This window comes from Oncorhynchus clarkii, chromosome 4 (genome assembly GCF_045791955.1).
Source record: "Oncorhynchus clarkii lewisi isolate Uvic-CL-2024 chromosome 4, UVic_Ocla_1.0, whole genome shotgun sequence".
Classification (NCBI taxonomy): Eukaryota; Metazoa; Chordata; class Actinopteri; order Salmoniformes; family Salmonidae; genus Oncorhynchus; species Oncorhynchus clarkii.
In genome coordinates, this window is record NC_092150.1 from 1,212,936 (window position 1) to 1,273,883 (window position 60,948).

The following is a 60,948-nucleotide window of genomic DNA, read 5'->3' on the forward strand; positions in this document are numbered from 1 at the left end:
GACCATGCTAGAAATGCTTTAAAGTAATATAATATATGCTATTTTGCAGACACTTTGAGCCAAAGCGACATACATGTGTGAGTACATTTGTACGTATGTGTGGTCCCGGGAATTGAACCCACTAACCTGGTGTTGAAATGCTCTACCAAGATGCATGACAGGGTTATGAATGCTTTGTGAACCCTCCATTTAGTTAGATTTATAAAGCCTTTATTAAGCAGTGCTTATGCCACCCTTTATAAAGCACAGGTTTATGTCACATTTGACATTAATGGTTATGTCCCACAGTTATGCCACATTTATGAAGCCTTTATAGAGCATGACATACAGTTATAGATGCTTTGTGACACATTGATGTAGTGTTTATGAAGGCAACATACAACAACTTCAAAAAGGTTTTACTGAGTTACAGTTCATAGAAGGAAATCAGTCCATTTAAATAAATGTATTAGGCCCTAATATATGGATTTCAGAGGACTGGGAATACAGATATGCACCTGTTGGTCACAGATACCTAGGTAGGGATGTGGATCAGAAAACCAGTCCGTATCTGCTGTGACCACCATTTGCCTCATGCAGCACGACACGTCTCCATCACATAGAGTTGAACAGGCTGTTGATTGTGGCCTGTGGAATGTTGTCCCACTCCTCTTCAACGGCTGTGTGAAGTTCCTGGATATTGGCGGGAACTGAAACACGCTGTCCTACATGTTGATCCAGAGCATCCCAAACATGCTCAATGGGTGACATGTCTGGTGAGTATGGAGGAATTGGAACACGCTGTCCTACACGTTGATCCAGAGCATCCCCAACATGCTCAATGGGCGACATGTCTGGTGAGTATGGAGGAATTGGAACACGCTGTCCTACACGTTGATCCAGAGCATCCCCAACATGCTCAATGGGCGACATGTCTGGTGAGTATGGAGGAATTGGAACACGCTGTCCAACATGTCGATCCAGAGCATCCCAAACATGCTCAATGGGTGACATGTCTGGTGAGTATTCAGGCCATGGAAGAACTGGGACATTTTCAGCTTCCAGGACATGGGGCCGTGCATTATCATGCTGAAACATGATGGTGGTGGATGAATGGCCCGACAATGGCCCTCAGGATTTCATCACGGTATCTCCTCGCATTCAAATTGCCATCAATAAAATGCAATTGTGTTCGTAGCTTATGATGACGCTCTTGCTGCTGGTGATTCTCTGATCCACCTCTATGCAGACGACACCATTCTGTATACTTCTAGCTCTTCTTTGGACACTGTGCTAACTAACCTCCAGACGAGCTTCAATGCTATACAACTCTCCTTCCGTGGCCTCCAACTGCTCTTAAATGCAAGTAAAACTAAATGCATGCTCTTCAACCGATTGCTGCCCCACCTGCCCGCCCGTCCAACATCACTACTCTGGACGGTTCTGACTTAGAATATGTGGACAACTACAAATACCTAGGTGTCTGATTAGACTGTAAACTCTCCTTCCAGACTCACATTAAGCATCTCCAGTCCAAAATGAAATCTAGAATCGGCTTCCTATTTCTCAACAAAGCATCCTTCACTCATGCTGCCAAACATACCCCTGTAAAACTGACAATCCTACTGATCCTTGACTTCGGCGATGTAATTTACAAAATAGCCTCCAACACTCTACTCAGCAAATTGGATGTAGTCTATCACAGTGCCATCCGTTTTGTCACCAAAGCCCCATATACTACCCACCGCTGCGCCTTGTATGCTCTCGTTGGCTGGCCCTCGCTTCATATTCGTCACCAAACCCACCAAACTTATCTCAGCTCACTGGTTACGATAACACCAACCTGTAGCACGCACACCAGCAGGTATATCTCACTGGTCACCCCCAAAGCCAACTCCTCCTTTGGCCGCCTTTCCTTCCAGTTCTCTGCTGCTAATGACTGGAACGAATTGCAAAAAAAAATTTAAATCACTGAAGCTGGAGACTTATTGTAATGATCTTCATCTTCATCGGATGAGGAGTAGGAAGGATCGGACCAAAGCGCAGCGTGGTAAGTGTCCATTATTATTTATTATAACAGAACACGAAAATACAAAATAACGAAGTGAATGTAAGAACTGAAAATCGAAACAGTCCTGAAAGGTGAAAACACAAAACAGGAAACAACTACCCACAAACACCAGGGGGTACCTAAGAATGGTTCTCAATCAGAGACAACGATAGGCAGCTGCCTCTGATTGGGAACCATACCAGGCCAAACACATAGAAAAGAAAACATAGAATGCCCACCCCAACTCACGCCCTGACCAAACCAAAATAGAGACATAAAAAAGGAACTAAGGTCAGGGCGTGACACTTATATCTCCCTCACTAACTTTAAGCATCAGCTGTCAGAGCAGCTTCCAGATCATTGCACCTGTACATAGCCTATCTGTAAATGGCCCACCTAACTACCTCATCCCCATATTGCGATATATTTTTTTGCTCCTTTGCACCCCAGTATCTCTACTTGCACATTCATCTTGTACACATCTTTCACTCCAGTGTTTATTGCTAAATTATAATTATTTCGCCACTATGGCCTATGTATTGCTATTTATTGCCTTACCTCCCTAACTTACTACACTGAATATAGACTTTTCTACTGTGTTATTGACTATACGTTTGTTTTATTCCATGTGTAACTCTGTGTTGTTGTTTGTGTCGGACTGCTTTGCTTTATCTTGGCCAGGTCGCAGTTGTAACTGAGAACTTGTTCTCAACTTCAACTCTAAAACGACGTTGGAGGCAGCTTATGGTAGAGAAATTAACATTAAATTATCTGGCAACAGCTCTGGTTGACATTCTTGCAGTCAGCATGTTAATTACACGCTCCCTCAAACCTTGAGACATCTGTGGCATTATGTTGTCCCTTTGTCCCTGGCTTTTATTGTCCCCAGCAGGTGCAGGTGCACCTGTGAAATGATCATGCTTAATCAGCTTCTTGATATGCCGCACCTGTCAGGTGGATGGATTGTCTTGGCAAAGGAGAAATGCTCACTAATAGGGATATAATCAAATTTGTGTACAAGATTATAGAGAAATAACCTTTCTGTGCGTATGGAACAATTCTGGGATCATTTATTTCAGCTCATGAAAAATGGGACCAACACTTTACATCAGTGGTCACCAATCGCAATCAACTGGTCAATCTCCAAGGCATTCCCAGTCGATCACCAAACATTTCTGTAAAAAAATTAACAATAAATCCTTTTGTTACTTAAAAAAAAAAATTGTTTCGTGCTGTTAGCAAAATGTGCACTTGATTCAGCAGCCCTGACGCCAGGAGGTTTCTCCATTTGAACCATTTCATTTGTCTGAAGGTTAAACTCCACCTACACCGCAGGCCCAGAGAGAAAATCAAGTGCACCTATAGGCCTACTGCTGGCCAATCAGACAGTTCAGATCACAATTTTCTCATGCCGTAGAAAGATGCCTCCAAAGCACAGGAATATTTCACTTTCTCTGGTCATATGAGTAACAACATGAGTTGGTACATGAGGCAGAAATAATGCAGTGTGACTTGAGTTTCGCCATCAGCTAGAAGACTGTGTCCCCTTTTCTCAGCGGAGGGAAGGAGGGCGGAGGGAGGGTGAGAGGCAGCCTTTCCGCTGCACCATCCCTCCCCTCAGACTGACCATCAGCTAGAAGACTGTGTCCCCTTTTCTCAGTGGAGGGAAGGAGGGCGGAGGGAGGGTGAGAGGCAGCCTTACCACTGCACCATCCCTCAGACTGACCATCAGCTAGAAGACTGTGTCCCCTTTTCTCAGTGGAGGGAAGGAGGGCGGATGAGAGGCAGCCTTACCGCTGCACCATCCCTCCCCTCAGACTGACCATCAGCTAGAAGACTATGTCCCCTTTTCTCAGTGGAGGGAAGAAGGGCGGAGGGAGGGTGAGAGGAAGCCTTACCACTGCACCATCCCTCCCCTCATACTGACCATCAGCTAGAAGACTGTGTCCCCCTTTCTCAGTGGAGGGTAGAGGGAGGGTGAGAGGCAGCCTTACCGCCTTATCGATTAGCACCATCCCTCCCCTCAGACTGACCATCAGGCGCAGGCCATTGGTCCAGTAAATATATATGATTATGCTCACTTAGCTGTGCTTCACAAGTAATACAACAAAATATCTATTACTAGTGTGATCATCTTTTTTTTCACCTTTATTTAACCAGGTAGGCTAGTTAAGAACAAGTTCTCATTTACAATTGCGACCTGGCCAAGATAAAGCAAAGCAGTTCGACACATACAACACCGAGTTACACATGGAGTAAAACAAACACACAGTGTAAACAAGTCTATATACGATGTGAGTAAATGAGGTGAGATAAGGGAGGTAAAGGCAAAAAAAGGCCATGGTGGCAAAGTAAATACAATATAGCAAGTAAAACACTGTCACAATCGTCGTATTGAGGAGACCAAAGCGCAGCATGGTGTGAATACATACTTTTAATTATAGATGAAAAAACCACGAAGTACACTGAACAAACTACCGTGACCATTATACAAACTGAGTGCTAACATGCAACATCACATAGAGAATAACCCACCAACCACATTACAAAACAGGCTACCTAAATATGGTTCCCAATCAGAGACAACGACAAACACCTGCCACTGATTGAGAACCATATCAGGCCAAAACACATAGAAACAGACTAACTAGACATGCAACATAGAATGCCCACTCATATCACACCCTGACCAAACAAAACATAGAAACAAACAACGCAAATAATAGTCAGAGTGTGACAAACACTGGAATGGTAGATTTGCAGTGGAAGAATGTGCAAAGTAGAAATAAAAATAATGGGGTGCAAAGGAGCAAAAAAATAAATAAATACAGTAGGGGGAGAGGTAGTTGTTTGGGCTAAATTATAGGTGGGCTATATGTACATGTGCAGTAATCTGTGAGCTGCTCTGACAGCTGGTGCTTAAAGCTAGTGAGATTACTGCACCTGTACATAGCCCACCTATACTTTATATACCCAATGTCTTTAAATATTATTTATAAATGGTCCGAGAAGAATAACATTGGCAGGGCAATTCAAGCGTAGCCAATATGCAGTAATAATGTATTGGGCCTACTGAGAATAGCCCTTATGCAGTGGTAATGTATTGGGCCTACTGACTATAGCCAATATGCAGTGGTAATGTATTGGGCCTACTGAGCATAGCCAATATGCAGTGGTAATGTATTGGGCCTACTGAGCATAGCCAATATGCAGTGGTAATGTATTGGGCCTACTGACTATAGCCAATATGCAGTGGTAATGTATTGGGCCTACTGAGCATAGCCAATATGCAGTGGTAATGTATTGGGCCTACTGACTATAGCCAATATGCAGTGGTAATGTATTGGGCCTACTGAGCATAGCCAATATGCAGTGATAATGTATTGGGCCTATAGCCTACCGAGCATAGCCAATATGCAGTGGTAATGTATTGGGTCTATAGCCTACCGAGCATAGCCAATATGCAGTGGTAATGTATTGGGTCTATAGCCTACTGAGCATAGCCAATATGCAGTGATAATGTATTGGGCCTACTGAGCATAGCCAATATGCAGTGGTAATGTATTGGGTCTATAGCCTACTGAGCATAGCCAATATGCAGTGGTAATGTATTGGGCCTACTGAGCATAGCCAATATGCAGTGGTAATGTATTGGGCCTACTGACTATAGCCAATATGCAGTGGTAATGTATTGGGCCTACTGAGCATAGCCAATATGCAGTGATAATGTATTGGGCCTATAGCCTACCGAGCATAGCCAATATGCAGTGGTAATGTATTGGGTCTATAGCCTACCGAGCATAGCCAATATGCAGTGGTAATGTATTGGGTCTATAGCCTACTGAGCATAGCCAATATGCAGTGATAATGTATTGGGCCTACTGAGCATAGCCAATATGCAGTGGTAATGTATTGGGTCTATAGCCTACTGAGCATAGCCAATATGCAGTGGTAATGTATTGGGTCTATAGCCTACTGAGCATAGCCAATATGCAGTGGTAATGTATTGGGTCTATAGCCTACTGAGTATAGCCAATATGCAGTGATAATGTATTGGGCCTACTGAACATAGCCAATATGCAGTGGTAATGTATTGGGCCTACTGAGCATAGCCAATATGCAGTGGTAATGTATTGGGCCTACTGAGCATAGCCAATATGCAGTGATAATGTATTGGGTCTATAGCCTACTGAGTATAGCCAATATGCAGTGATAATGTATTGGGCCTATAGCCTACCGAGCATAGCCAATATGCAGTGGTAATGTATTGGGCCTACTGAGCATAGCCAATATGCAGTGGTAATGTATTGGGCCTACTGAGCATAGCCAATATGCAGTGGTAATGTATTGGTCCTACTGAGCATAGCCAATATGCAGTGGTAATGTATTGGGCCTACTGAGCATAGCGAATATGCAGTGATAATGTATGGGGCCCATAGCCTACTGAGCATAGCCAATATGCAGTGATAATGTATTGGGCCCATAGCCTACTGAGCATAGCCAATATGCAGGGATAATGTATGGGGCCCATAGCCTACTGAGTATAGCCAATATGCAGTGATAATGTATGGGGCCCATAGCCTACTGAGTATAGCCAATATGCAGTGATAATGTATGGGGCCCATAGCCTACTGAGCATAGCCAATATGCAGTGATAATGTATGGGGCCCATAGCCTACTGAGTATAGCCAATATGCAGTGATAATGTATGGGGCCCATAGCCTACTGAGCATAGCCAATATGCAGTGATAATGTATGGGGCCCATAGCCTACTGAGCATAGCCAATATGCAGTGATAATGTATTGGGTCTATAGCCTACTGAGCATAGCCAATATGCAGTGGTAATGTATTGGGCCTATAGCCTACTGAGCATAGCCAATATGCAGTGGTAATGTATTGGGCCTACTGAGCATAGCCAATATGCAGTGGTAATGTATTGGGTCTATAGCCTACTGAGCATAGCCAATATGCAGTGGTAATGTATTGGGCCTATGGCCTACTGAGCATAGCCAATATGCAGTGATAATGTATTGGGCCTATAGCCTACTGAGCATAGCCAATATGCAGTGATAATGTATTGAGTCTATAGCCTACTGCACAAACCTCATTGCTACATAACTGGTTTTAATTGGTTAATGTTGTATAGGTTTACATTTTTTAAATTATGCAGTAGATCGCACCTTGCATTTTGACTCAGAAAGTGATCTTGACTCATGTTGAGTTTATGTTTTTGTTAAGTGTATGTTGTTCTGCAAAACATCAACTACAGATTCTAACATGTACCATCTACAGATTCTAACATGTACCATCTACATAGGCACTTCTGGTTTTGGAAGGACCATAAAGGTAATGGGAATGGTGTACTCAGTCTCTCTGTGCTAGTTGTCTCATTTTACATGAATACTATATGTATGGTTTTTCAAACCCTCTGGTTTAAATAAATGTTGACATTTGATATTCTTTCTCATATCATACTCATATCATACAAGTATTAGTGCACTATGCAGTAAGATTACTTACCCCCTAAATAGTATGGTGGTGGAGGGCTAATCATACGGCCTAGAACGTTAGTGACATGTTAACAACAGCGACATCTAGCGGCTGATCAACGCAAAGACAATAGTATTTCTATTGTACTTCCGGGTCCACATGGTCCCTTCCTTGTTGTTTCTCTAAACTTCACGAAACAGTGGATAATTTATTGATTCTCCGAACATTGACCAGAGATATTATTGACGATGTATCATCAACCGGTACTGAAGAACCGACGGACTCTTCTGGAACGAGCTGAGAAATTCATATCTGAGATTTATTTCACCGACTGCAACCTTAGGGGAAGGTAAATGGTATTTCTTAGCTAGCGGTCAAGTGCAATAAAATGCATGCCCATTACCCACTCAATATGCCCAGCTAAGTAGCAATGTTTTGTTGGGCAGATGGAAGTTCTATTTATTGTGCAAAATGTTTGAATTCTCCGCGGGTGAAGAGAGAAACTGCTCTGCTCCTTGTAATAGCAATTGTTTTCTGGGTAATGAATCCCCCTTCTGGATCTGGTTATGAGACACTGACAGCACTTTATGTGGCGATCTGAGTCATATAAAAACACGTTTCTTACAACATGACTCGTTTCCAGACTATATGGAGACGCCTGTCCCCTGGAGTCCATCTCCTCGTCTCTGTCACAGCAACGGATCCCTTTCCTAGAGGCTGTCAAACAGAACTTTGAGCCGTATCAAGTTGGTGATACCTTTGGACCTACGTAAGGACTGGAATATTTTGTAGCTCTCTTCGAACACCATGTTTGGTTAAATACCATGAACGAGTGAATGAATTAATGAATGAACGAGTGAATGAATGAATGAACGAGTGAATGAATGAATGAACGAGTGAATGAATGAATGAATGAACGAGTGAATGAATGAATGAATGCATGAATGAACGAGTGAATGAATGAATTAATGAATGAGTGAGTGAGTGAGTGAATTAGTGAGTGAATTAGTGAGTGAGTGAGTGTGAGTGAATTAGTGGAGTGAGTTGGTGAATGAGCGTGCAAAAGAACACAAACCAGTGAACCAACAAACTAGTATGAGTAATGTTTTATTACAGATGGTGGACATGCTGGTTTAAAGTATCTCTGAGGATACCAGACTCCTGGAGAGGGAAGCAGGTCCATCTGAGCTGGGAGAGTGATGGAGAGGCCATGGTCTGGAGGGATGAGCAACCTGTACAGGTTCAACATTATATACACACCCACATGAGCCTTACCTCATCCACCATACCACTACAGTACCTCATCCACCACACCTCAACCACCATACCACTACAGTACCTCAACCACCATACCACTACAGTACCTCAACCACCATACCACTACAGTACCTCAACCACCATACCACTACAGTACCTCAACCACCATACCACTACAGTACCTCATCCACCACACCTCAACCACCATAACACAACAGTACCTCAACCACCATACCACTACAGTACCTCATCCACCATACCTCATCCACCATACCTCATCCACCATAACACTACAGTACCTCATCCACCATTCCTCAACCACCATAACACTACAGTACCTCATCCACCATAACACTACAGTACCTCATCCACCATACCACTACAGTACCTCATCCACCACACCTCAACCACCATAACACTACAGTACCTCAACCACCATACCACTACAGTACCTCATCCACCATACCTCATCCACCATAACACTACAGTACCTCATCCACCATAACACTACAGTACCTCATCCACCACACCTCAACCACCATAACACAACAGTACCTCAACCACCATACCACTACAGTACCTCATCCACCATACCTCATCCACCATACCTCAACCACCATAACACTACAGTACCTCATCCACCATACCTCAACCACCATAACACTACAGTACCTCATCCACCATACCTCATCCACCATACCTCAACCACCATAACACTACAGTACCTCATCCAACCACACCTCAACCACCATACCACTACAGTACCTCATCCACCATACCTCATCCACCATAACACTACAGTACCTCATCCACCATACCACTACAGTACCTCATCCACCATACCTCATCCACCATAACACTACAGTACCTCATCCACCATGCCACTACAGTACTTCATCCACCATACCTCAACCACCATAACACTATTGTACCTCAACCACCATAACACTACAGTACCTCATCCACCATTCCTCAACCACCATAACACTACAGTACCTCAACCACCATATCACTACAGTAGATCATCCACCATACCACTACAGTACCTCATCCACCATACCACTACAGTACCTCAACCACCATAACACTATTGTACCTCATCCACCATAACACTACAGTAGATCATCCACCATACCACTACAGTACCTCATCCACCATACCACTACAGTACCTCATCCACCATACCTCAACCACCATAACACTATTGTACCTCATCCACCATAACACTACAGTAGATCATCCACCATACCACTACAGTACCTCATCCACCATGCCACTACAGTACTTCATCCACCATACCTCAACCACCATAACACTACAGTACCTCATCCACCATACCTCATCCACCATACCACTACAGTACCTCATCCACCATGCCACTACAGTACTTCATCCACCATACCTCAACCACCATAACACTATTGTACCTCATCCACCATACCACTACAGTACCTCATCCACCATACCACTACAGTACCTCAACAGACTAGTCTCATCCTCCGGGCTCTCTCAGCTTGCCTTGGGGCAAAGTCACAATAACAATCTGTTTTAGTTATATGTGAACTATGTTATGTACGCTAATCAAGCCTCACTGCATGTTGTTCAAACACATCATTCTCAGGGGTTGACCTTGATGTTGTCATTTGGTTGGCAGGGGTTGACCTTGATGTTGTTATTTGATTGGCAGGGGTTGACCTTGATGTTGTTATTTGATTGACAGGGGTTGACCTTGATGTTGTCATTTGATTGACAGGGGTTGACCTTGATGTTGTCATTTGATTGACAGGGGTTGACCTTGATGTTGTCATTTGATTGACAGGGGTTGACCTTGATGTTGTCATTTGATTGACAGGGGTTGACCTTGATGTTGTCATTTGATTGGCAGGGGTTGACCTTGATGTTGTTATTTGATTGACAGGGGTTGACCTTGATGTTGTTATTTGATTGACAGGGGTTGACCTTGATGTTGTCATTTGATTGACAGGGGTTGACCTTGATGTTGTTATTTGATTGACAGTGGTTGACCTTGATGTTGTTATTTGATTGACAGGGGTTGACCTTGATGTTGTCATTTGATTGACAGGGGTTGACCTTGATGTTGTCATTTGATTGACAGGGGTTGACCTTGATGTTGTTATTTGATTGACAGGGGTTGACCTTGATGTTGTCATTTGATTGGCAGGGGTTGACCTTGATGTTGCTATTTGATTGACAGTGGTTGACCTTGATGTTGTCATTTGATTGACAGGGGTTGACCTTGATGTTGTTATTTGATTGACAGGGGTTGACCTTGATGTTGCTATTTGATTGGCAGGGGTTGACCTTGATGTTGTCATTTGATTGACAGGGGTTGACCTTGATGTTGTTATTTGATTGACAGGGGTTGACCTTGATGTTGTTATTTGATTGACAGGGGTTGACCTTGATGTTGTCATTTGATTGACAGGGGTTGACCTTGATGTTGTTATTTGATTGACAGGGGTTGACCTTGATGTTGCTATTTGATTGGCAGGGGTTGACCTTGATGTTGTCATTTGATTGACAGGGGTTGACCTTGATGTTGTCATTTGATTGACAGGGGTTGACCAAAGAAGGGGAGAAGACCAGCTACGTCTTGACTGAGTGTCTGGAGGATGATGAGCCACACAGGTTAGTGGGTTCTACATCCTGACTGACTGTCTGGAGGATGATGATCCACACAGGTTAGTGGGTTCTACATCCTGACTGTCTGGAGGATGATGATCCACACAGGTTAGTGGGTTCTACATCCTGACTGACTGTCTGGAGGATGATGAGACACACAGGTTAGTGGGTTCTACATCCTGACTGACTGGAGGATGATGAGACACACAGGTTAGTGGGGTCTACATCCTGACTGACTGTCTGGAGGATGATGATCCACACAGGTTAGTGGGTTCTACATCCTGACTGACTGTCTGGAGGATGATGAGACACACAGGTTAGTGGGTTCTACATCCTGACTGACTGTCTGGAGGATGATGAGACACACAGGTTAGTGGGTTCTACATCCTGACTGACTGTCTGGAGGATGATGAGACACACAGGTTAGTGGGTTCTACATCCTGACTGACTGTCTGGAGGTTGATGATCCACACAGGTTAGTGGGTTCTACATCCTGACTGTCTGGAGGTTGATGATCCACACAGGTTAGTGGGTTCTACATCCTGACTGACTGGAGGATGATGATCCACACAGGTTAGTGGGTTCTACATCCTGACTGACTGGAGGATGATGATCCACACAGGTTAGTGGGTTCTACATCCTGACTTTCTGGAGGATGATGAGACACACAGGTTAGTGGGTTCTATGTCCTGACTGTCTGGAGGATGATGATCCACACAGGTTAGTGGGTTCTACATCCTGAGAGTCTGGAGGATGATGATCCACACTGGTTAGTGGGTTCTACATCCTGACTGACTGACTGTCTGTAGGATGATGATCCACACAGGTTAGTGGGTTCTACATCCTGACTGTCTGGAGGATGATGAGACACACAGGTTAGTGGGTTCTACATCCTGACTGACTGGAGGATGATGATCCACACAGGTTAGTGGGTTCTACATCCTGACTGACTGGAGGATGATGAGACACACAGGTTAGTGGGTTCTACATCCTGACTGACTGGAGGATGATGATCCACACAGGTTAGTGGGTTCTACATCCTGACTGACTGGAGGATGATGATCCACACAGGTTAGTGGGTTCTACATCCTGACTTTCTGGAGGATGATGAGACACACAGGTTAGTGGGTTCTACATCCTGACTGACTGGAGGATGATGATCCACACAGGTTAGTGGGTTCTACATCCTGACTGACTGGAGGATGATGATCCACACTGGTTAGTGGGTTCTACATCCTGACTGACTGACTGTCTGTAGGATGATGATCCACACAGGTTAGTGGGTTCTACATCCTGTTTTGGGTGAATTCAATTTACATTTGACATGTTAGTCATTTATCAGACGCTCTTCAGGGATTTTTCTGCCATGTAAATCCTTTTGTGTTCAGCAAACGGTGGCTACTTTTAAGACTCTTAAATTTAAAATATAGCTCAGTGAATGTATTTGATTTGATTAAAACACATAGGATGTGTCAAGATATGGAAAAATATAAGTTTAAACATTTCAATCGATTGGTTGAAAGGACAGGAGGCTCTCGGTTGACTAAGTTTGTTTAGTCGGGGACAGCGCTGCTCTACATTGAGTTGGCGCGTAGCGGTCTGTTTGCAGCGAGTCAGGATCGCCTCAGTGTGTTCTAGTTCTGTGTTGTAAACTGTAGTCTGTCTTCTGTCTCTTTTAGCATCTCCCTGTATGTCGAGCTGGCGTGTAACAGTCTTTTCGGAGCGGGAAGAGGATCCATGATTGCAGCACCTGACCCAGACAGGAAGTACTCTGTCCAGAAGGCTGAGCTTGTGGTGTTTAAGTCGGACGTCAGGGAGCTGCTGACTGATTTGGAGATGCTGGTAGACATGGTCAAGGTATGTTGAGATATCAGTATTCTATAATGTCAAGGTACTACCTAATGGGATGTGAAGTAGGTCAAGAGGTCATGTCTGGAGCAGGCTGGGGTCAATTCCAGGAGTAGTAGGTCAAGAGGTCATGTCTGGAGCAGGGTGGGGTCAATTCCAGGAGTAGTAAACTAACTAAATGGAATTGACTCCAAACCTGAACCTGCAGATGGAATTGTGACATTTAACTGTGAATGAAGTGTAACTGTCAACTTTAGTTAGTCTGCTGTTCTGTTCCTGCTTTCTCATTGGCCTGTTGATCTTCTCTCTTCTGCCTCCTCTCAGTTGCTGGGTGAGGGGGAACAGCGTGGGTACCAGGCTCTGTTCACAGCCAATGAGATGGTGAACCTGTGTGAGCCGACCAATCCCAGCTCATTTCCTGCGGCCCGGAGTCTGGCTCAGAAGTTCTTCAGCCAGAGGAATGGAGAGAGCCAGCACACTGTCCATGCTATGGGACACTGCCACATTGACTCAGGTGAACATCTCTCTCTTTCAAGATGACTGATTTTGTTTAGTCTATGTCCATGTATTGAGTTCTCCTGTAATGATGCTCCACTGTCTACTGCTGCTCCACTGTCTACTGCTGCTCCACTGTCTACTGCTGCTCCACTGTCTACTGCTGCTCCACTGTCTACTGCTGCTCCACTGTCTACTGCTGCTCCACTGTCTACTGCTGCTCCACTGTCTACTGCTGCTCCACTGTCTACTGCTGCTCCACTGTCTACTGCTGCTCCACTGTCTACCGCTGCTCCACTGTCTACCGCTGCTCCACTGTCTACCGCTGCTCCACTGTCTACCGCTGCTCCACTGTCTACCGCTGCTCCACTGTCTACCGCTGCTCCGCTGTCTACCGCTGCTCCGCTGTCTACCGCTGCTCCGCTGTCTACCGCTGCTCCACTGTCTACCGCTGCTCCACTGTCTACTGCTGCTCCGCTGTCTACCGCTGCTCCACTGTCTACTGCTGCTCCACTGTCTACTGCTGCTCCGCTGTCTACCGCTGCTCCGCTGTCTACTGCTGCTGCGCTGTCTACTGCTGCTCCGCTGTCTACTGCTGCTCCACTGTGTGTGGTGTACTGCTGCTCCACTGTCTACCGCTGCTCCACTGTCTACCGCTGCTCCACTGTTTACTGCTGCTCCACTGTTTACTGCTGCTCCACTGTCTACTGCTGCTCCACTGTCTACTGCTGCTCCACTGTCTACCGCTGCTCCACTGTCTACCGCTGCTCCACTGTCTACTGCTGCTCCACTGTCTACCGCTGTCTACCGCTGCTCCACTGTCTACCGCTGCTCCGCTGTCTACTGCTGCTCCACTGTCTACCGCTGCTCCGCTGTCTACCGCTGCTCCACTGTCTACTGCTGCTCCACTGTCTACTGCTGCTCCACTGTCTACCGCTGCTCCACTGTCTACCGCTGCTCCACTGTCTACTGCTGCTCCACTGTCTACCGCTGTCTACCGCTGCTCCACTGTCTACCGCTGCTCCACTGTCTACTGCTGCTCCACTGTCTACCGCTGCTCCGCTGTCTTGCTGCTCCGCTGTCTACTGCTGCTCCGCTGTCTACTGCTGCTCCACTGTCTACTGCTGCTCCACTGTCTACCGCTGCTCCGCTTACTTGCTGCTCCGCTGTCTACTGCTGCTCCGCTGTCTACTGCTGCTCCACCGTCTACCGCTGCTCCACTGTCTACCGCTGCTCCACTGTCTACCGCTGCTCCGCTGTCTACCGCTGCTCCGCTGTCTACCGCTGCTCCACTGTCTACCGCTGCTCCACTGTCTACTCCTGCTCCACTGTCTACCGCTGCTCCACTGTCTACTGCTGCTCCACTGTCTACCGCTGCTCCACTGTCTACCGCTGCTCCACTGTCTACTGCTGCTCCGCTGTCTACTGCTGCTCCGCTGTCTACTGCTGCTCCACTGTCTACTGCTGCTCCACTGTCTACTGCTGCTCCACTGTCTGCTGCTGCTCCGCTGTCTTGCTGCTCCGCTGTCTACTGCTGCTCCGCTGTCTACTGCTGCTCCACTGTCTACCGCTGCTCCACTGTCTACCGCTGCTCCACTGTCTACTGCTGCTCCACTGTCTACCGCTGCTCCACTGTCTACCGCTGCTCCGCTGTCTACCGCTGCTCCGCTGTCTACCGCTGCTCCGCTGTCTACCGCTGCTCCACTGTCTACCGCTGCTCCACTGTCTACTCCTGCTCCACTGTCTACCGCTGCTCCACTGTCTACTGCTGCTCCACTGTCTATCGCTGCTCCACTGTCTACCGCTGCTCCACTGTCTACTGCTGCTCCGCTGTCTACTGCTGCTCCGCTGTCTACTGCTGCTCCGCTGTCTACTGCTGCTCCACTGTCTACTGCTGCTCCACTGTGTGTGGTGTACTGCTGCTCCACTGTCTACCGCTGCTCCACTGTCTACCGCTGCTCCACTGTTTACTGCTGCTCCACTGTCTACTGCTGCTCCACTGTCTACTGCTGCTCCACTGTCTATTGCTGCTCCGCTGTCTACCGCTGCTCCGCTGTCTACCGCTGCTCCACTGTCTACCGCTGCTGCCCTGTGAACTGCTGCTCCACTGTGTGTGGTGTACTGCTGCTCCACTGTCTTCTGCTGCTCCACTGTCTACCGCTGCTGCCCTGTGAACTGCTGCTCCACTGTGTGTGGTGTACTGCTGCTCCACTGTCTACTGATGCTCGACTGTGTGTGGTGTACTTCTGCTCCACTGTTTGTGGTGTCCTGCTGCTCCACTGTGTGTGGTGTCCTGCTGCTCCACTGTGTGTGGTGTCCTGCTGCTCCACTGTCTACTGCTGCTTCACTGTCTACTGCTGCTCCACTGTCTACTGCTGCTCCACTGTCTTCTGCTGCTCCACTGTCTACCGCTGCTGCCCTGTGAACTGCTGCTCCACTGTGTGTGGTGTTCTGCTGCTCCACTGTGTGTGGTGTACTGCTGCTCCACTGTCTACTGATGCTCCACTGTGTGTGGTGTTTTGCTGCTCCACTGTGTGTGGTGTACTTCTGCTCCACTGTGTGTGGTGTTCTGCTGCTCCACTGTGTGTGGTGTACTTCTGCTCCACTGTGTGTGTTGTCCTGCTGCTCCACTGTGTGTGGTGTCCTGCCCTGTTGCTCCACTGTGCGTGGTTTTCTGCTGCTCCACTGTGTGTGGTGTCCTGCTGCCCCACTGTCTACCGCTGCTCCACTGTGTGTGGTGTCCTGCTGCTCCACTGTGTGTGGTGTTCTGCTGCTCCACTGTGTGTGGTGTTCTGCTGCTCCACTGTGTGTGGTGTACTGCTGCTCCACTGTCTACTGATGCTCCATTGTGTGTGGTGTCCTGCTGCTCCACTGTGTGTGGTGTCCTGCTGCTCCACTGTGTGTGGTGTCCTGCTGCTCCACTGTGTGTGGTGTCCTGCTGCTCCACTGTGTGTGGTGTCCTGCTGCTCCACTGTGTGTGGTGTCCTGCTGCTCCACTGTCTACTGATGCTCCACTGTGTGTGGTGTCTTGCTGCTCCACTGTGTGTGGTGTCCTGCTGCTCCACTGTGTGTGGTGTCCTGCTGCTCCACTGTGTGTGGTGTCCTGCTGCTCCACTGTGTGTGGTGTTCTGCTGCTCCACTGTGTGTGGTGTACTTCTGCTCCACTGTGTGTGGTGTTCTGCTGCTCCACTGTGTGTGATGTACCGCTGCTCCACTGTGTGTGGTGTCCTGCTGCTCCACTGTGTGTGATGTACCGCTGCTCCACTGTGTGTGATGTACCGCTGCTCCACTGTGTGTGGTGTTCTGCTGCTCCACTGTGTGTGGTGTTCTGCTGCTCCACTGTCTACTGCTGCTCCACTGTCTTCTGCTGCTCCACATCAGGAAGTGATTGATTGATTAATATCCTGCTCCGTCCCTGTCTCTATCTAGCCTGGCTGTGGTCCTATGATGACATCAGGATGTGATTGATTGATTAATATCCTGCTCTGTCCCTGTCTCTATCTAGCCTGGCTGTGGCCCTATGATGACATCAGGATGTGATTGATTGATTAATATCCTGCTCTGTCCCTGTCTCTATCTAGCCTGGCTGTGGCCCTATGAGGAGACCATCAGGAAGTGTGCCAGGAGCTGGGTGACTGTGATCAGACTGATGGAGAAGAACCCTCACATGGTCTTCACCTGTTCACAGGTACTGTACCTTTAATACACACTCACCTGTTCACAGGTACTGTACCTTTAATACACACTCACCTGTTCACAGGTACTGTACCTTTAATACACACTCACCTGTTCACAGGTACTGTACCTTTAATACACACTCACCTGTTCACTGTACCTTTAATACACACTCACCTGTTCACTGTACCTTTAATACACACTCACCTGTTCACAGGTACTGTACCTTTAATACACACTCACCTGTTCACAGGTACTGTACCTTTAATACACACTCAGCAGTTTGACTGGGTTAATAGTGGTCTCTCCTCTCTCCAGGCTCAGCACTTTGACTGGGTTAATAGTGGTCTCTCCTCTCTCCAGGCCCAGCAGTTTGACTGGGTTAATAGTGGTCTCTCCTCTCTCCAGGCCCAGCAGTTTGACTGGGTTAATAGTGGTCTCTCCTCTCTCCAGGCCCAGCAGTTTGACTGGGTTAATAGTGGTCTCTCCTCTCTCCAGGCCCAGCAGTTTGACTGGGTTAATAGTGGTCTCTCCTCTCCTCTCTCCAGGCCCAGCAGTTTGACTGGGTTAATAGTGGTCTCTCCTCTCTCCAGGCCCAGCAGTTTAACTGGGTTAATAGTGGTCTCTCCTCTCTCCAGGCCCAGCAGTTTGACTGGGTTAATAGTGGTCTCTCCTCTACTCTCTCCAGGCTCAGCAGTTTGACTGGGTTAATAGTGGTCTCTCCTCTCTCCAGGCCCAGCAGTTTGACTGGGTTAATAGTGCTCTCCTCTCTCCAGGCCCAGCAGTTTGACTGGGTTAATAGTGGTCTCTCCTCTCTCCAGGCCCAGCAGTTTGACTGGGTTAATAGTGCTCTCCTCTCTCCAGGCCCAGCAGTTTGACTGGGTTAATAGTGGTCTCTCCTCTACTCTCTCCAGGCTCAGCAGTTTGACTGGGTTAATAGTGGTCTCTCCTCTCCTCTCTCCAGGCTCAGCAGTTTGACTGGGTTAATAGTGGTCTCTCCTCTCCTCTCTCCAGGCCCAGCAGTTTGACTGGGTTAATAGTGGTCTCTCCTCTCTCCAGGCCCAGCAGTTTGACTGGGTTAATAGTGGTCTCTCCTCTCCTCTCTCCAGGCCCAGCAGTTTGACTGGGTTAATAGTGGTCTCTCCTCTCCTCTCTCCAGGCCCAGCAGTTTGACTGGGTTAATAGTGGTCTCTCCTCCTCTCTCCAGGCCCAGCAGTTTGACTGGGTTAATAGTGGTCTCTCCTCTCCTCTCTCCAGGCCCAGCAGTTTGACTGGGTTAATAGTGGTCTCTCCTCTCTCCAGGCCCAGCAGTTTGACTGGGTTAATAGTGGTCTCTCCTCTCTCCAGGCTCAGCAGTTTGACTGGGTGAAGAGCTGGTATCCAGGCCTGTTCTCTCAGATCCAACACTTCGTTCAGAAGGGACAGTTCATCCCGGTAGGAGGCACCTGGGTGGAGATGGTAAGACCTGCACCCATACATAGAAAACCTATCTGAGATATAGTCCTTATTAAAGTCTAGGCCTGTCAAACGATTCAAATAATTCATTATGATTAATTACATTAGATTCTGTAGTTATTCGCAATTAATTGATGTTTCCATTTTTTTTTTTTTAAAGCAATGTTGATGTAATAGGCATGAATGGACTGAAACACCAAAAATATTCTTTATCAGAATTTTTTTAATGTCATATTCACCATAAACAAGTTAATAAATACAAAAGTTCTGTAACTTATTAATGCTCCCAAGTTGTAACGATCTTCTTCATCTGAGGAACAGGAAAGATCAGACCAAAACGCAGCGCGGTAATTTAATATAACTGGAAACAACTACCCACAAACACCAGGTGGGAACAGGCTACCTAAGTATGGTTCTCAATCGGAGACAACGATAGACAGCTGCCTCTGATTGGGAACCATACCAGGCCAAACACATAGAAAACAACATAGAATGCCCACCCCAACTCACGCCCTGACCAAACTAAAACAGAGCCATAAAAAAGGAACTAAGGTCAGGGCGTGACACAAGTAGGCCAACTAATTCTGCCTCATAAATTCTCTCTCTCACACACACAAAGAACCGGCTCTATGGATACAAACAACACAGAACATAAACCTGTCCAACAATGTCATGAATTCCACAGAACATAAACCTGTCCAACAATGTCATGAATTCCACAGAACATAAACCTGTCTCTGTGAAAGATAATTCAAAATCACTTCAATCAATTGTGAGAGACTCTCACCCTCTCTTTATCCCTCTCTCACCCTCTCTTTCTCCCTCTCTCTCTCTCTCTCCCCCCTCTCTCTCCCCTCTCGCTCTCTCTCTCTCTCTCTCTCTCTCATTTGTCTCTCTGTCTCTCTCTCTCTCTCTCTCTCTCTCTCTCTCTCTCTCTCTCTCTCTCTCTCTCTCTCTCTCTCTCTCTCTCTCTCTCTCTCTCTCTCTCTCTCTCTCATTTGTCTCTCTGTCTCTCACCCTCTCTTTCTCCCTCTCTCTCTCTCCCCCCTCTCTCTCTCTCTCTGTCTCTCTCTCTCTCTCATTTGTCTCTCTGTCTCTCACCCTCTCTTTCTCCCTCTCTCTCTGTCTCTCTCTCTGTCTCTCTCTCTGTCTCTCTCTCTCCGCTCTCCCCCTTCTCTCTCCCCCCTCTCTCTCCCCTTTCTCTCTCTCTCTCTCTCTCTCTCCGCTCTCCCTCTCTCTCTCTCTCCCCCCTCTCTCTCTCTCTCTCTCCCCACCAGAGTGGATTCCATCTTGTGCGAGTGACTCCTTCTTTAGCTCATTTGCAACTTCCTGTTGTTCAGCCTTGCTGTAGATGCAAATAACTTTGGTTTTATCCAGAGAGCCATCTGAGAGTGATTTTAAAATAGAATTTGCCGTTTAAAAGCTCTTACTAGCGTACATCATTCAGTCATACAAGTAGCAAGCTAGTAAAGTGGTTTCATCACTCAGCCATACAAGTAGCAAGCTAGTAAAGTGGTTTCATCACTCAGCCATACAAGTAGCAAGCTAGTAAAGTGGTTTCATCACTCAGCCATACAAGTAGCAAGCTAGTAAAGTGGTTTCATCACTCAGCCATACAAGTACAGTAGCTTGCAGATGTATTAATTCCCCTTGGCATGTTTCCTATTTTGTTGCAAACTGTAATTTAAAACAAAAGACATCGGCCAAGACCTCAGAAAAAAATTGTAGACCTCCACAAGTCTGCTTCATCCTTGGGCGCAATTTCCAAATGCCTGAATGTACCATGTTCATCTGTACAAACAATAGTACGCAAGTATAAACACCATGGGACCACGCAGCCGTCATACCGCTCAGGAAGGAGATGCGTTCTGTCTCCTAGAGACACATCTACTTTGATGTGAAAAGTGCAAATCAATCCCAGAACAGCAGCAAAGGACCTTGTGAAGATGCTGGAGGAAACGGGTACAAAAGTATCTATATTCACAGTAAAACAAGTCCTATATTGACATGACCTAAAAGTCCGCTCAGCAAGGAAGAAACCACTGCTCCAAAACCGCTATAAAAAATCCAGACTATGGTTTGCAACTGCACATGGGGACAAAGATCATACTTTTTGGAGAAATATCCTCTGGTCTGATGAAACAAAAATAGTACCGTTTGGCCATAATGACCATCGTTATGTTCGGAGGAAAAAGGGGGAGAGCTTGCAAGCCAAAGAACACCATCCGTGAAGAAAGGGGGTGGCAGCATCATGCTGTGGGGGTGCTTTGCTGCAGGAGGAACTGGTGCACTTCACAAAATAGATGGCATCATGAGGCAGGAAAATGTTGTGGATATATTGAAGCAACATCTCAAGACATCAGTCAGTGAGTTAAAGCTTGGTCACAAATGGGTCTTCCAAATTGACCCCAAGCATACTTTCAAAGTTGTGGCGAAATGGCTTAAGGACAACAAAGTCAAGGGATTGGAGTGGCCATCACAAAGCCCTGACCTCAATCCTATAGAAAATGTGTGGGCAGAACTGAAAAGGCGTGTGCTAGCAAGGAGGCCTACAAACCTGACTCAGTTACACAGCTCTGTCAGGAGGAATGGGCCAAAATTCATCCAACTTATTGTGGGAAGCTTGTGGAAGGCTACCCGAAATGTTTGACCCAAATTAAAAAATATAAGGCACTGCTACCAAATACTAATTGAGTGTATGTAAACTTCTGACCCACTGGGAATGTGATGAAAGAAATAAAAGCTGAAATAAATCATTCTCTCTAATATTACATTTCACATTCCATAAAAAACTGACTTCAACTGTATGTATTCACCCCCTTTGCTTTGAAGCCCCTAAATAAGATCTGGTGCAACCAATTACCTTCAGAAGTCACATAATTAGTTAGATTGAACACAGGTGGAGTTTATTTAAGTGTCACATGATCTGTCACATGATCTGTCACATGATCTGTCATATATATTTCCACTGCTCAAAAGAATTGAGCAGTTTTTTTTGCCTTGAATGGGCAAAACTCCCAGTGGCTAGATGTGCCAAGCTTTATAGAGACATACCCCAAGAGGCTTGCAGTTGTAATTACTGCAGAAGGGTGACTCTACAAAGTATTGCCTTTGGGGGGGTGAATAGGTATGCACGCTAAAGCTTTCTGTTTTTTTGTCTTATTTCTTGTTTGTTTCCAATTCAAAAATATTTAGCATCTTCAAAGTGGTAGGCATGTTGTGTAAATCAAATGATACACCCCCCTCCCCCCAGAAATCTATTTTAATTCCAGGTTGTAAGGCAACAAAATAGGAAAAATAGCAAGTGGTTGTCAAAGCATCGACTGCCGGGGCTTGAATTTGAACTATGGATGGTTCAGGGGGTCAAACTAAGAAAATGCATTAATGGCGTAAAATAAATTAAAAGCATTAAAATTGTTATTAACTCGTTATCCTTGACAGACCTATTGAAGTCATATTAAGATTTGAAGTCATTATCTCTGTCTGTATGTATCAGGATGGAAACCTGCCGTCAGGTGAGTCCATGGTCAGACAGTTCCTGGAGGGACAGCGATTCTTCAAGAAGGAGTTTGGAAACTACTGCAAAGAGGTAGAACATTACACCAGACATGTGTACCTCCATACATCACATTCCTATCAGGTGGGATGTATGATAACGTGTCTCTAAGGTGCTCTGTTTACCTGTCTAGTTCTGGTTGCCCGATACGTTTGGCTACTCAGCCCAGCTCCCCCAGTTGATGCAGGGTTCAGGCATCACACGATTCCTGACGCAGAAACTCAGCTGGAACCTCGTTAACACCTTCCCTGTGAGTTCTCTGTCTCTCTCTCCTCCTCTCTCTCTCCTGTCTCTCTCCTCCTCTCTCTCTCTCTCCTCTCTCTCCTCCCCTCTCTCTCTCTTGCTCTCCCTCTCTCTCTTGCTCTCCCTCTCTCCCCCCCCCCCCCCCCTCTCTCTCGCTGTCCTCCCCTCTCTCTCTCTCCTCCTCTCTTTTGCTCTCCCGCTCTCCCCCTTTCCCCCCCTCTCTCTCTCCTCTCCTCCTCTCTCTCCTCTCTTTTGATCTCCCTCTCTCTCTCCCTCTCTCTCTCTCTCTGTCCTCCCCTCTCTCTCTTTCTCTTGCTCTCCCCCTCCCCCCCTCTCTCTCGGTCTTCCCCCCTTTCTCTCTCTCTCTCTCTCTCTCTCTCTCTCTCTCTCTCTCTCTTGCTCTCCCTCTCTCCCCCTTTCCCCCCTATCTCTCTCTGTCCTCCCCTCTCTCTCTCTCTCTCTTGCTCTCCCTCTCTCCCCCTTTCCCCCCTATCTCTCTCTCTCTGTCCTTCCCTCTCTCTCTCCATGTGAGTGTTACCTTGGAACCAATAGTTAACACTGCTTTAAATGAACCCTTCTCTCTCTCTGTCCCCCCTCTCTCTCTCCCTGCAGCACAACACGTTCTTCTGGGAGGGTCTGGATGGTTCTCAGGTTCTGACACACTTTCCCCCAGGGAACTCCTATGAGATGAAGGGGAAGGTGGAGGATGTGAGTATCAACCCCTACCCCCTATCCCCCCTACAGACCCTTACAGGAGCACTAGGTCTGGTACAGGAGCACTAGGTCTGGTACAGGAGCACTAGGTCTGGTACAGGAGCACTAGGTCTGGTACAGAAGCACTAGGTCTGGTACAGAAGCACTAGGTCTGGTACAGGAGCACTAGGTCTGGTAAACAGACCCTTACAGGAGCACTAGGTCTGGTAAACGGACCCTTACAGGAGCACTAGGTCTGGTAAACGGACCCTTACAGGAGCACTAGGTCCGGGTACTGAAGCCCCTCCTCATTCCTCCTCAGCTGGTCAACACTGTGAAGAACAACAAGGACAAAGGACGAGCCAATCACAGCGCAGCACTGTTTGGTTTTGGAGACGGAGGAGGAGGGCCCACCCAGCTGATGTTGGACAGGTTGGACAGGGTCCAGGACACAGACGGACTGCCTCGGTCAGGACCACTCACATCGTAACACACACACACACACACAGGATATTAATCACACACAACATACATGGTCGACACACCCACCGTGACTCAACAGCCACCATTAAAATAGAACCAGCTGCCCCCTGGTCTAGACATCAGAAATACAGTCACGAAGAGTGTTGTATTTATTTTCCCGCTCAGAGGTATTTCTCTCGGATGTGGGTTCAAATTAAATCTAATGTTATTAGTCACGTGCCGAATACAACAGGCTGACTTACCAGCCCTTAACCAACAATGCAGTTAAAAAAATATATGATTTTAAACCAAAAATATATACAAATAATAATATTAAGTAATTAACGAGCATCAGTAAAATAACAATAGCGAGACTATATACAGGGGGTACCGGTACAGAGTCAATGTGGAGGCTATATACAGGGTGTTACGGTACAGAGTCAATGTGGAGGCTATATACAGGGGGGTACCGGTACAGAGTCAATGTGGAGGCTATATACAGGGTGTTACGGTACAGAGTCAATGTGGAGGCTATATACAGGGGGTACCGGTACAGAGTCAATGTGGAGGCTATATACAGGGTGTTACGGTACTGAGTCAATGTGGAGGCTATATACAGGGTATTACGGTACAGAGTCAATGTGGAGGCTATATACAGGGGGTACCGGTACAGAGTCAATGTGGAGGCTATATACAGGGGGTACCGGTACAGAGTCAATGTGGAGGCTATATACAGGGGGTACCGGTACAGAGTCAATGTGGAGGCTATATACAGGGGGTACCGGTACAGAGTCAATGTGGAGGCTATATACAGGGGGTACCGGTACAGAGTCAATGTGGAGGCTATATACAGGGTGTTACGGTACTGAGTCAATGTGGAGGCTATATACAGGGTATTACGGTACAGAGTCAATGTGGAGGCTATATACAGGGGGTACCGGTACAGAGTCAATGTGGAGGCTATATACAGGGGGTACCGGTACAGAGTCAATGTGGAGGCTATATACAGGGGGTACCGGTACAGAGTCAATGTGGAGGCTATATACAGGGGGTACCGGTACAGAGTCAATGTGGAGGCTATATACAGGGTGTTACGGTACTGAGTCAATGTGGAGGCTATATACAGGGTATTACGGTACAGAGTCAATGTGGAGGCTATATACAGGGGGTACCGGTACAGAGTCAATGTGGAGGCTATATACAGGGGGTACCGGTACAGAGTCAATGTGGAGGCTATATACAGGGGGTACCGGTACAGAGTCAATGTGGAGACTATATACAGGGGGTACCGGTACAGAGTCAATGTGGAGGCTATATACAGGGGGGGCACAGGTTAGTAATGAGGCTATATACAAGGGGGTACAGGTTAGTAATGAGACTATATACAGAGGGTACCGGTTAGTAATGAGGCTATATACAGGGGTACCGGTTAGTAATTAGGCTATATACAGGGTATTACGGTACAGAGTCAATGTGGAGGCTATATACAGGGGGTACCGGTACAGAGTCAATGTGGAGGCTATACACAGGGTGTTACGGTACAGAGTCAATGTGAAGGATATATACAGGGTGTTACGGTACAGAGTCAATGTGGAGGCTATATACAGGGTATTACGGTACAGAGTCAATGTGGAGGCTATATACAGGAGGTACCGGTACAGAGTCAATGTGGAGGCTATATACAGGGTATTACGGTACAGAGTCAATGTGGAGGCTATATACAGGGGGTACTGGTACAGAGTCAATGTGGAGGCTATATACAGGGTATTACGGTACAGAGTCAATGTGGAGGCTATATACAGGGGGTACCGGTACAGAGTCAATGTGGAGGCTATATACAGGGTGTTACGGTACTGAGTCAATGTGGAGGCTATATACAGGGTATTACGGTACAGAGTCAATGTGGAGGCTATATACAGGGGGTACCGGTACAGAGTCAATGTGGAGGCTATATACAGGGGGTACCGTACAGAGTCAATGTGGAGGCTATATACAGGGGGTACCGGTACAGAGTCAATGTGGAGGCTATATACAGGGGGTACCGGTACAGAGTCAATGTGGAGGCTATATACAGGGAGTACCGGTACAGAGTCAATGTGGAGGCTATATACAGGGGGTACCGGTACAGAGTCAATGTGGAGACTATATACAGGGGGTACCGGTACAGAGTCAATGTGGAGGCTATATACAGGGGGGGTACAGGTTAGTAATGAGGCTATATACAAGGGGGTACAGGTTAGTAATGAGACTATATACAGAGGGTACCGGTTAGTAATGAGGCTATATACAGGGGTACCGGTTAGTAATGAGGCTATATACAGGGTATTACGGTACAGAGTCAATGTGGAGGCTATATACAGGGGGTACCGGTACAGAGTCAATGTGGAGGCTATATACAGGGGGTACCGGTTAGTAATGAGTCTATATACAGGGGGTACCGGTTAGTAATGAGGCTATATACAGGGGGTACCGGTTAGTAATGAGACTATTTACAGGGGCTACCGGTTAGTAATGAGACTGTATACAGGGGGTACCGGTTAGTAATGAGATTATATACAGGGGGGTACCGGTTAGTAATGAGACTATATACAGGGGGGTACCGGTTAGTAATGAGGCTATATACAGGGGGTACCGGTTAGTAATGAGGCTATATACAGGGGGTACCGGTTAGTAATGAGACTATATACAGGGGGTACAGGTTAGTAATGAGGCTATATACAGGGGGTACCGGTTAGTAATGAGGCTATATACAGGGGGTACCGGTTAGTAATGAGGCTATATACAGGGGGGTACCGGTTAGTAATGAGACTATATACAGGGGGTACAGGTTAGTAATGAGACTATATACAGGGGGTACAGGTTAGTAAGGAGGCTATATACTGGGGGTACAGGTTAGTAAGGAGGCTATATACAGGGTGTACAGGTTAGTAATGAGGCTATATACAGGGGGTACAGGTTAGTAACGAGGCTATATACAGGGGTACAGGTTAGTAATGAGACTATATACAGGGGTACAGGTTAGTAATGAGGCTATATACAGGGGGTACAGGTTAGTAATGAGGCTATATACAGGGGTACAGGTTAGTAACAAGGCTATTTACAGGAGGTACAGGTTAGTAATGAGGCTATATACAGGGGGTACCAGTAACAAGTCAATGTGCAGGGTACAGGTTAGTAATGAGGCTATATACAGGGGGTACCAGTACAGTGTCAATGTACGGGGTACAGGTTAGAAATGAGGCTATATACAAGGGTACAGGTTAATAATGAGGCTATATACAGGGGGTACAGGTTAATAATGAGGCTATATACAGGGTATTACGGTACAGAGTCAATGTGGAGGCCATATACAGGGGGTACCGGTTAGTAATGAGGCTATATACAGGGGGTACCGGTTAGTAATGAGACTATTTACAGGGGGTACCGGTTAGTAATGAGACTATATACAAGGGGTACCGGTTAGTAATGAGGCTATATACAGGGGGTACCGGTTAGTAATGAGGCTATATACAGGGGGTACCGGTTAGTAATGAGACTTTATACAGGGGTACCGGTTAGTAATGAGGCTATATACAGGGGGTACCGGTTAGTAATGAGGCTATATACAGGGGGTACAGGTTAATAATGAGGCTATATACAGGGGGTACAGGTTAGTAATGAGGCTATATACATGGGGTACAGGTTAGTAATGAGGCTATATACAGGGGTACAGGTTAGTAATGAGGCTATATACAGGGGTACAGGTTAGTAATGAGGCTATATACAGGGGTACAGGTTAGTAATGAGGCTATATACAGGGGTACAGGTTAGTAATGAGACTATATACAGGGGGTACAGGTTAGTAATGAGGCTATATACAGGGGGTACAGGTTAGTAATGAGGCTATATACAGGGGTACAGGTTAATAATGAGGCTATATACAGGGGTACAGGTTAGTAATGAGGCTATATACAGGGGTACAGGTTAATAATGAGGCTATATACAGCGGGTACAGGTTAATAATGAGGCTATATACAGGGGGTACAGGTTAATAATGAGGCTATATACAGGGGGTACAGGTTAGTAATGAGGCTATATACAGGGGGTACCGGTTATTTGAGGAAGTATGTACATATAGGTAGTTATTAAAGTGACTATGCATAGATGATAACAACAGAGAGAGGCACTGGTGTAAAAGAGGGGGGGAATGCAAATTGTCTGGGTGGCCATTTGATTATATGTATATTTTACCTTTATTTAACTAGACAAGTCAGTTAAGATAACTTATTTGTAATGACCTAAGAACAGTGGGTTAACTGCCTTGTTCAGGCACAGAACAACAGATTTTTACCTTGTCAGCTCGGGGATTCGATCTAGCAACCTTTCGATTACTGGCCCAGCACTCACTAGGCTACCTGCCGCCCCTACACTCTAACCACTATGCTCTACCTGCCGCCCCTACACTCTAACCACTAGGCTACCTGCCACTTCTACACTCTAACCACTAGGCTACCTGCCACCTCTACACTCTAACCACTAGGCTACTTGCCGCCCCTACACTCTAACCACTAGGCTACCTGTTGCCCCTACACTCTAACCACTAGGCTACCTGTGGTACCTACGATACCACTTGCCGTACGGTAGCAGAGAGAACAGACTATGACTAGGGTGGCTGGGGCTTTTGACAATTTTTAGGGCCTTCCTCTGACACCGCCTGGTGTAGAGGTCCTGGATGGCAGGAAGCTAGGCCCCAGTGATGTACTGGGCCGTACGCACTACCCTCAGTATTGGCTTGCGATCGGAGGCCGAGCAGTTGCCATACCAGCAGTGATGCGACCAGTCAGGATACTCTCGATGGTGCAGCTGTAGAACCTTTTGAGGATCTGAGGACCAATGACAAATCTTTTCAGTCTCCTGAGGGGGAATAGGTTTTGTCGTGCTCTCTTCACGACTGTTTTGGTGTGCTTGGACCATGTTAGTTTGTTGGTGATGTGGACACCAAGGAACTTCAAGCTCTCAACCTGCTCCACTACCCCCCATGTCGATGTTAATGGGGACGTGCTCGGTCCTCCTTTCCATGTAGTCCACAATCTCTTTTGTCTTGATTACGTTGAGGGAGAGGTTGTTGTCCTGGCACCACACGGCCAGGTCTCTGACCTCCTTCCTATAGGCTGTCTCGTCGTTGTCGGTGATCACTGTTGTTTCATCGGCAAACTTAATGATGGTGTTGGAGTCGTGCCTGGCCATGCAGTCATGAGTGAACAGGGAGTACAGGAGGGGACTGAGTACGCACCCCTGAGGGCCCCCGTGATGAGGATCAGTGTGGGGGATGTGTTGTTACCTACCCTTATCACCTGGGGCAGCCCGTCAGGAAGTCCAGGATCCAGTTGCAGAGGGAGGTGTTTAGTCCCAGGGTCCTTAGCTTAGTGATGAGCTTTGAGGGCTCTATGGTGTTGAACACTGAGCTGTAGTCAATTAATAGCATTCTCACATAGGTGTTCCTTTTGTCCAGGTGGGAAGGGCAGTGTGGAGTGCAATAGAGATTGCATCATCTGTGGATCTTTTAGAGCAGTATGCAAATTGGAGTGGGTCTCGGGCTTCTGGGATGATGGTGTTGATGTGAGCCATGACCAGCCTCCAAAGCACTTCATGGCTACAGACGTGAGTGCTACGGGTCGGTAGTCATTTTGGCAGGTTACCTTAGTGTTCTTGGGCACAGGGACTATGGTGGTCTGCTTAAAACATGTTGGTATTACAGACTTGGACAGGGAGAGGTTACAAATGTCAGTGAAAACACTGCCAGTTGGTCAGCGCATGCTCACAGTACACATCCTGGTAATCCATCTGGCCTTGCGGCCTTGTGAATGTTGACCTGTTTAAAGGTCTTACTCACATCAGCTGCGGAGAGCGTGATCACACAGTCTTCCAGAACAGCTGATGCTCTCATGCATGTTTCAGTGTTATTTGCCTCGAAGCGACCATGTAAGTAGCTTAGCACGTCTGGTAGGCTTGTGTCACTGAGCAGCTCTCGGCTGTGCTTTTCTCTGTAGTCTAATGGTTTGCAAGCCCTGCCACATTCGATGAGGGTCAGAGCAGGTGTTGATATTAGTCCTGTATTGACACTTTGCCCGTTTGATGGTTCGTCAATTTCAATTTCTGTTTGATGGTTTGTCGGATTTCTTATAAGCTTCTGGGTTGGAGTCCCGCTCCTTGAAAGCGGCAGCTCTAGCCTTTAGCTCAGTGCAGATTTTGCCTGTAATCCACGGCTTCTGGTTGGGGTATGTACGAATGGTCACTGTGCGGATGACGTCCTCGATGCATTTATTGATGAAGCCAATGACTGATGTGGTGTACTACTCAATGCCATCGGAGGAATCACGGAACATATTCTAGTCTGTGATAGCAAAACAGTCCTGTAGCGTAGCATAGCATCTGCTTCATCTGACCACTTTTTTATTGATCGAGTCACTGATGCTTCCTGCTTTAATTTTAGCTTGTAAGCATTAATCAGGATGATAGAATTATGGTCAGGTTTGCCACATGGAGGGCAAGGAAGAGCTTTGTACTGTGAGTGGAGTAAAGGTGGTCCAGAGGGGTTTTTTCTCCTCTGGTTGCACATTTAACATGTTGATAGAAATTTGGTAGACCGGATTTAGGTTTCCTTTCATTAAAGTCCCCGTCCACTAGGAGCGCCCCCTCTGGGTGAGCTTTTTCCTGTTTCCTTATGGCAGAATACAGCTCATTGAGGGCGGTCTTAGTGCCATCGGTCTGTGGTGGTATGTAGACAGCTACGAAAAATACAGATGGAAACTCTCTAGGTAGATAGTGTGGTCTACAGCTTATCATGAGATGCTCTACCTCAGGCAAGCAAAACCTTGAGACTTCCTTAGATATCGTGCACCAGCAAGTTATAAACAACGCAAAGAAATAAGATAAATTGGATAGGAACACGTGAAACATCAGCCTTCTTCTCCGGTGCTTCTCCAGCATGTATCAACACGAGGACTTCCTGGCTAGAGAACGTTGTTACAGCCTGAATTAAACATCTATAAACATGAGGACTTCTTGGCTAGAGAACGTTGTTACAGCCTGAATTAAACATCTATCAACACGAGGACTTCCTGGCTAGAGAACGTTGTTACTGACTGAATTAAACATCTATCAACACTAGGACTTCCTGGCTAGAGAACGTTGTTACTGACTGAATTAAACATCTATCAACACGAGGACTTCCTGGCTAGAGAACGTTGTTACAGCCTGAATTAAACATCTATCAAACGAGGACTTCCTGGCTAGAGAACGTTGTTACAGCCTGAATTAAACATCTATCAACACAAGGACTTCCTGGCTAGAGAACGTTGTTACACCCTGAATTAAACATCTATCAACACGAGGACTTCCTGGCTAGAGAACGTTGTTACAGCCTGAATTAAACATCTATCAACACGAGGACTTCCTGGCTAGAGAACGTTGTTACACCCTGAATTAAACATCTATCAACACGAGGACTTCCTGGCTAGAGAACGTTGTTACAGCCTGAATTAAACATCTATCAACACGAGGACTTCCTGGCTAGAGAACGTTGTTACAGCCTGAATTAAACATCTATCAACACGAGGACTTCCTGGCTAGAGAACGTTGTTACACCCTGAATTAAACATCTATCAACACGAGGACTTCCTGGCTAGAGAACGTTGTTACAGCCTGAATTAAACATCTATCAACACGAGGACTTCCTGGCTAGAGAACGTTGTTACAGCCTGAATTAAACATCTATCAACACGAGGACTTCCTGGCTAGGCGTCCTCTTTACCCATCATATGCATATCAATCCGCAAGGTGCATAAACTATTAGAAATTATGAATTGCATGAAGAAATATTTTAAAAACTTAACAATTAGTTATTTGTTTAGATAGTCAAGGATATGTTTTGTATAATTCTACAAAGTCCTACAGAAAACATAGGCCTACAGCCTGTTTTAGTTTCCATTACAATAAAATATATGTATCAGCCTGCAAGGCATGCGGTCAAATGATTTGCTGCTGATGAGTAGACACAACAACCTCATAATTACACTATTGTCTTTCTAAATTAAATCAACCTCGTCACTCTCATCATTCAGTTACTTCTCATTTAAATTCTATTGTGAGGTAAGGTGCACAATTATCGTCCAGTAATCCATTTTTCATTCATTCAGTGAGGGGAGAGAGAGATGCCTTAGCACCTGGCTGGATACCTACAGGACATTGTGTTAGAAGGTTAAGTTAGGAATAGGTGTGAGAAAAAAAAAATTATGTTCGTGATGTCAAAATTGTGACAAATGAGCAGTGTAAAATACAAACATTTAGGAAGTCAGGGAAGGAGCAGGACATCACTTTACTTTTTGGCAGATTATTTTTTATTTACAAAATCAAGCATTGCTGTTGGATTAAAGTGGTTCTATTGTTCAATAGGTAGGTTTTTCCTCACCCATCTACACACAATACCTCATAATGACAAGGTGAAAACATGGTTTTTGACATTTTTGCAAATGTATTTAAAATTAAATACAGAAATATCTCATTTACATACGTATTCACACCCTTGAGTCAATATTTTGCCTGTGCTTATTTATAGCTGTATTCTGTTTATTTTTTGTCCCAAAAAACTCCATAGTCCTTAATGATGACAAGCATACCCATAACATGATGCAGCCAACCCTATGCGTGAAAATATGAAGAGTGGTACTTCGTGATGTGTTGGATTTGCCCCAAACATAACACTTTGTATTCAGGACATAAATTTAATATCTTTGCTCTATGTTTTGCAGTTTTACTTTAGTGCGTTATTGCAAACAGGATGCATGTTTTGGAAAAATTTTTATTCTGTACAGACTTCCTTCTTTTCACTCTGTCATTTAGGTTAATATTGTGGAGTAACTACCATGTTGTTGATCCATCCTCAGTTTTCTCCTATCGCAGCCATTAAACTCTAACTGTTTCATTGTCACCATTGGCTTCATGGTGAAATCTCTGAGACGTTTCCTTCCTCTCCAGCAACTGAGTTAGGAAGGATGCCTGTATCTTTGTAGTCACTGGGTGTATTGATACACCATCCAAAGTGTAATGAATAACTTCACCATGCTCAAAGGGATATTTACATTTTTACACCAATAGGTGCCCTTCTTTGCGAGGCATTGGAAAACTTCCCTGGTCTCTGTGGTTGAATCTGTGCTTGTAATTCACTTCTCGACTGAGGGACCTTACAGATAATTGTATGTGTGGGATAGAGAGACGAGGTAGTCATTCGTAAATCATGTTAAACACTATTATTGAGCACAGAGTGAGTCCATGCAACTTATTATGTGACTTGTTAAGCACGTTTTAACTCCTGAACTGATTTAGGCTTGATATAACAAAGGGGTTGAATACTGATTGACTCAAGACATTTCAGCTTTTCATTTTTTGTATTAATTTCTAAACTGTTCTACAAATAAAATTCCACTTTGACATTATGGGCTATTGGGTGTAGATCGGTGACACAAAATGTCAATTGAATCCATTTTAAATGCAGGCTGTAAACGCAACAACATGTGGAAGAAGTCAAGGACTGTGAATACTCTCTGAAGGCTCCTGCTATATTTGCGTCATTTTAACACATGTATGTAATTGTCTGTAACTTGTTTCTTTATTACACTGTAACCATGGATACACGTGTTTCTATACACAATTGACTGTAACGTGTGTCTTATTGTTTCTAACCTTAGGGTCCAGATGTCCAGTCCTGACCGGCTCTTCTCTGAGCTCGAGGCGGACTCCTCTCTTCTGTGCACCTGGACTGGAGAACTGTTTCTCGAACTACACAACGGCACCTACACCACACAGGCACAGGTGGGGCCTAATTTGGGCTTCTCAAAGCCTCTCAGAGCTGTTTGTGCCGTACTGTCAACTCTATGGTAATGTTCACGTCCGACATCTGGGACCAGGTTAGGATCTCACACTCTACATTGACTTTATTAGTTAGAACTGTTGTTTACTGGGTTTTAATGACAGAGTTTATCACTTTTCCAACCCACGTGTGTCTCCCCAGATTAAGCTAGGGAATCGTCAGTGCGAGACCTTGCTCCATGACGTTGAGGTGGCCAGCAGCTTGGCTCTGTGTCTGGACAAAACGTTCCAGTACCCCTCCGAACCGCTACAAATCCTCTGGAGGTAAAGGCCACAGCACACAAAGATATAGACATTTAGCCTCTGGGGTGCTTTTGAGACAACACACGTTCTCTAAATGGGCAGACATATTATAGAAACAAATTAGATGAACAATTAGCAACTAAACTTCCATAGCGTTGAACTAGGTGAAGTATTTAGCTAACGGAGCTCTTTATTGTTCTGCACAGACATCGCACGTTGACATGTCCCCTAGGCCCTCAACACTACTAAAACCTTGACATGTCTCCTAGGCCCTCAACACTACTAAAACCTTGACATGTCCCCTAGGCCCTTGACACTACTAAAACATTGACATGTCTCCTAGGCCCTCAACACTCTACTTTTCCACAATTGTCTTTTGTTTTTCAGGCAGCTCCTCCTGAACCAGTTCCATGATGTGATTCCTGGCACCTGTATAGAGATGGTGGTAGAGGACGCAATGCGATATTATCAAGGTATATATCAGCACTACGATATTATCAAGGTATACAGTGCCTTGCGAAAGTATTCGGCCCCCTTGAACTTTGCGACCTTTTGCCACATTTCAGGCTTCACACATAAAGATATAAAACTGTATTTTTTTGTGAAGAGTCAACAACAAGTGGGACACAATCATGAAGTGGAACGACATTTATTGGATATTTCAAACTTTTTTAACAAATCAAAAACTGAAAAATTGGACGTGCAAAATTATTCAGCCCCCTTAAGTTAATACTTTGTAGCGCCACCTTTTGCTGCAATTACAGCTGTAAGTCGCTTGGGGTATGTCTCTATCAGTTTTGCACATCGAGAGACTGACATTTTTTCCCATTCCTCCTTGCAAAACAGCTCGAGCTCAGTGAGGTTGGATGGAGAGCATTTGTGAACAGCAGTTTTCAGTTCTTTCCACAGATTCTCGATTGGATTCAGGTCTGGACTTTGACTTGGCCATTCTAACACCTGGATATGTTTATTTTTGAACCATTCCATTGTAGATTTTGCTTTATGTTTTGGATCATTGCCTTGTTGGAAGACAAATCTCCGTCCCAGTCTCAGGTCTTTTGCAGACTCCATCAGGAGTCCATCCATCTTCCAGAATGGTCCTGTATTTGGCTCCATCCATCTTCCCATCAATTTTAACCATCTTCCCTGTCCCTGCTGAAGAAAAGCAAGCCCAAACCATGATGCTGCCACCACCATGTTTGACAGTGGGGATGGTGTGTTCAGGGTGATGAGCTGTGTTGCTTTTACGCCAAACATAACGTTTTGCATTGTTGCCAAAAAGTTCAATTTTGGTTTCATCTGACCAGAGCACCTTCTTCCACATGTTTGGTGTGGCTTGTGGCAAACTTTAAACGACACTTTTTATGGATATCTTTAAGAAATGGCTTTCTTCTTGCCACTCTTCCATAAAGGCCAGATTTGTGCAATATACGACTGATTGTTGTCCTATGGACAGAGTCTCCCACCTCAGCTGTAGATCTCTGCAGTTCATCCAGAGTGATCATGGGCCTCTTGGCTGCATCTCTGATCAGTCTTCTCCTTGTATGAGCTGAAAGTTTAGAGGGACGGCCAGGTCTTGGTAGATTTTCAGTGGTATACTCCTTCCATTTCAATATTATCGCTTGCACAGTGCTCCTTGGGATGTTTAAAGCTTGGGAAATCTTTTTGTATCCAAATCCGGCTTTAAACTTCTTCACAACAGTATCTCGGACCTGCCTGGTGTGTTCCTTGTTCTTCATGATGCTCTCTGCGCTTTTGACGGACCTCTGAGACTATCACAGTGCAGGTGCATTTATACGGAGACTTGATTACACACAGGTGGATTGTATTTATCATCATTAGTCATTTAGGTCAACATTGGATCATTCAGAGATCCTCACTGAACTTCTGGAGAGAATTTGCTGCACTGAAAGTAAAGGGGCTGAATAATTTTGCACGCCCAATTTTTCAGTTTTTGATTTGTTAAAAAAGTTTGAAATATCCAATAAATGTCGTTCCACTTCATGATTGTGTCCCACTTGTTGTTGATTCTTCACAAAAAATACAGTTTTTTATCTTTATGTTTGAAGCCTGAAATGTGGCAAAAGGTCGCAAAGTTCAAGGGGGCCGAATACTTTCGCAAGGCACTGTATATCAGCACTACGATATTATCAAGGTATATATCAGCACTACGATATTATCAAGGTATATATCAGCACTACGATATTATCAAGGTATATATCAGCTGTATATTATCAAGATATATAACAGCACTACGATATTATCAAGGTATATATCAGCTGTATATTATCAAGATATATAACAGCACTACGATATTATCAAGGTATATAACAGCTGTATATTATTAAGGTATATAACAGCTGTGTATTATCAAGGTATACATCAGCACTACGATATTATCAAGGTATACAACAGCTGTATATTATTAAGGTATATAACAGCTGTATATTATCAAGGTATATAACAGCTGTATATTATCAAGGTATATAACAGCTGTATATTATCAAGGTATATAACAGCTGTATATTATTAACGTATATATCAGCACTACGATATTATCAAGGTATATATCAGCTGTATATTATCAAGGTATATATCAGCTGTATATTATCAAGGTATATAACAGCTGTATATTATTAACGTATATATCAGCACTACGATATTATCAAGGTATACAGTGGGGCAAAAAAGTATTTAGTCAGCCACCAATTGTGCAAGTTCTCCCACTTAAAAAGATGAGAGGCCTGTAATTTTCATCATAGGTACACTTCAACTATGACAGACAAAATGAGAAAATAAAATCCAGAAAATCACATTGTAGGATTTTTAATGAATTTATTTGCAAATTATGGTGGAAAATAAGTATTTGGTCAATAACAAAAGTTTATCTCAATACCTTGTTATATACCCTTTGTTGAAAATGACAGAGGTCAAAAGTTTTCTGTAAGTCTTCACAAGGTTTTCACACACTGTTGCTGGTATTTTGGCCCATTCCTCCATGCAGATCTCCTCTAGAGCAGTGATGTTTTGGGGCTGTTGCTGGGCAACATAGACTTTCAACTCCCTCCAAAGATTTTCTATGGGGTTGAGATCTGGAGACTGGCTAGGCCACTCCAGGACCTTGAAATGCTTCTTACGAAGCCACTCCTTCGTTGCCCGGGCGGTGTGTTTGGGATCATTGTCATGCTGAAAGACCCAGCCACGTTTCATCTTCAATGCCCTTGCTGATGGAAGGAGGTTTTCACTCAAAATCTCACGATACATGGCCCCATTAATTCTTTCCTTTACACGGATCAGTCGTCCTGGTCCCTTTGCAGAAAAACAGCCCCAGAGCATGATGTTTCCACCCCCATGCTTCACAGTAGGTATGGTGTTCTTTGGATGCAACTCAGCATTCTTTGTCCTCCAAACACGACGAGTTGAGTTTTTACCAAAAATTAATATTTTGGTTTCATCTGACCATATTACATTCTCACAATCTTCTTCTGGATCATCCAAATGCTCTCTAGCAAACTTCAGACGGGCCTGGACATGTATTGGCTTAAGCAGGGGGACACGTCTGGCACTGCAGGATTTGAGTCCCTGGCGGCGTAGTGTGATACTGATGGTAGGCTTTGTTACTTTGGTCCCAGCTCTCTGCAGGTCATTCACTAGGTCCCCCCGTGTGGTTCTGGGATTTTTGCTCACCGCTCTTGTGATCATTTTGACCCCACGGGGTGAGATCTTGCGTGGAGCCCCAGATCGAGGGAGATTATAAGTGGTCTTGTATGTCTTCCATTTCCTAATAATTGCTCCCACAGTTGATTTCTTCAAACCAAGCTGCTTACCTATTGCAGATTCAGTCTTCCCAGCCTGGTGCAGGTCTACAATTTTGTTTCTGATGTCCTTTGACAGCTCTTTCGTCTTGGCCATAGTGGAGTTTGGAGTGTGACTGTTTGAGGTTGTGAACAGGTGTCTTTTATACTGATAACAAGTTCAAACAGGTGCCATTAATACACGTAATGAGTGGGGGACAGAGCAGCCTCTTAAAGAAGAAGGTACAGGTCTGTGAGAACCAGAAATCTTGCTTGTTTGTAGGTGACCAAATACTTATTTTCCACCATAATTTGCAAATAAATTCATTAAAAATCCTACAATGTGATTTTCTGGATTTTTTTTCTTCTCATTTTGTCTGTCATAGTTGAAGTGTACCTATGATGAAAATTACAGGCCTCTCTCATCTTTTTAAGAGGGAGAACTTGCACAATTGGTGGCTGACTAAATACTTTTTTGCCCCACTGTATAACAGCTGTATATTATCAAGGTATATAACAGCTGTATATTATCAAGGTATATATCAGCTGTATATTATCAAGGTATATAACAGCTGTATATTATCAAGGTATATAACAACAGTATATTATCAAGGTATATAACAGCTGTATATTATCAAGGTATATTATCAAGGTATATATCAGCTGTATATTATCAGGGTAGATAACAGCTGTATATTATCAAGGTATATAACAGCTGTATATTATCAGGGTACATAACAGCTGTATATTATCAAGGTATATAACAGCAGTATATTATCAAGGTATATAACAGCTGTATATTATCAAGGTATATTATCAAGGTATATATCAGCTGTATATTATCAAGGTATATATCAGCTGTATATTATCAAGGTATATAACAGCTGTATATTATCAAGGTATATAACAGCTGTATATTATCAGGGTATATATCAGCTGTATATTATCAAGGTATATAACAGCTGTTTATTATCAATGTATATTATCAAGGTATATATCAGCTGTATATTATCAAGGTATATATCAGCTGTATATTATCAAGGTATATAACAGCTGTATATTATCAAGGTATATTATCAAGGTATATATCAGCTGTATATTATCAAGGTATATAACAGCTGTATATTATCAAGGTATATATCAGCACTACGATATTATCAAGGTATATATCAGCTGTATATTATCAAGGTATATAACAGCTGTATATTATCAAGGTATATATCAGCACTACGATATTATCAAGGTATATAACATCTGTATATTATCAAGGTATATATCAGCTGTATATTATCAAGGTATATAACAGCTGTATATTATCAAGGTATATATCAGAACTACGATATTATCAAGGTATATAATAGCAGTATATTATCAAGGTATATAACAGCTGTATATTATCAAGGTATATAACAGCTGTATATTATCAAGGTATATAACAGCTGTATATTATCAAGGTATATAACAGCACTACGATATTATCAAGGTATATATCAGCACTACGATATTATCAAGGTATATAACAGCTGTATATTATCAAGGTATATAACAGCTGTATATTATCAAGGTATATAACAGCTGTATATTATCAAGGTATATAACAGCTGTATATTATCAAGGTATATAACAGCACTACGATATTATCAAGGTATATAACAGCTGTATATTATGAAGGTATATAACAGCTGTATATTATCAAGGTATATAATAGCAGTATATTATCAAGGTATATAACAGCTGTATATTATCAAGGTATATAACAGCTGTATATTATCAAGGTATATAACAGCACTACGATATTATCAAGGTATATATCAGCTGTATATTATCAAGGTATATAACAGCTGTATATTATCAAGGTATATATCAGCTGTATATTATGAAGGTATATAACAGCTGTATATTATCAAGGTATATATCAGCTGTATATTATTTAGGTATATAACAGCTGTATATTATCAAGGTATATAACAGCACTACGATATTATCAAGGTATATATCAGCTGTATATTATCAAGGTATATATCAGCTGTATATTATCAAGGTATATAACAGCACTACGATATTATCAAGGTATATATCAGCTGTATATTATCAAGGTATATATCAGCTGTATATTATCACGGTATATAACAGCTGTATATTATCAAGGTATATATCAGCTGTATATTATCAGGGTATATAACAGCTGTATATTATCAAGGTATATATCAGCTGTATATATCAGCTGTATATTATCAGGGTATATAACAGCTGTATATTATCAAGGTATATATCAGCTGTATATTATCAGGGTATATAACAGCTGTGTTTTATCAGGGTATATGAAAAAATACCATAATGACAATAGCAGACCGTTTTTGTTTTTAGAAAAAGTCACAAACTTAAACCATTCCATGTGGAGTGTGAACCCCAATTCCTGTGTATGTGTGCCGCTGTCTCTCAGACATCCGTACCGTGGGGACCAGACTGCTGCGTGTTTCCTGTCGGGCCCTGGGGTCTGAAGGGACTATGACCCAGACAGGAGACTCTGACAGTACTGCTACTTCCGTTGCTGTCCTCAACACCCTGCCCTGGGAACGCACCGAGGTTCTCCCACTGACAGGGGGCGCTCCTGATCATCAACAACCATGCCTAGGTACCGTAGCTGACTATACAGTGTGAAAACTCACAGATCATTGATGCAGTTACTCAACCACAATACAAAATGGTGTTGTTCTTTCACAATTGAACTTGTAAGTTATTTAGAGGTGATGCATAGTGAAACAGAGGTGTTTCATGTACCTGCATGTCAGATGTCCACATCGCTCCGTCTGCCGTTGTGAACATACATGTTATTCCTGTGTTATTCTGTAGCTCTGGTGACAGTCCCCAGTGTTGGTGTAGTTTCTGTCCGTGATGCCACTGCTACCAAACCTGTCCCTCTGGTCTCCGTCAAGGTTCAGGTAAATATACACTACATAGCTGGGACATTTCATTTGATTCATGGGAATAGTTATTTATTTCATTATATGAAAATGTAGTTTTTATTTGGCGCTTTCAGTTGACTGTGACTCTTCCGTTGATAATCTTAGTTTGAGTGTTGTTCTATCATAGGCTGATGGTACTGTCCTCATGGAGAATGGGATATTACGTGCTGTTGTTAATAAGGATGGATGCCTGGCTTCCTTGTACCTGGTCGAGACTAACAGGTAAAATCCCATCCTCAGAAGGCGCGTTCACACTGCACCTCAGCCCTGTGGCTAAGAGCCTCCTCAGCCCTGTGGCTAAGAGCCTCCTCAGCCCTGTGTCTAAGAGCTTCCTCAGCCCTGTGTCTAAGAGCCTCCTCAGCCCTGTGGCTAAGAGCCTCCTCAGCCCTGTGTCTAAGAGCCTCCTCAGCCCTGTGGCTAAGAGCCTCCTCAGCCCTGTGGCTAAGAGCCTCCTCAGCCCTGTGGCTAAGAGCCTCCTCAGCCCTGTGTCTAAGAGCCTCCTCAGCCCTGTGTCTAAGAGCCTCCTCAGCCCTGTGTCTAAGAGCCTCCTCAGCCCTGTGTCTAAGAGCCTCCTCAGCCCTGTGGCTAAGAGCCTCCTCAGCCCTGTGACTAAGAGCCTCCTCAGCCCTGTGACTAAGAGCCTCCTCAGCCCTGTGACTAAGAGCCTCCTCAGCCCTGTCGCTAAGGGGGATTTTTAGCCCGGGGCTAACCAAGTGTTCACACTTGCACATTCTAAAGTGGGCTAGGATCAATCTTATCCCAGGGCTATCTGGCCCTGCTCCAGAGTAGGAACACAGAAACACTGTGCTAAAATAGCCCGTGTGAAACGGGATCAAGAACAACACAGAATTTTCACTGTCCAATCACAAAAGCGTCACTTTCACTTTCAATTTGCATATGCCTGTGATGCGTTCTGCACGCTATTTTAATAAAGACATTTATACTATTTCATCCTTCCATCTGAAGACAAAATCCTCCCAGAAAAAAACAGTTGCTATGCAGGCAGGCTAACATCTTCTCACTTAGTCAACTGAAACTCGGGAAGGGGAAGAAACGTGAGTCGAGAAACCTGCCTATTTTCATCAATTAGGTAATGTCACGATTCCAAAGCTATACGATGTTACAGGAAACAAGTTCATTACCTCACATCTCGAAAAAGATTTGCAATGTTGGCCAATTGACTTGAGCTAGCGCCCAGCAGGACATTGACAACGCATGGGCAACGTACACAATGGGCGTCAATACGATTTCAATGGAGTATCGCATCTCCTCAAAAGTAAAGTATCTCTGTACAGTATCGCATTTTAGACATCTCGACACCAAGGTTTATACAAACCATCACTGTTGGAAACAAAATGTTACGCTAGAACCAAGAGGACATATTGTGTTCAATGCTTATAACCAGTCCCCCAGGGTCTGGTCTGGAGTGTGAAGTCACTAGCTCTGCTGCTCGCCTACTGCATAGCAACCTAGCGGTGCCAAAAGCCCTGGTCTGTCCTGGAAATCCTATGTAAATGACGATCTGCAGAACGGCCAAAACCCCCAAAATGTGAAGGCTGCTTTGGGCTCTAAAATGTGTTTATTATGGTCAAGTTCGATCCACACGTGAATTATTTTAAAGTTCGCTACAAATGTAGATATTTATTTAAAAGTGATCCATTCTGACTACTAAATTTGACCTCACACAGACAAGGACCATGTGCTGACACAGAACAATCACGGGCTACAAGGAGGCGCTCTGTCAGGATGGAAATAATCGACCATGCTTTGCTAGTTACGGCCACTTTCACCATGATCCTTTGCTAGTTACGGCCACTTTCACCATGATCGTTAGCTAGTTTTTTGTGCCATTCAGCTTCATATTCAAATACTTCCGGCTTCCTTACAAGCCCGTAACCAACAACGCAGTTCAAGAAATAGAGTTAAGAAAAATATATACTAAATAAACTAAAGTAAAAAAACATATTTTTTTAAGTTACACAATAAAATAACGAGGCTATATACAGGGGTTACCGGTACCAAGTCAATGTGCCAAGGCAGGTTAGAGGTAATCTGTACATGTAGGTAGGGGTGAAGTTGGGGGGGGGGGGGGGTGGTCAATGTAAATTGTCCGGGTGGCCATTTGATTAATTGTTCAGCAGTTTTATGGCTTGGGGGTAGAAGCTGTTAAGGAGTCTCTTGGTCCCAGACTTGGTACTCTGGTACCGCTTGCCGTGCGGTGGCAGTCTATGACTTAGGTGACTGGAGTCTAATGACAATTTTTTGGCCCTTCCTCTGACACCGCCTGGTATATAGGTCCTGGATGGCAGGAAGCTTAGCTTCAGTGATGTACTGGGCCGAACGCACTTCCCTCTGTAGCGCCTTACAGTCGGATGCCGAGCAGTTGCCATACCAGGCGGTGATGCAACCGGTCAGGATGCTCTCGATGGTGCAGCTGTAGAACTTTTTGAGGACCATCTACTTGTTTTAATGGCTATGGTTATAACATTGGTGGCGTGACAGAGATACAATGTTGGTCACACACACACTCACTCACACACACACACACACAGCGAGAATGAAACCTCTCTCTGTGTTCCAGAGAGGCGATATCTCACGGTTGCAGTGGGAACCAGTTTGTGCTGTTTGATGATGTTCCTCTGTACTGGGACGCCTGGGACGTGATGGACTACCACCTACAGACACGGTGAGAGAAACATCCTGTTTCCTGTTCTCATCGGGCTGGCCGATACAACGGGGTTGTGTTCATTAGGACTCACCCCTCTTAGCCTGGTTCCTCTCCACCCGGCACAGCCAGAAGAGGACTGGCCACCCCTCATAGCCTGGTTCCTCTCTAGGTTTCTTCCTAGGTTGTGGCCTTTCTAGGGAGTTTTTCCTAGCCACCGTGCTTCTACACCTGCATTGATTGCTTGTTTGGGGTTTTAGGCTGGGTTTCTGTACAGCACTTTGTGATATCAGCTGATGTAAGAAGGGCTTTATAAATACATTTGATTTGATTGGACAAGTTCAGATAATCCCTCCCAGTTCAGGCAGTTTGGAGCCTACTGAACTCATCCAAGTATATGTAGTTCGTTTCTCTGTCAGGCCACAGTGCCAGTATATGTAGTTAGTTTCTCTGTCAGGCCACAGTGCCAGTACATGTAGTTCGTTTCTCTGTCAGGCCACAGTGCCAGTACATGTAGTTAGTTTGTCTGTCAGGCCACAGTGCCAGTACATGTAGTTAGTTTGTCTGTCAGGCCACAGTGCCAGTACATGTAGTTAGTTTGTCTGTCAGGCCACAGTGCCAGTACATGTAGTTAGTTTGTCTGTCAGGCCACAGTGCCAGTATATGTAGTTAGTTTGTCTGTCAGGCCACAGTGCCAGTATATGTAGTTAGTTTGTCTGTCAGGCCACAGTGCCAGTATATGTAGTTAGTTTGTCTGTCAGGCCACAGTGCCAGTATATGTAGTTCGTTTGTCTGTCAGGCCGCAGTGCCCGTGTGTCCTCTATTGGAAGCCTGCGGTGGAAGTGGAGTGTCCGGCCCAGGTGTCATCTTCAGAGGGTCTAATCCTAACCTTAACCCCTGACCTCTAACTTCCCTATAGGAAGTCGGTAGTAGAGGTGGTGTTTCCTGTCCAGATAGCATCTCCAGGGGGTATAACTCTGACCTCTGACCTTCCTATAGGAAGCCTGTAGTAGAGGTGGTGTCTCCTGTCCAGATAGCATCTCCAGGAGGACTGAGAGGCAGTGTGACCTTCACTCTCAGGATCAGTGATAAGAGCACCATCACCCAGGAGATCATCCTGGATGCCATGTGTCCTTATGTCAAGTTCAACACTCAGGTACTGTAGACACCATGTGTCCTTATCAAGGTAAATACTCAGGTACTGTAGACACCATGTGTCCTTATCAAGGTAAATACTCAGGTACTGTAGACACCATGTGTCCTTATCAAGGTAAATACTCAGGTACTGTAGACACCATGTGTCCTTATCAAGGTAAATACTCAGGTACTGTAGACACCATGTGTCCTTATCAAGGTAAATACTCAGGTACTATAGATACCATGTGTCCTTATCAAGGTAAATACTCAGGTACTGTAGACACCATGTGTCCTCATATCAAGGTAAATACTCAGGTACTGTAAACACCATGTGTCCTTATCAAGGTAAATACTCAGGTACTGTAGACACCATGTGTCCTTATCAAGGTAAATACTCAGGTACTGTAGACACCATGTGTCCTTATCAAGGTAAATACTCAGGTACTATAGATACCATGTGTCCTTATCAAGGTAAATACTCAGGTACTGTAGACACCATGTGTCCTTATCAAGGTAAATACTCAGGTACTGTAGACACCATGTGTCCTTATCAAGGTAAATACTCAGGTACTGTAGACACCATGTGTCCTTATCAAGGTAAATACTCAGGTACTGTAGATACCATGTGTCCTTATCAAGGTAAATACTCAGGTACTGTAGACACCATGTGTCCTTATCAAGGTAAATACTCAGGTACTGTAGACACCATGTGTCCTTATCAAGGTAAATACTCAGGTACTGTAGACACCATGTGTCCTTATCAAGGTAAATACTCAGGTACTGTAGACACCATGTGTCCTTATCAAGGTAAATACTCAGGTACTGTAGACACCATGTGTCCTTATCAAGGTAAATACTCAGGTACTGTAGATACCATGTGTCCTTATCAAGGTAAATACTCAGGTACTGTAAACACCATGTGTCCTTATCAAGGTAAATACTCAGGTACTGTAGACACCATGTGTCCTTATCAAGGTAAATACTCAGGTACTGTAGATACCATGTGTCCTTATCAAGGTAAATACTCAGGTACTGTAGATACCATGTGTCCTTATCAAGGTAAATACTCAGGTACTTGACAGAGATTACTGTTAAAACTTCATATGCATTTGCAAAGTATAAAAAAGTTAATCTGCCAGAATCTTGCCTTTCGGTAATCAACTTTTCCATATCTGACTCAGAAAAGATGTTCAATCTTTAAATTTACTACTATGGAGATGTTTATTATAATGTTGTTGTAATGTTTTCCTCCAGGTTGTTTGTTGTAATGTCACTCACCTTCTCCCAGTTCATAATGTTGTTTATTCCAGGTGGAATGGTTTCAGTCCCATAATGTTTATTCCAGGTGGAATGGTTTCAGTCTCATAATGTTGTTTATTCCAGGTGGAATGGTTTCAGCCCCATAATGTTTATTCCAGGTGGAATGGTTTCAGTCCCATAATGTTGTTTATTCCAGGTGGAATGGTTTCAGTCCCATAATGTTTATTCCAGGTGGAATGGTTTCATTCCCATAATGTTGTTTATTCCAGGTGGAATGGTTTCAGCCCCATAATGTTGTTTATTCCAGGTGGAATGGTTTCAGTCCCATAATGTTGTTTATTCCAGGTGGAATGGTTTCAGTCCCATAATGTTTATTCCAGGTGGAGTGGTTTCAGTCCCATAATGTTGTTTATTCCAGGTGGAGTGGTTTCAGTCCCATAAGGTTTATTCCAGGTGGAGTGGTTTCAGTCCCATAATGTTTATTCCAGGTGGAATGGTTTCAGTCTCATAATGTTGTTTATTCCAGGTGGAGTGGTTTCAGTCCCATAATGTTGTTTATTCCAGGTGGAATGGTTTCAGTCCCATAATGTTGTTTATTCCAGGTGGAATGGTTTCAGTCCCATAATGTTGTTTATTCCAGGTGGAGTGGTTTCAATCCCATAATGTTGTTTATTCCAGGTGGATTGGTTTCAGTCCCATAATGTTTATTCCAGGTGGAATGGTTTCAGTCCCATAATGTTGTTTATTCCAGGTGGAATGGTTTCAGTCCCATAATGTTGTTTATTCCAGGTGGAGTGGTTTCAGTCCCATAATGTTGTTTATTCCAGGTGGAGTGGTTTCAGTCCCATAATGTTGTTTATTCCAGGTGGAATGGTTTCAGTCCCATAATGTTGTTTATTCCAGGTGGAATGGTTTCAGTCCCATAATGTTGTTTATTCCAGGTGGAATGGTTTCAGTCCCATAATGTTGTTTATTCCAGGTGGAGTGGTTTCAGTCCCATAATGTTGTTTATTCCAGGTGGAATGGTTTCAGTCCCATAATGTTGTTTATTCCAGGTGGAGTGGTTTCAGTCCCATAATGTTTATTCCAGGTGGAGTGGTTTCAGTCCCATAATGTTTATTCCAGGTGGAATGGTTTTAGTCCCATAATGTTGTTTATTCCAGGTGGAATGGTTTCAGTCCCATAATGTTGTTTATTCCAGGTGGAATGGTTTCAGTCCCATAATGTTGTTTATTCCAGGTGGAGTGGTTCGAGTCCCATAAGTTCCTGAAGGTAGAGTTCCCAGTGAGGGTGAGGAGCCCCAACGCCACCTATGAGATCCAATTTGGACACCTGCAGAGACCCACACACAGGAACACGAGCTGGGACTGGGCACGCTTCGAGGTACCAATAACATGTTTTATACAGCCTTTTTGACATCAACAATTATCACAAGGGCTTTACAGTAACCAGCCTAGACCCCAAAGATCTTTACAGTAACCAGCCTAGACCCCAAAGATCTTTACAGTAACCAGCCTAGACCCCAAAGAGCTTTACAGTAAACCAGCCTATTCCCCCAAAGAGCTTTACAGTAGCCAGCCTAGTCCCCCAAAGAGCTTTACAGTAGCCAGCCTAGTCCCCCAAAGAGCTTTACAGTAGCCAGCCTAGTCCCCCAAAGAGCTTTACAGTAACCAGCCTATTCCCCCAAAGAGCTTTACAGTAACCAGCCTATTCCCCCAAAGAGCATTACAGTTGCCAGCCTAGTCCCCCAAAGAGCATTACAGTAGCCAGCCCAGTCCCCCAAAGAGCTTTACAGTAGCCAGCCTAGTCCCCCAAAGAGCTTTACAGTAGCCAGCCTAGTCCCCCAAAGAGCTTTACAGTAGCCAGCCTAGTCCCCCAAAGAGCTTTACAGTAACCAGCCTAGTCCCCCAAAGAGCTTTACAGTAGCCAGCCTAGTCCCCCAAAGAGCTTTACAGTAACCAGCCTAGTCCCCCAAAGAGCTTTACAGTAACCATCCTATTCCCCCAAAGAGCTTTACAGTAGCCAGCCTAGTCCCCCAAAGAGCTTTACAGTAGCCAGCCTAGTCCCCCAAAGAGCTTTACAGTAACCAGCCTAGTCCCCCAAAGAGCTTTACAGTAACCATCCTAGTCCCCCAAAGAGCTTGACAGTAACCAGCCTATTCCCCCAAATAGCTTTACAGTAACCAGCCTATTCCCCCATAGAGCTTTACAGTAGCCAGCCTAGTCCACCAAAGAGCTTTACAGTAACCAGCCTAGTCCCCCAAAGAGCTTTACAGTTTCCAGCCTATTCCCCCATAGAGCTTTACAGTAACCATCCTAGTCCCCCAAAGAGCTTTACAGTAACCATCCTAGTCCCCCAAAGAGCTTTACAGTAGCCAGCCTATTCCCCCAAAGAGCTTTACAGTAGCCAGCCTATTCCCCCAAAGAGCTTTACAGTAACCAGCCTAGTCCCCCAAAGAGCAAGCAGAAGCAGTGGCAAGAGACAATTCCCTACTGCTATTGACATAAATAACCCATCTGCTAACTTCCGTTAGCATTGTTGTTTTGCTGGTCCTATAACAATAGAATAATTATCCTTCCTAGGTTTGGGGCCACAAATGGGCAGACCTATCAGAGCACGGCTTTGGAGTGTCTCTGCTGAACGACAGTAAATATGGATACTCGGTACACCAGAACACCATGACGCTCTCTCTGTGAGTCTGACAAATATTGCGGTTTAACAAATTGGAAGTGGGTAGCTCAGTTAGCAGAGCATGGTGTTGTCAACGTCAGAATAGTGGGTTCCGCGTATTACTGACATAGTTAACATAACAGCATTCTTTCAACAACAGGATAGTGGGTTCCGCGTATTACTGACATCGTTAACATAACAGCATTCTTTCAACAACAGGATAGTGGGTTCCGCGTATTACTGACATCGTTAACATAAACAGGATAGTGGATTCCACTTATTACTGACATCGTTAACATAACAGGATAGTGGGTTCCGCGTATTACTGACATCGTTAACATAACAGGATAGTGGGTTCCGCGTATTACTGACATAGTTAACATAACAGGATAGTGGGTTCCACGTATTACTGACATCGTTAACATAACAGGATAGTGGGTTCCGCGTATTACTGACATAGTTAACATAACAGGATAGTGGGTTCCGCGTATTACTGACATCGTTAACATAACAGGATAGTGGGTTCCGCGTATTACTGACATAGTTAACATAACAGCATTCTTTCAACAACAGGATAGTGGGTTCCGCGTATTACTGACATCGTTAACATAACATCATTCTTTCAACAACAGGATAGTGGGTTCCGCGTATTACTGACATCGTTAACATAACAGGATAGTGGGTTCCACGTATTACTGACATAGTTAACATAACAGCATTCTTTCAACAACAGGATAGTGGGTTCCGCGTATTACTGACATCGTTAACATAACAGGATAGTGGGTTCCACGTATTACTGACATCGTTAACATAACAGGATAGTGGGTTCCGCGTATTACTGACATAGTTAACATAACAGGATAGTGGGTTCCGCGTATTACTGACATAGTTAACATAACAGGATAGTGGGTTCCGCGTATTACTGACATAGTTAACATAACAGGATAGTGGGTTCCACGTATTACTGACATAGTTAACATAACAGGATAGTGGGTTCCGCGTATTACTGACATCGTTAACATAACAGGATAGTGGGTTCCGCGTATTACTGACATAGTTAACATAACAGGATAGTGGGTTCCACGTATTACTGACATAGTTAACATAACAGCATTCTTTCAACAACAGGATAGTGGGTTCTGCGTATTACTGACATAGTTAATACAACAGGATAGTGGGTTTTGCGTATTACTGACATAGTTAACATAACAGGATAGTGGGTTCTGCATATTACTGACATAGTTAACATAACAGCATTCTTCCAACAACAGGATAGTGGGTTCTGCTTATTACTGACATAGTTAACATAACAGGATAGTGGGTTCCGCGTATTACTGACATAGTTAACATAACAGGATAGTGGGTTCCGCGTATTACTGACATCGTTAACATAACAGGATAGTGGGTTCCGCGTATTACTGACATAGTTAACATAACAGCATTCTTTCAACAACAGGATAGTGGGTTCCGCGTATTACTGACATAGTTAACATAACAGCATTCTTTCAACAACAGGATAGTGGGTTCCGCGTATTACTGACATCGTTAACATAACAGGATAGTGGGTTCCACGTATTACTGACATAGTTAACATAACAGCATTCTTTCAACAACAGGATAGTGGGTTCCGCGTATTACTGACATAGTTAACATAACAGCATTCTTTCAACAACAGGATAGTGGGTTCCGCGTATTACTGACATCGTTAACATAACAGGATAGTGGGTTCCGCGTATTACTGACATCGTTAACATAACAGGATAGTGGGTTCCGCGTATTACTGACATAGTTAACATAACAGGATAATGGGTTCCGCGTATTACTGACATAGTTAACATAACAGCATTCTTTCAACAACAGGATAGTGGGTTCCGCGTATTACTGACATAGTTAACATAACAGCATTCTTTCAACAACAGGATAGTGGGTTCCGCGTATTACTGACATCGTTAACATAACAGGATAGTGGGTTCCACGTATTACTGACATAGTTAACATAACAGGATAGTGGGTTCCGCGTATTACTGACATCGTTAACATAACAGGATAGTGGGTTCCGCGTATTACTGACATAGTTAACATAACAGGATAGTGGGTTCCGCGTATTACTGACATAGTTAACATAACAGAATAGTGGGTTCCGCGTATTACTGACATAGTTAACATAACAGGATAGTGGGTTCCGCGTATTACTGACATCGTTAACATAACAGGATAGTGGGTTCCGCGTATTACTGACATCGTTAACATAACAGGATAGTGGGTTCCGCGTATTACTGACATAGGTAACATAACAGGATAGTTGGTTCCGCGTATTACTGACATAGTTAACATAACAGGATAGTGGGTTCCGCGTATTACTGACATCGTTAACATAACAGGATAGTGGGTTCCGCGTATTACTGACATAGTTAACATAACAGGATAGTGGGTTCCGCGTATTACTGACATCGTTAACATAACAGGATAGTGGGTTCTGCGTATTACTGACATAGTTAACATAACAGAATAGTGGGTTCCGCGTATTACTGACATAGTTAACATAACAGGATAGTGGGTTCCGCGTATTACTGACATCGTTAACATAACAGGATAGTGGGTTCCGCGTATTACTGACATCGTTAACATAACAGGATAGTGGGTTCCGCGTATTACTGACATAGGTAACATAACAGGATAGTGGGTTCCGCGTATTACTGACATAGGTAACATAACAGGATAGTGGGTTCCGCGTATTACTGACATAGTTAACATAACAGGATAGTGGGTTCCGCGTATTACTGACATCGTTAACATAACAGGATAGTGGGTTCCGCGTATTACTGACATCGTTAACATAACAGCATTCTTTCAACAACAGGATAGTGGGTTCCGCGTATTACTGACATAGTTAACATAACAGGATAGTGGGTTCCGCGTATTACTGACATCGTTAACATAACAGGATAGTGGGTTCCGCGTATTACTGACATAGTTAACATAACAGAATAGTGGGTTCCGCGTATTACTGACATAGTTAACATAACAGGATAGTGGGTTCCGCGTATTACTGACATCGTTAACATAACAGGATAGTGGGTTCCGCGTATTACTGACATCGTTAACATAACAGGATAGTGGGTTCCGCGTATTACTGACATAGGTAACATAACAGGATAGTGGGTTCCGCGTATTACTGACATAGTTAACATAACAGGATAGTGGGTTCCGCGTATTACTGACATCGTTAACATAACAGCATTCTTTCAACAACAGGATAGTGGGTTCCGCGTATTACTGACATAGTTAACATAACAGGATAGTGGGTTCCGCGTATTACTGACATCGTTAACATAACAGGATAGTGGGTTCCGCGTATTACTGACATCGTTAACATAACAGCATAGTGGGTTCCGCGTATTACTGACATCGTTAACATAACAGGATAGTGGGTTCCGCGTATTACTGACATAGTTAACATAACAGGATAGTGGGTTCCGCGTATTACTGACATAGTTAACATAACAGCATTCTTTCTCCTTCCTAAGACTGTTGTTTTATTTTTCTTCTTGAAAGACTGCGAGCTCCTAAGTCTCCTGATGCCAACGCTGACATGGGCAGTCATCAGTTCACCTACGCTGTCATGCCACACACAGGTGAGGTACTTTTCATCTTTATAACATTAGATTATTATTTTTTTTAAGTTGAATGTTTATTTGCCATGTGTAATGAAGACATTGGAAATCTTACTCAGCGCCAAGCTCTCGTGAAACAATAAAAACACAATACAAAAATCAGCAAACGAGGAAGAAACTCGACGGTCATTTTCTGAAAAAAAATTGTGTGACTTGCTTCAGATCTTTTGAAAGTCATTTGTTACTGTTGGTTGGTTATTTTATGCAAATCTGTGCAAATTTGAATAGTTAAAGTTGACAACGTTTTCAAGAATTTGAAGTTAGGATAGCCAGAAGATGTGAACGTTGGTTTGGTCAGTGGCTGTGGTCAGTAGTTGTGGTCAGTAGTTGTGGTTGTGTAGTTGTGGTCAGTGGTTGTGTAGTTGTGGTCAGTAGTTGTGGTTGTGTGGTTGTGGTCAGTGGCTGTGGTCAGTGGCTGTGGTCAGTAGTTGTGGTCAGTAGTTGTGGTCAGTGGTTGTGTAGTTGTGGTCAGTAGTTGTGGTTGTGTGGTTGTGGTCAGTGGCTGTGGTCAGTGGCTGTGGTGTGTAGTTGTGGTCAGTGGTTTTGTGGTTGTGGTCAGTAGTTGTGGTCAGTAGTTGTGTGGTTGTGGTCAGTAGTTGTGTAGTTGTGGTCAGTAGTTGTGATCAGCAGTTGTGTGGTTGTAGTCAGTGGTTGTGGTCAGTAGTTGTGTGGTTGTGTTCAGTAGTTGTGTGGTTGTGGTCAGTAGCCGTAGTCAGTAGTTGTGTGGTTGTGGTCAGTAGCTGTAGTCAGTAGTTGTGTGGTTGTGGTCAGTAGCTGTAGTCAGGAGTTGTGTAGTTGTGGTCAGTAGCGGTGGTCAGTAATTGTGTGGTTGTGGTCAGTAGTTATGGTCTGTAGTCAGTAGCTTAGCTTAATCATGACAGGCCCAGGTGGCAAAACATATTTCCCTTAAAATGAAAATATATTTTGTTGGTAAGGCTGTGTGTTAATATCACTGTAACAACAGAGCAGAAGCTCATCTACCAGAGAATATAGCCAATACATTCAGCACCGTGGACGGCAGTCAGAAATTAACCCATATAAGTCGATCAGCACCACGGAAAGCTGTCAAAAACACCCTATTTTATCTGCAAATAATAGGCAATAGCCTATATTATAAAACAATAATATATAGATCGATCTCTTGACAGAAACACAGCTAATGACCCAGTACATGCTCCCTGATGTTATGCACAGCGGCAAAACTGACATATCGGTATTTCAAATGATCTGCCTCCTGCCCCTGCCCCTGTAGCAAAAACACCAGCAAATCAATGAAGCATTCAAACTGATTGCTTAGATGGCAGCATGCCTTTTAACAGTATGTGATGTGTATGATCTTACTATTATTCTAATAGCCTAGTTAAACCCTGGGGCGGCAGGGTAGCCTAGTGTGTAGGCCGTGTGGTCAGTAGTTGTGTGGTTGTGGTCAGTAGTTGTGTGGTTGTGGTCAGTAGTTGTGTGGTTGTGGTCAGTAGTTGTGTGGTTGTGATCAGTAGATGTGTGGTTGTGGTCAGTAGTTGTGTGGTTGTGGTCAGTAGCTGTTGTCAATAGTTGTGTGGTTGTGGTCAGTAGTTGTGTGGTTTTGTTCTGTAGTTGTGGTCAGTAGCTGTTGTCAGTAGTAGTTTGCAGTGTTGTCAACTTAGAGACTTTGTCGCTATATTTAGCGAGTATTCAGACCCCTCTAGCAACACATTTTCAAAAAAGCGACAAATCTAGCGACTTTTTCTGGTGTTGGAGACTTTTGGAGACTGACGTGAAAGCACGTATCGTTCTTACTCTTCTCAACGAGCCAGCGGGTGCTGGCGTGGGCCCCATCCCCCGTCCCAAATCACTCACAGGCGGCCCAGTCCTCGCGCAGCAGTCCCTCCCAGCTGCAGTCAGAGCAGGAGATGTTCACCCCTCCGCGTCCAGACTGCAAATGAATCACGCATGCAGGAAGCAGCCGCTGGCTGATCCCGCCCTGGCTTACATTCAGGTAGGGATGTAAATGTAAAAAAAATAATAATAATAATTTTAAAACTAAGTAACTCCGCCAGAGTCTCTTTTTTGGGTCACTTTTGCCGGTCCCAAGCACGGATAAAGGAGGGTTGGAATTGTGACATAAAAAAAACCAAGAATCGACAGAAGAAAATTCATTTGTAGTTCTAAACATATTTAGGGTGTTTTTTACTCACTTCTTGTCTCTCCCACGGAGTTATTCCTCTCTCCAACAGCGTCCATCACAATTACATGATCATGGCCAATTATGCAAATTAGGTGATGACGTCATGTAGCGACTGCTAGCGTCTTTTAGGACAGCCAATAGCTACTTTCCTTACTGAGGAGTTGGCAACACTGCTTGTTTGGTTGTGGTCAGTAGATGTGTGGTTCAGTGGTCAATAGTTATGGTCTGTGGTTGTGGTCAGTAGTTATGGTCTGTGGTTGTGGTCAGTAGTTATGGTCAGTAGTTATGGTCTGTGGTTGTGGTCAGTAGTTGTGGTCAGTAGTTATGGTCTGTGGTTGTGGTCAGTAGTTGTGGTTGTGGTCAGTAGTTGTGGTTGTGGTCAGTAGTTATGGTCTGTGGTTGTGGTCAGTAGTTATGGTCTGTGGTTGTAGTCAGGAGTTGTGTTCAGTATTTGTGGTCAGTAGTTGGTTCCTCTCTAGTTTCCTAGGTTTTGGCCTTTCTAGGGAGATTTCCTAGCCACCGTGCTTCTACACCTGCATTGTTTGCTGTTTGGGGTTTTAGGCTGGGTTTCTGTACAGCACTTTGAGACATCAGCTGATGTAAGAAGGGCTATATAAATAAAATTGATTTGATTTGTGATCAGTGATTTTGGTCAGTAGTTGTTGTCAGTAGTAGTGTGGTTCAGTAGTTGTGTGGTTGTGGTCAGTAGTGTGCTTGTGGTCAGTAGTTATGTGGTTCAGTAGTTGTGTGGTTGTGGTCAGTAGTTATGTGGTTGTGGTCAGTGATTGTGGTCAGTAGTGTGCTTGTGGTTAGTGGTTGTGGTCAGTAGTTATGTGGTTGTAGTCAGTAGTTATGTGGTTGTGGTCAGTGATTGTGGTCAGTAGTTGTGGTCAGTAGTGTGCTTGTGGTCAGTAGTTATGTGGTTCAGTAGTTATGTGGTTGTGGTCAGTAGTTATGCGGTTGTGGTCAGTGATTGTGGTCAGTAGTTATGTGGTTTTGGTCAGTAGTTGTGGTCAGTTGTGTGCTTGTGGTCAGTAGTTATGTGGTTCAGTAGTTGTGTGGTTGTGGTCAGTAGTGTGATTTTGGTCAGTAGTAGTGTGGTTCAGTAGTTGTGTGGTTGTGGTCAGTAGTGTGATTTTGGTCAGTAGTTATGTGCTTGTGGTCAGTGATTGTGGTCAGTAGTGTGATTTTGGTCAGTAGTTATGTGGTTCAGTAGTTGGCACTACAGAGGGTGGTGCAGACAGCCCATTACATCACTGGGGCCGAGCTCCCTGCCATCTATCCCCAAGCCATAAGACTGCTAAATGGATAAAATACGGTCTCTATGAACACTTACAGGGATATTCTATTTATGTTCTTATTTCAGATTTGATTAGTAGAGAAGTAAAATTAAATTTTTGACTTAGTTGGAAAAGTGGTCAAAATGTCAGTTTGCCAGCTGTATCGTTCGTTCTGTACAAGATATTTCTGTTCCGATTCCAGATTTGAATATCTCGGATGTAGACCAATATGTCACACCTCAAAGGTTTTCTCTAACTTGTTGGGAAAGTGGTCCATATAGCTGATTTATGTCAAAAGTTACATTGTTTATACAGTGAATGTTGGAAGTTATGTCGTCACAATGGGGGAGCTTTAGAAAGTCCCGTTAAAGTGCAAGATGGACGGAAAGACAAAGGAAATCAAATCAAATCAAATTTTATTTGTCACATACACATGGTTAGCAGATGTTAATGCGAGTGTAGCGAAATGCTTGTGCTTCTAGTTCCGACAATGCAGTAATAACCAACAAGTAATCTAGCTAACAATTCCAAAACTACTACCTTATAGACACAAGTGTAAGGGGATAAAGAATATGTACATAAAGATATATGAATGAGTGATGGTACAGAGCAGCATAGGCAAGATACAGTAGATGGTATCGAGTACAGTATATACATATGAGATGAGTATGTAAACAAAGTGGCATAGTTAAAGTGGCTAGTGATACATGTATTACATAAGGATACAGTCGATGATATAGAGTACAGTATATACGTATGCATATGAGATGAATAATGTAGGGTAAGTAACATTATATAAGGTAGCATTGTTTAAAGTGGCTAGTGATATATTTACATCATTTCCCATCAATTCCCATTATTAAAGTGGCTGGAGTTGAGTCAGTGTCAGTGTGTTGGCAGCAGCCACTCAATGTTAGTGGTGGCTGTTTAACAGTCTGATGGCCTTGAGATAGAAGCTGTTTTTCAGTCTCTCGGTCCCAGCTTTGATGCACCTGTACTGACCTCGCCTTCTGGATGATAGCGGGGTGAACAGGCAGTGGCTCGGGTGGTTGATGTCCTTGATGATCTTTATGGCCTTCCTGTGACATCGGGTGGTGTAGGTGTCCTGGAGGGCAGGTAGTTTGCCCCCGGTGATGCGTTGTGCAGACCTCACTACCCTCTGGAGAGCCTTCCGGTTGAGGGCGGAGCAGTTGCCGTACCAGGCGGTGATACAGCCCGACAGGATGCTCTAGATTGTGCATCTGTAGAAGTTTGTGAGTGCTTTTGGTGACAAGCCGAATTTCTTCAGCCTCCTGAGGTTGAAGAGGCGCTGCTGCGCCTTCTTCACAATGCTGTCTGTGTGAGTGGACCAATTCAGTTTGTCTGTGATGTGTATGCCGAGGAACTTAAAACTTGCTACCCTCTCCACTACTGTTCCATCGATGTGGACAGGGGGGTGTTCCCTCTGCTGTTTCCTGAAGTCCACAATCATCTCCTTAGTTTTGTTGAAATGGAAAGACAAATGAAATGGAAAGACAAGTGAAATGGAAAGACAAATGAAATGGAAAGACAAATGAAATGGAAAGACAAATGGAAAGACAAATGGAAAGACAAATGGAAAGACAAATGAGATGGAAAGACAAATGGAAAGACAAATGAAATGGAAAGACAAATGGAAAGACAAATGAAATGGAAAGACAAGTGAAATGGAAAGACAAATGAAATGGAAAGACAAATGGAAAGACAAATGAAATGGAAAGACAAGTGAAATGGAAAGACAAATGAAATAGAAAGACAAGTGAAATGGAAAGACAAGTGAAATGGAAAGACAAATGAAATGGAAAGACAAGTCAAATGGAAAGTCAAATGAAATGGAAAGACAAGTGAAATGGAAAGACAAGTGAAATGGAAAGACAAATGAAATGGAAAGACAAATGGAAAGACAAATGAAATGGAAAGACAAATGGAAAGACAAATGAGATGGAAAGACAAATGGAAAGACAAATGAAATGGAAAGACAAATGGAAAGACAAATGAAATGGAAAGACAAGTGAAATGGAAAGACAAATGAAATGGAAAGACAAATGAAATGGAAAGACAAGTGAAATGGAAAGACAAATTAAATGGAAAGACAAGTGAAATGGAAAGACAAATGAAATGGAAAGACAAATGGAAAGACAAATGAAATGGAAAGACAAATGGAAAGACAAATGAAATGGAAAGACATGTGAAATGGAAAGACAAGTGAAATGGAAAGACAAATGAAATGGAAAGACAAGTGAAATGGAAAGACAAATGAAATGGAAAGACAAATGGAATGACAAGTGAAATGGAAAGACAAATGAAATGGAAAGACAAATGGAAAGACAAGTGAAATGGAAAGACAAGTGAAATGGAAAGACAAATGAAATGGAAAGACAAATGAAATGGAAAGACAAATGAAATGGAAAGACAAGTGAAATGGAAAGACAAATGAAATGGAAAGACAAATGAAATGGAAAGACAAGTGAAATGGAAAGACAAGTGAAATGGAAAGACAAATGAAATGGAAAGACAAATGGAAAGACAAATGAAATGGAAAGACAAATGGAAAGACAAGTGAAATGGAAAGACAAATGAAATGGAAAGACAAGTGAAATGGAAAGACAAATGAAATGGAAAGACAAATGGAAAGACAAGTGAAATGGAAAGACAAGTGAAATGGAAAGACAAATGAAATGGAAAGACAAATGAAATGGAAAGACAAGTGAAATGGAAAGACAAATGAAATGGAAAGACAAATGGAAAGACAAGTGAAATGGAAAGACAAATGAAATGGAAAGACAAATTGAAAGACAAATGGAAAGACAAGTGAAATGGAAAAGTATCAATTGTATCAAAAGGTTGAATGCAAGCACACTTTTCCAGATCAGTCTGCACATTTTAAAGTTTGAATGGACGTTTCTAGCTCAAACAGTGTGAGACGAGAAGCGTGCAGAGTAATAATAGTAAGATTTTTGCAAGTCCCACCTCATAGGAAGTATGTCGAAGATTTAAAGTGGGGACTCTTGCTTCGCAAGCCTCTTGAATAAGTCAGAAATAATTCTTACAATATTTAAAATGTGGCTGTGTTGCAAACCACATAATAAACAATATGTCACACACTGAATAGGTGCAGTGTAATGTGTTGTTTTACAGGGTCAGTCATAGTAGTATGATAGGTGTTGTTTTACAGGGTCAGCCATAGTAGTATGATAGGTGTTGTTTTACAGGGTCAGCCATAGTAGTATGATAGGTGTTGTTTTACAGGGTCAGTCATAGTAGTATGATAGGTGTTGTTTTACAGGGTCAGTCATAGTAGTGTGATAGGTGTTGTTTTACAGGGTCAGTCATAGTAGTGTGATAGGTGTTGTTTTACAGGGTCAGTCATAGTAGTGTGATAGGTGTTGTTTTACAGGGTCAGTCATAGTAGTATGATAGGTGTTGTTTTACAGGGTCAGTCATAGTAGTATGATAGGTGTTGTTTTACAGGGTCAGTCATAGTAGTATGATAGGTGTTGTTTTACAGGGTCAGTCATAGTACAGCACCCTGGAGCAAATTAGCATTAAGTGCCTTGCTCAAGGGCACAGACAGATTGTTCACCTTGTCGTCTTGGGTATTCAAACCAGCGACCTTTCGGTCACTGGCCTAACTCTCTAACCGCTACCTGCTGCCCTACAGGAACCTTCCAGGAAGCGTCAGTCATCCAGTGGGCCTACAACCTCAACAGCCCTCTGAGGCTGATCGACCACGCCCCCGGCTCCCATACTGTAGCCTGGAGCGCCTTCTCTGTCAGCGCTGCAGCCGTCATCCTGGAGACCGTCAAGCAGGTGGGTATCCTGCCAGGAAATAACCCATTCTTCTTTTACAACACTGCCTGTAAATAAATGATGTGCTGTGTCATAGTAGGTTGGGGTGAGGTTAGACAAGGGGCCATTTCCTGGGAGGGTACCAACTAGTGTCGATGCTGACTAGCTGACTGATTGGCTGATGATGACAGATGGGGCCTGCTTTACTGTAGTACTTGATGTTCAGCAACTTTTGGATTGAATTTCTTGTCTCATTGCTGATTGTTGTATTTCCTGACGGTTTCCATCATGACATTTCCAATGTATTTGAATGCGAAATCAACTCCACTGGTCCTTTTTTTTCTCTCCCGACAGGCGGAGGACAGGAAGGATGGTCTGGTAGTACGGCTCTATGAGTCACATGGCAGTAGTGTCAGTGTGTACCTCACGACAGGCTTCCCCATCACAGAGGCTTGGCAGTGAGTTCTACAGTACCTTCAGTTAGGGTTGTGAAAGGGGCTTTAGACAGTTGTACTAAACCTCCCCTCTCCGTCAGTGAGGCGTCTTCATGTTTGTGTCTAACTAAGTCTCTACACCCTGCTGCTGTTTTCAACCACTGAACCCTCTTCTCATTCGTCCTCTCCTCAGCTGTGATCTACTGGAGCGAGTGGATTCCTCTCGCCCTGCACCAATCACAGCCTCCGGAATCTCTATCAGCTTCAGTCCCTTCCAGATTGTGTCCCTTCTACTGTACCTGAAGTAAAATGGTTTGGGGGCTGGTCTGAATGTAATTCTTCCCTGTAAATTACGTTCAGCTTATAAAGGCTTCATTATGCCTTCATAAGCACTGCATACATGTGTTATATAGCATCTATAACTGTATGTCATGCCTTATAAATGTTTCATAAATGTGCCATAACTGAAAATCAGCATTGTCAAATGTGTCATCGCTCACTGTGGAATATGATATATGCTTTATAAAGGGTGACATGTTGTCCTCTAAAGTGACGTTATGAGTGTGGAACGTCTGGTACACCAACGCATCAAGGTTAGGTTTAAATTCTCATTTTAAAGACATCCATTGTGGAAATGGGAAGTTTTTAGCTATAATAACTTTTTTGACTGTTAGTAGTGATGATGACAAATACGGTCACTCCCACTAAGATGAACTCTGATTGGTTGATCTTTACTCAGTAAGGTCACTCCCACTAAGACGAACTCTGATTGGTTGATCTTTACTCAGTAAGGTCACTCCCACTAAGATGAACTCTGATTGGTTGATCTTTACTCAGTAAGGTTACTCCCACTAAGACGAATTCTGAATGGTTGATCTTTACTCAGTAAGGTCACTCCCACTAAGATGAACTCTGAATGGTTGATCTTTACTCAGTAAGGTCACTCCAACTAAGATGAACTCTGATTGGTTGATCTTTACTCAGTAAGGTCACTCCCACTAAGATTAACTCTGAATGGTTGATCTTTACTCAGTAAGGTCACTCCCACTAAGATTGATAACTCTGATTGGTTGATATCCCAGGCTGATATATGTGCTGTGT

General features: G+C 44.0%; 1 protein-coding gene across 1 annotated transcript; it reads left to right on the forward strand.

The window, feature by feature from the left end:
• The first annotated feature begins 7,651 nt into the window (after nucleotides 1-7,651).
• LOC139406277 (mannosidase, alpha, class 2C, member 1) lies at nucleotides 7,652-60,318 on the forward strand. The gene is made up of 26 exons (XM_071148732.1): nucleotides 7,652-7,869; nucleotides 8,164-8,289; nucleotides 8,637-8,760; nucleotides 11,356-11,426; nucleotides 13,100-13,277; nucleotides 13,593-13,782; nucleotides 17,345-17,451; nucleotides 18,786-18,896; nucleotides 22,390-22,482; nucleotides 22,583-22,699; nucleotides 23,305-23,400; nucleotides 23,708-23,853; nucleotides 33,573-33,696; nucleotides 33,896-34,017; nucleotides 34,384-34,469; nucleotides 40,234-40,425; nucleotides 40,644-40,732; nucleotides 40,884-40,978; nucleotides 43,338-43,442; nucleotides 44,421-44,577; nucleotides 47,058-47,201; nucleotides 48,401-48,510; nucleotides 52,044-52,123; nucleotides 59,286-59,434; nucleotides 59,768-59,871; nucleotides 60,041-60,318. Exons 1-26 carry the CDS (start codon nucleotides 7,769-7,771, stop codon nucleotides 60,153-60,155), a joined length of 3,132 nt encoding a protein of 1,043 aa, XP_071004833.1. The 5' UTR covers nucleotides 7,652-7,768; the 3' UTR covers nucleotides 60,156-60,318.
• The last annotated feature ends 630 nt before the right edge of the window (nucleotides 60,319-60,948 follow it).

Bases quoted from the DNA above. Each gene is read 5' to 3' on its own strand.
- LOC139406277 (XM_071148732.1), top strand. From the start codon at position 7,769: ATGTATCATCAACCGGTACTGAAGAACCGACGGACTCTTCTGGAACGA. The intron at 8,761-11,355 runs GTTCAACATTAT...TTTGATTGACAG, and splicing joins GGGATGAGCAACCTGTACAG to GGGTTGACCAAAGAAGGGGA. The intron at 59,872-60,040 runs GTGAGTTCTACA...TCCTCTCCTCAG, and splicing joins CCCATCACAGAGGCTTGGCA to CTGTGATCTACTGGAGCGAG.